The sequence below is a fragment of the Arachis hypogaea genome, chromosome 14 (assembly GCF_003086295.3).
Source record: "Arachis hypogaea cultivar Tifrunner chromosome 14, arahy.Tifrunner.gnm2.J5K5, whole genome shotgun sequence".
NCBI lineage: Eukaryota > Viridiplantae > Streptophyta > Magnoliopsida > Fabales > Fabaceae > Arachis > Arachis hypogaea.
Genome location: NC_092049.1, coordinates 58,271,202 through 58,343,290, shown reverse-complemented (window position 1 = coordinate 58,343,290; position 72,089 = coordinate 58,271,202). Strand labels below are relative to the sequence as shown.

The 72,089-nt window shown below is 38.7% G+C and overlaps 3 non-coding genes across 3 annotated transcripts; 1 reads left to right on the top strand and 2 right to left on the bottom strand.

The window, feature by feature from the left end:
• The first annotated feature begins 18,520 nt into the window (after positions 1 to 18,520).
• On the top strand, positions 18,521 to 18,628 carry LOC112745424 (small nucleolar RNA R71). The gene has a single exon (XR_003173354.1). It is a non-coding gene; the product is annotated as a small nucleolar RNA R71 (small nucleolar RNA).
• A 20,616-nt stretch (positions 18,629 to 39,244) lies between these two features.
• Positions 39,245 to 39,348, bottom strand: LOC112746405 (small nucleolar RNA R71). The gene has a single exon (XR_003174291.1). It is a non-coding gene; the product is annotated as a small nucleolar RNA R71 (small nucleolar RNA).
• A 30,346-nt stretch (positions 39,349 to 69,694) lies between these two features.
• LOC112745803 (small nucleolar RNA R71) lies at positions 69,695 to 69,802 on the bottom strand. The gene has a single exon (XR_003173714.1). It is a non-coding gene; the product is annotated as a small nucleolar RNA R71 (small nucleolar RNA).
• Positions 69,803 to 72,089: the final 2,287 nt, after the last annotated feature.

Below are 72,089 nucleotides of genomic sequence, written 5' to 3'. Positions count from 1 at the left end.
CTATTCACGCATGCGCTTTGCCCAAGTTTACACGTCAAAACAGCGTTTTACGCAGGTGCGTCACTCACGCGTTTGCGAGATTGGCTAAAATCTGCTCCCACGCGTATGCCTCATCGACGCGTACGCGTCGCAGCAAGTTTTCCAACTCCAAATTCTGGGCTCCTCATCGAGGACGTTGGAGACAACATTTGAGGTAACGTTTGCACACCAACGTTCTCTTGTTCAGGGGTACGCGTCGCCCACGCATACGCGTCAAAACTGGATTTTCACTATTTTGCGCGTACGCGTCGCCCATGCATACGTGATGGGACGATCAAAAGCATAGGCTTGGGTTTCACAATAAAAATTAGATTTGTCCGTTGCAAGTATAGTCCAAACCCAACCAATGGTCATCAATCAAATGTTAGAATTCAAAACAAATATATATACCGAGAGTAGTTAAACCTCGGGTCGTTCTCCCTAGGACTTGCAATCAAAATGTTTTCAGTTGTGAGGACAAGAAGGGGGGTTTTTGCAAAAATCAAAGAACAAAGGATTAAAGAACTAAAGGATGCTCGAAATTGGAAATTAATGCAATTAAAAGCAAACAAGATCAAAACTAGCAAAAATGTATAAAAGAAGCCTTGACTTGGGAATGAGGATCCAAGGAATCCTATCATTGCTATAACCACAATTATGGTAATTATCATGAGTCAATCTCGCCTAGTCAACCCCAACCGTCGAGGAGTAAGTCAAGCAAGCATAATTGACCTTAATCTATAAGTTCTAACCAACTTACCAAACTAGTTGATAAAAGGCTAGCGTCAATGGAAACAAGAGTCAACTAACTACCCAAGAATTACCACTAAATGTCGGACATTATGACTCTGGTATCCTAGGAACTCAACCCACAAGCCAAGGTATGAAAATCTATTCAAAATCTAAAGTTGGCATTTTCACAAATACCTTGTGTGCATAAAAGTAAGACATGGGAAATTGCAAGGAAAATGATAAAACTATAACCATCTATCAAGAAAACCAAATGTAAACAAGCAATCAAACCTAAAGGAAGCATGAAACATAAAATTCATTGATCAAAACTTCAAGAAACACAAACTTGCAATATGAACAAAGTAACTTGAACCAAAAGGAAATGAAGGTAAAAGTGCTTTAATTAAAGAGGAAATTGAGAGTACTTACAATTAAAGAAGCAAAATGAAAGATCAAAGCTTGCTATAAAATGCTACAAGAAACTACATAAACCCTAGGAGAGCTCTTTACTCTACACTACTCCTACTCCTGATACTATGTAAAACTATGTAAAATTGTGCTCCAATGTGTCCCCCCTTGATATAGCACTCCAAGTCAGCATTTTAGCCTTCCAAAAATGAGCCAAGGGCCTCCAAATTTGCGCAGCACGTGGTTCATTAATGCAATCACGTGCAAGGACCTGTGCGGACGCGCAGACGTGTGCGCCCACACACTCGGCTGAAAGTTGACCTGTGCATATGCATAGGTGCTTATGCGCACGCACACATGGAAATTCTCACTTGTGCCTACGCATGCAGGTTTGTGCGCACGCACACTTCGCTGTGTGTGCTTTTCCTTGTTTTCTTCATGTTTTCTCCCTTGTACATGCTTTCTTCCACTTTTGGCCATCCATTCTTGCCTTCAAGGCCTAAAATTACTCACAAACCATATCACGGCATCGAATAACATAAAAGTGGAATTAAAAATCATTAATCTAAGAATTAAAATGCATGTTTTCACATTTAGGATCAAATTAGGGATCAAACACAAAAGTATGCTATTCTGGTGCTTAAGTGTGAGTTCATATGCTAGAATCCATTCAAATCGAGCCAAAATATATCGAAAAATATGGACTCATCAGTACGCGTGACTTCAAATTTTTCCACTTTCACGCGTACGCGTCACCGATGTCACAATCAAATTTTCCAGCTCCAGAATTGAATCTTATCAAAGACGTTGGAGGTAACGTTGGTGATCCAACGTTCCCTCTAACGTTAGCACCATATTTGTAAGAATGTTGCATTTTTACCCACCTTTTCCTCCAACATTTGAGGTAACATTGGTGAGCCAACTTGGCCACCAATGTTACTTCCTCTTCCTCTGCTTCTTTCTCTGCTTCTTCCTTGCTTCTCTTCACCTATCATCAACCAAACACATGCATCAAAGCCTTGCCAAAATCACAAGAAATTGCATCATTCAAAGCAATCAAGTAAATCTTGCATAAATCTCATGAAAATGCATCAATTGACCATGTTTGATTGAATCAAGATATGCATGAAATTCTCATCCAATTACTTACTTATTGCTCAAGAAAGTGCATGAAACCTAATGAAAACAAATGAAAAAGGCTAGTGAAACTAGCCTAAGATGCCTTGGCATCACCAAACTTAAGAGTTTGGCTCATCCACGAGCAAATATGAACAATGGAAAAGAATAGGGTAGAAGAAGGTGGGGTAGGTGGAGCCTCTGTGGGACCCACTGGTCCTGAGAGGTTAGGGAGTTCTAGATTCCCTGCTCTCTTACACTAGCATTTGAACACCTAGGGGTTGCTCCCTGGCTGGTGTTCAACGCCAGTAATGATGCCCATTTGGGGCGTTGGCCGCCCAGCAGGGATACCCTGGCTGGCGTTCAACATTAGCACTCTATCCAGAGTGTTCTGTTTTAACTGCTGTGAAATCTGTCTCTGTTCTGACTAATGCATATGATCATTACTCTAAAAATTACAAAATAAAAATAAATAATTAATTCAGGTTGGTTTGTGGTGCATGAAATCTTGATTGTTCATTCCTTGGTAACGGCGCTAAAAACTTAATACACACGTTCATAATCTTAGTTCTTTTACACAATTCCGATACAACTAACCAGCAAGTGCACTGGGTCGTCCAAGTAATAAACCTTACGTGAGTAAGGGTCGATCCCACGGAGATTGTCGGCTTGAAGCAAGCTATGGTCACCTTGTAAATCTCAGTCAGGCGGATTGAAATGGTTATAGAGTTTTAATAATCAAAAGATAAATAAAACGTAAAATAAAGATAGAGATACTTATGTAATTCATTGGTGAGAATTTCAGATAAGCATATGGAGATGCTTTGTTCCTTCTGAATCCCTGCTTTCCTACTGCCTTCATCCAATCCTTCATACTCCTTTCTATGGCAAGCTGTATGTTGGGCATCACCGTTGTCAATGGCTACATCCCGTCCTCTCAGTGAAAATGGTCCAAATGCGCTGTCACCACACGGCTAATCATCTGTCGGTTCTCGATCATGCTAGAATAGGATCCAGTAATCCTTTTGCATCTGTCACTACGCCTAGCACTCGCGAGTTTGAAGCTCATCACAGCCATCCCTTCCCAGATCCTACTCGGAATACCACAGACAAGGTTTAGACTTTCCAGATCTCAAGAATGGCCGCCAATAATTCTAGCCTATACCACGAAGACTCTGATCGTAGATCAGAAGGCTAACAGATATGCATTCAAGCTTGTTTTCTTGTAGAACAGAAGTGTTTGTCAGGCACGCGTTCATAGGTGAGAATGGTGATGAGCGTCACATAATCATCACATTCATCATGTTCTTGTATGCGAATGAATATCTTAGAGAAGAAATAGGCTTGAGTTGAATAGAAAAACAATAGTACTTTGCATTAATTCATGAACAACAGTAGAGCTCCACACCTTAATCTATGGTGTGTAGAAACACTACCGTTGAAAATACATAAGTGATAATGGTCCAGGCATGGCCGAATGGCCAGCCTCCCAAAGAGGGTTTAATCATCAAAACATGATCAAAAGATATAAAATAAATCACTAACAGTAGTTTTTATACTAAACTAGTAGCTAGGGTTACAGAAAATAAGTAAATGATGCAGAAAATCCACTTCTGGGGCCCACTTGGTGTGTGCTTGGGCTGAGAATTGAAGCTTTCATGTGTAGAGATTTCTTTTGGAGTTAAACGCCAAGTTGTAACCTGTTTCTGGCGTTTAACTCTGATTTGCAACTTGTTTCTGGCGTTTAACGCCAGAATAGGGCAGAAAGCTGGCGTTGAACGCCAGTTTGCAAAGTATAGACTATTATATATTGCTGGAAAGCCCTGGATGTCTACTTTCCAACGCAATTGAGAGCACGCCATTTATGTTTCTATAGCTCCAGAAAATTCACTTTGAGTGCAGGGAGGTCAGAATCCAACAGCATCTGCAGTCCTTCTTCAGCCTCTGAATCAGATTTTTGCTCAAGTCCCTCAATTTCAGCCAGAAATTACTTGAAATCACAAAAAAATACACAAACTCATAGTAAAGTCCAGAAATGTGATTTTTAATTAAAAACTAATAAAAATATACTAAAAACTAATCAAATCATACTAAAAACTATGTAAAAACAATGCAAAAAGCGTATAAATTATCCGCTCATCAGTTTGCCTCCTAACAACCGCTTGTTTAACGTCACTAGCTTGATGGTTAGCTCTTTACAGAGGTGAGTATGGGCTCAGATTTTCACCCCTTACAGTAAATTTTCTTCCTGTCTTCTCATGAATGAGCTCCACATGCTGTAAAGACAGGACACGACTCACTGTATGTGGTAAGACTGGCTTCTTAGTGAAGACAACTCTCATGCCAGGTGAGATGCCTTCAGTTTGGACTTTAGGTACTTTCTTCTTAGTACCTTTGTGCTTAGAGCTTGTTAATCGCTGCCCAACACCAAACTTAGAATTGATGTCTGGGGGCTCTGCAGAGCTCTACACAGAAAGAGAGGGTTGGCATACTAGGTGTTGCATAGTTATCTCTCTTTTAGAGGGAGAATTGGGATGAGGCATCTTGAATAAGATGTGGTCCTCCCCTAATTGTAGGGTCAGTTCTCCCTTAGCCACATCAATGATAGCATTGGCAGTAGCTAGGAAAGGTCTTCCAAGGATGACAGAGTCATCCTCATCCTCTCCAATATCCAAGACTATGAAGTTTGTAGGGATGTAGTGGTTTTCACCCTTCACCAAGACATCCTCTACTAAGCCATATGGATTTTTCATTGTCTTGTCTGCCATCTCTAATGAGATATGTGCAGCTTGTACCTCAAAGATTCCCAACTTCTCCATTACAGAGAGTTGCATGAGGTTGATGCTTGACCCTAGGTCACACAGAGCCTTGTCAAAGGTTATAGTGCCTATGGTGCAAGGGATCAGAAAGCGTCCAGGATCTAGAAGCTTCTGAGGTAGCCTCTGCTGAACCAAAGCATGGAGTTCTTTGGTAAGCAGTGGAGGATCTTCCTCCAGAGGCTTTGTACCAAATAACTCGGAATTCAACTTCATAAGAGCTCCTAGGTACCGAGCAACTTTCTCTTCCCTAGTGTCATTGTCCTCATTAGAGGATGAGGAGTCATCAGAACTCATGCACTGCAGATGTGCATTCAAAAGAACCTCAATGGTCTTTATGGTTTCCTTTGGTTCTAGGATAGAGGGTTCTTGAGTGGTGTTTAAGCACTCAAAGGGTGTGCTTTCACTGGCATTCAACGCCAACTTTGTCAGCTTATTGGGCGTTGAACGCACTTGCTGTCTACCTTTACTGGCGTTAAATGCCAGTCCCTCTGTCATTTTGGGCGTTGAATGCCCAACAGGGATGTCCTTGATGGCATTCAATGCTAGCTTCCCTGTGTGAGTGGGCATTGAATGCCAGTGAGTGGTTCCTCACTGGCGTTTAGCACCAGAAAGCCTGCCTAGTTGGGCATTGAACGCCCAGTGAGGGGTTCCTCATTGGCATTCAATGCCATAAAGCCTGGGTGTTTGGTCATTGAACGCCCAGCTAGTGCTCCCTGGCTAGCGTTCAATGCCAGCTCTGCTGCCAGGATGGGCGTTGAACACCCACTGAGGGGTTCCTTACTGGCGTTCAACGCCAGGCTTGCTGCCAGATTGGGCGTTGGACGCCCAGTGATATGTCCTTTACTGGCGTTCAATGCCACCCCATTCTCTCCAATTTCGGCCTCAATCTCCATGGTTATGGCCTTGCACTCTTCTCTTGGATTCACCTCAGTGTTACTGGGAAAAGTGTCAGGAGGAGTCTTAGGGATACACTTGCTCAGTTGACCAACCTGTACCTCCATATTTTTAATGGAGGACCTTGTTTCATTTACGAAACTATGGGTGGTCTTAGAGAGGCTGGAAACGATAATGGCTAAGTCAGAGAGGCTCTGCTTAGATGTTTCCATATTCCCTTGAGAAGATGGGAATGGTGGCTTGTTATTGATCCTGTTCTAGTTCCTTCCACCTTTATTGTTATTGAAACCTTGTTGAGGTTTCTGATGATCCTTCCATGAGAGGTTAGGATGATTCCTCCATGAAGTATTGTAGGTGTTTTCATAGAATTCTCCCATGTAATTCACTTTCTCCATGGTGGGTTGATTAGGATCATAAGCTTCTATTTCAAAAAAAGCTTCCTGATTACTGCCAGCTGCAGTTTGCATTCCAGTCAGATGCTGGGAGATCATATTGACTTGCAGAGTCAAGATCTTTTTCTGAGCCAGTATGGCATTCAGAGTATTAACTTCAAGAACTCATTTCTTCTTAGAAGTCCCATGGTTTACAGGATTTCTTTTAGAGGTGTACATGTATTGGTTGTTAGCAACCATCTCAATGAGTTCTCTAGCTTCTGTAGGTGTTTTCTTCAAGTGGAGAGATCCACTTGCAGAGCTATCCAATGAGATTTTGGATATCTTGGATAAACCATCATAGAACACGCCTATGATAGACCATGCTGAAAGCATATCAGGAGGACATCTCCTGATCAGTTGCTTGTATCTTTTCCAAGCTTCATAAAGGGATTTACCTTCCCTTTGTCTGTAATATTTGAACTTCCACTCAATTTTGCTCATCCTTTAAGGGGGGAAAACTTAGCCAGAAAAGCATTAACCAGCTTTTCCCAAGAGTCATGACTCTCTTTAGGCTGGAAATCCAACCATAACTTAGCTCTGTCTCCTAAAGCAAAGGGAAAGAGCATAAGCTTATAGACTTCAGGATTAACTCCATTAGTCTTTACAGTATCACAGATCTGTAAAAATTCAGCTAAGAACTGATGTGGATCTTCCATTGGAAGTCCATGAAATTTGCAGTTCTCCTGTAGAAGAGAGACTAACTGAGGCTTAAGCTCAAAATTGTTAGCTCCAATGGCAGGTACAGAGATACTTCTGCCAGAAAAGTCAGAGGTAGGCATGGTGAAGTCACCAAGGACCTTTCTTGGTTCCTCTTGGGGTTCGACCACATCTCCCAGTTCTTGTTCAAAACGTTCTGAAAGGTTTCTTCCGGAGTGTTATGCTTTAGCTTGTTGTAAACACCTCCTTAGAGTCCTTTCAGGTTCAGGGTTAAGAAGAAAGAGAGGTTCTTTATCTCTGTTCTTGGTCATAAACAAGAAGACAAGGAAAGAAAGAAAAGAAGAAGACTCTTTGTGCCAATAGGCAAGAAGCTCCTCCTTAAAGTGAGATTTGAAGAAGAAGAGAGAAATAAACGTGAAGATGGAAGATGAGAGAGGGATAGAAGTCGAATGATATGAGTAGAGATGAGAAGAAGTATAAATAGAAAAAGTAAATAAGAATAAGAATTAAAATATTTTTATTTTTATTTTATTTATTAATTGTTTTCGAAAAATAAGTTAAATTAAATTAAAAAGGTTTAAATTTTTAATTATTGTTTTTCGAAAATTAAGTTAAGTAATTTAAAAATAATTTAAAATTAGTTATTGATTTTCGAAAATAGAAGAGAGAGAAGAAGAGAAGGTTTTCGAAAATTAAGAGATAGAAGAGTTAGTTAGGAAGTTTTGAAAAAGAAGAGAGAGAAGATAGTTAATTAAGAAAAGATTTGAATTTAAAATAAGATGGAAGATAACATAAGAAAATATTTAAATTTGAAATTAAAAAGATAAGAAAAGATAAGATAAAAAGTTAAAAAGGTTTGAAAATGATTTAATTTTAAAACTAGAAGTTAGAAAAGATAAGATAAGAAACAAAAAAGATTTGAAAAAGTTATGAAAAAGATAAAATTTTGAAATTTGATTTTGAAAAAGATTAAAGTTTAAAATTTGAAATTTGAAAAAGATAAGGTATGATATTTTTTTGTTTTTGAAAAAGATAAGATAAGAATTGAAAAAGATATGATTTTTGAAAACTTGATAACTAAGATATGATAAGATAAAATTTTGAAATCAAAATCTAAATTTTTAATGAGATTTTCGAAAATTATGGTTAAGGTTAAGTTAGAAAAGATATTTTTTTTATTTTTTTTAATTTAATGAAGAGAGAGAAAAACAAGTAAAAGACACAAGACTTAAAATTTTTAGATCTAATGCCCCATATTTTCGAAAATTTTGGAGGGAAACACAATGGGACATCAAACTTAAAAATTTTAAGATCAAACACAAGGAATACGCAAGAACACTTTGAAGACTAATAAGAACACGAAGAACAAGACTCAAGAAATTTAAAGAACACAAGAACATAAAAAGAACACAAAACTTAAAATTTTTAGAAAATCAAAAAACAATTTTCGAAAATTAAAGAAAATAAACAAGAATACACCAAACTTAAAGAATTGAAACAAGACTCAGACAAAAAGACACTAATTTTGAAAACTTTTTAGAAAAAGGACTCAATATTTTTGAAAATATTTTAACCAAGAACATGAACAAGAGACTCAAACAGGAGAAGAAAGTGACAAAGAAGATAAAGGTTTTTGGTGAAGTTTTAAAATTTTTGGAATTGAAAAACAAGAACATGTAAGACTCAAACCAAGAACATGAATTAAACAAAGAAAAGAAAAATATTTTTTTTTAAAAAAAGGTTTTTAAAATTTTCGAAAAAATAAGAAGAAGAAAACAAAAATAAAAGAGGGAGCAAGACAATCCGTCAATTTGTCCAAACTAGAACGATCCCCGGCAACGGCACCAAAAACTTGGTGCGCACGAATCCCTACACTTTCCTACACCAGTAGTGCACTGGGTCGTCCAAGTAATACTTGAGCGAGTCAGGGTCGATCCCTCGAAAATTGTGGTTTGAAGCAAGCTATAGTTATCTTGCAGGTCTTAGTGAGGCGGAATCAGAAGTTTGTTGGAAAAGTTGTCAATTTTGCATTAAAAGAAATAAATTAAAAAGGTTAATTAGAACTCAGACGTTGTGTAAACTGTGAAAAGAGCGATAGGAAGGTATTTCTGCTCTCTTTGCTTGTGAATGATGTCTTCAATGGCAGGCTATATGTGATTGACACTGGTTTGAGAAGCTACCAATACTCCTCCAGATCTGAACCCCAGGTTTAGCGCGGATCCATTCCGATTTAGGGTGAAGCTTTACAGTCCATTCTCCTTAATGATCCTACTCAAAGTGCCACAGATAATGTCGGATCTTCCAGATCAGAGAATACTGCACCTTCGGTTCTAGCCTCTACCACAGAGACCCTAATCTCCCCGTAAATCGGTTGAACTAATGTTTCAAGAAGTCCCTGATGAGAGAACTTTTGCGTGGTCTAGAAAATTTGCAGATAAATCCTCGTTGCAAGTATAGTTTCTAAACCTTCAAAAGTTCCTTCATACAAACGTTTTGGTTGTCACAAGTAACAAACCCCTTTAAAATTGATAACCGAGTATTTAAACCTCGGGTCGTCTTCTCAAAGAATTGCAGGGAAGTATGTTCTTATTATTGGTTATGCAAAGGTATGTTTTGGGGTTTTTGGATCAAGGTAAAAAGTTAGAAAAGCAATGGCAAAGGGAATAAAATAATAACAATAAACATAAACTCTTGGCAAGGTATTAGAAATTGGAAGTCCAGACCAAGTTATCCTTATCAATGATAATGAAAATTGAATCTAAATTCCACTTAGTCAACCTTTACTAAAGTAAAGGAAAGTCAAGGGATTAATTAGTTTGATCTTCGAATCCTATTTATTTCCTAAGAAAAGATTGGGATTATTGAAGTTCAATTCAATTGGCAAGATAACAATTAACAATTATACTGTTGAATTGGATAACTCCTGAGTTACTGATTTCTTAACCAAAACTAAAAGGAAAAGAGTAAATTTACTGGAATAAAAATGTCTTCAAATGGGAAGCAGTAATCATGTAAATAAAAGAAAGCAATCATGAATTGAAATACCTCAAATAACATTAATTAAGAAAATTATATGTAACATGGAAGAGTTCATAAATTAAATAAAAATAAAGAACCTGGGATTGAGAGTCACTCCTAAAACTAAGAGAAGTCCTAAATCCTAAGAGAGAGAGGAGAGAACCTCTCTCAAAATTAATCTAAATCATGAGAAGTGAATTATATGAGCCTCCCTATGAATGGATGCATTCCCCCACTTTATAGCCTTTAATATGTGTTTTCTGGGCCGTAAACTGGGTCAGAAACAGCCCAGAATTCGCTGGTCCTAAATTCAACCACGCTGGATTTCTGTCACTGCGACGCGGCCGCATGGATCACGCGGTCGCGTCATCTAGCGTCAAGGAAACTATAACATATTATATATCAAATCGAAACCCCAGACGTTAGCTTTCTAATGCAACTGAAACCGCGTCGTTTGGACCTCTGTAGCTAAAGTTATAGCCGTTTGAGTGCAAAGAGGTCAGGCTGGACAGCTTAGCAATTTCTCCAACTTCTTGTATTCCTTCCACTTTTGCATGCTTCCTTTCCATCCTCCAAGCCATTCCTGCCCTGTAATCTCTGAAATCACTTAACACACATATCAAGGCATCTAATGGTAATAAGAGAGGATTAATATTAGCAATTATAAGTCCAAAGAAGCATGTTTTCAATCAAAGCACATAATTAGGAAGGTAAATGTAAACCCATGCAAATAGTATGAATAAGTGGGTAAAGAGTAGATAAAAACCACTCAATTGAGTACAAGATAAACCATAAAATAGTGGTTTATCAACCTCCCCACACTTAAACATTAGCATGTCCTCATGCTAAGCTCAAGAGAAACTATAAAGAATGTAGAATGTATGAAATGCAACCTATGAATGTAACTACATGCAGAATGTTTCCACCTACTTAGTTAAAAGTAAACAAATCTTTCAAGAGGAAATATGAACAGGATTTCACTAATTCAAATCATAAAAATGAAGTGCAAATAGACTTGCAAGAAGAAAATAGCTCATGAAAGCAGGGAACAAGAAAATAGCATCGAACCCTCACTGGTAGTGTATACACTCTAATCACTCAGGTGTTTAAGGTTCGATTCTCTCAATTCTCTACTAACCTTGCTTTCTAAGGCTTGCTCTTCATCTAATCAATCAACATAAATTTAATGCACAGATACACATATCAAGAGGTCTTTTAAGGGTTGTAATGGGGTTAGGGTCAAGGTAGGATTGTATTTGGCCAAGTGGACTAAAATCTAAATCCTTAATTAACTTAAACTTTCCACCTAACTTAAATCATCCATGTAATCATAATACAGCATCTAACTATCCATTAACCATGTTTTCTACATATTCATGCATTCTAATTTCAAGTACAGTACATATGCATTGCTTTTACCATTTACTTTGGGGCATTTTGTCCCCTTTTTGCTTAATTGCTCTTTTTTTTTCTTTTTTTTTCTCTCTCAATGCATATGATTAAATTATTGAATACATGAAAATGTCCTAAACATTTCTTTCACATTTCACATTTTCATAAAGATATATAATACCCAATTCTTAAACCAAATATTTCCAAACCCACTTTTCCCCACACTTAATTCATGAGCACTCTCACTAGTCTAAGCTAACCAAGGATTCAAATTAAGGACAATATTGTTTTCCGCTTAGAGTTAATGATGTGCTAAAGTAAAGAACAAAGGAGTAAAATAGGCTCAAATTGGTTTGCAAAGGTGGTGCACGAAATTGTGATGTCCAGGCGCAAACTATTCCTGGCACGTGAGCAACTTGGTACGCGTAATCGTGATTACACATTCATAATTCATCACAACTTCGATACAACTAACCAGCAAGTGCACTGGGTCGTCCAAGTAATACCTTACGTGAGTAATGGTCGAATCCCACGGAGATTGTTGGTATGAAGCAAGCTATGGTCACCTTGTAAATCTCAGTCAGGCAGATATAAAGTGATAATGGTGTTTTCGAATATTATATAATAAAATAGGGATAGAGATACTTATGTAAATCATTGGTAGGAATTTCAGATAAGCGAATGGAGATGCTTTTCGTTCCTCTGAACCTCTGCTTTCCTGCTATCTTCATCCAATCAGTCTCATTCCTTTCCATGGCTGGCTTTATGTGATACATCACCACTGTCAATGGCTACTTTCGGTCATCTCACGGGAAAATGATCCAATGCCCTGTCACGGCACGGCTAATCGTCTGGAGGCATCACCCTTGTCAATGGCTTCATCTTATCCTCTCAGTGAATAATATGCTCACGCACCCTGTCACGGCACGGCTATTCATCTGTCGGTTCTCGATCATGCCGGAATAGGATTTACTCTCCTTTTGCGTCTGTCACTAACGCCCTGCAATCGCGAGTTCGGAGCTCGTCACAGTCATTCAATCATTGAATCCTACTCGGAATACCACAGACAAGGTTTAGACCTTCCGGATTCTCTTGAATGCCGCCATCATTCTAGCTTACGCCACGAAGATTCTGGTTAAGAGATCTAAGAGATATTCATTCTAGCTTATTTCATGTAGAACGGAAGTGTTTGTCAGGCACGCGTTCATAAGGGAGAAGGATGATGAGCGTCACACATAATCATCACCTTCATCACGTTCTTGGGTGCGAATGGATATCTTAGAAGAGAAATAAGAAGAATTGAATAGAGAACAGTAGTACTTGCATTAATCTTTGAGGAACAGCAGAGCTCCACACCTTAATCTATGGAGTGTAGAAACTCTACCGTTGAAAATACATAAGTGAAGGTCCAGGCATGGCCGAGATGGCCAGCCCCCAAAACGTGATCAAAGGATCATAAGGTAATCCAAAGATTCCAAATACAATAGTAAAAGGTCCTATTTATAATAAACTAGCTACTAGGGTTTACATGAGTAAGTAATTGATGCATAAATCCACTTCCGGGGCCCACTTGGTGTGTGTTTGGGCTGAGCCTGAGTGTTGCACGTCCAGAGGCCATTTGTGGAGTTGAACGCCAGTATTTGTGCCAGTTTGGGCGTTCAACTCTGGTTTTGGATCCTTTTCTGGCGCTGGACGCCAGATTTGGGTAGAAGGCTGGCATTGAACGCCAGTTTACGTCGTCTATTCTTGGCCAAATATGGACTATTATATATTGCTGGAAAGCCCTGGATGTCTACTTTCTAACGCAATTGGAAGCGCACCATTTCGAGTTCTGTAGCTCCAGAAAATCCACTTTGAGTGCAGGGAGGTCAGAATCCAACAGCATCAGCAGTCCTTCTTCAACCTCTGAATCTGATTTTTGCTCAAGTCCCTCAATTTCAGCCAGAAAATACCTGAAATCATAGAAAAACACAAAAACTCATAGTAAAGTTCAGAAATGTGAATTTAACATAAAAACTAATGAAAACATCCCTAAAAGTAACTAGATTCTACTAAAAGCATACTAAAAACAATGCCAAAAAGCGTATAAATTATCCGCTCATCACAACACCAAACTTAAATTGTTGCTTGTCCCCAAGCAACTGAAAATCAAATAAGATAAAAAAAGAGAATATACTATAAATTTCAAACTATCAATGAAACATAGCTCCAATCAAATGAGCGGGACTTATAGCTTTTTGCCTCTTGAATAGTTTTAGCATCTCACTTTATCCATTGAGGTTCAGAATGATTGGCATCTATAGGAACTCAGATTTCAGATAGTGTTATTGATTCTCCTAGTTCAGTATGATGATTCTTGAACACAGCTATTTTATGAGTCTTGACCGTGGCCCTAAGCACTTTGTTTTCCAGTATTACCACTGGATACATAAATGCCACAGACACATAATTGGGTGAACCTTTTCAGATTGTGACTCAGCTTTGCTAAAGTCCCCAATTAGAGGTGTCCAGGGTTCTTAAGCACACTCTTTTTTTTTTGCTTTGGACCTTGACTTTAACCGCTCAGTCTCAAGTTTTCACTTGACACCTACACGCCACAAGCACATGGTTAGGGACAGCTTGGTTTAGCCGCTTAGACCAGGATTTTATTCCTTTAGGCCCTCCTATCCACTGATGCTCAAAGCCTTGGGATCCTTTTTATTTGCCCTTGCCTTTTGGTTTTAAGGGTTATTGGCTTTTTCTACTTGCTTTTTCTTTTTCTTTCTATTTTTTTTTCGCCCCTTTTTTTTTCTCTTCTCTTTTTTTTTTTTTCTGCAAGCTTTGTTCTTTGCTGCTTTTTCTTGCTTCAAGAATCATTTTTATAATTTTTCAGATTATCAAATAACATGTCTCCTAGTCATCATTCTTTCAAGAGCCAACATATTTAACATTCTTAAACAACAACTTCAAAATACATATGCACTGTTCAAGCATTCATTCAGAAAATAAGAAGCATTGTCACCACATCAATATAATTAAGCTAAGTTCAAGGATAAATTCGAAACTCATGTACTTCTTGTTCTTTTGAATTAAAACATTTTTCATTTAAGAGAGGTGATGGATTCATAGGACATTCATAACTTTAAGACAAAGTTACTAACTACTAATGATCATGTAATGAAGACACAAACATAGATAAGCACATAACATAGAAAATGAAAAACAGAAGAAATAAGAACAAGGAATGAATCCACCTTAGTGATGGTGGCGTTTTCTTCTTGAGGAACCAATGATGTCCTTGAGCTCTTCTATGTCTCTTCCTTGTCTTTGTTGCTCCTCCCTCATTGCTTTTTGATCTTCTCTTATTTCATGAAGCATGATGGAGTGCTCTTGATGTTCCACCCTTAGTTGTCCCATATTGAAACTCAATTCTTCTAGGGAGGTGTTGATTTGCTCCCAATAGTTTTGTGGAGGAAAGTGCATTTGAGGCATCTCCGGGATCTCATGGTGATGAGCTTCCTGCGCCTCTTGAGCTCCATGAATGGGCTCTCTTACTTGCTCCATCTTTCTCTTAGTGATGGGCTTTTCTTCCTTAATAGGAATGTCTCCTTCTATGAAAGCTCCAGCTGAGTAACATAGATGGCAAATGAGGTGAGGGAAGGCTAACCTTGCCATAGTGGAGGACTTGTCAGCCACCTTGTAGAGTTCTTGAGGTATAATCTCATGAACTTCCACCTCTTCTCCAATCATGATGCTATGGATCATGATGGCCCGGTCTATAGTAACTTCAGACCGGTTGCTAGTGGGAATGATTGAGCATTGAATGAACTCCAACCGTCCTCTAGCTATAGGCTTGAGGTCCAATCTTCTTAGTTGAACCGGCTTGCCTTTGGAGTCAACCTTCCATTGAGCTCCTTCTACACATATGTCCATAAGGACTTGGTCCAACCTTTGATCAAAGTTGACTCTCCTTGTGTAGGGGCATGCGTTCTCTTCCATGTTTGGCAAGTTGAATGCCAACCTCACATTCTCTGGACTAAAATCTAAGTATTTTCCCCGAACCATTGTAACATAGTTCTTTGGATCCGGGTTCTTACTTTGATCATGGTTCTTGGTGATCCATGCATTAGCATAGAACTCTTGAACCATTAGGATGCCGACTTGTTGGATGGGATTTGTTAGAACTTCCCAACCTCTTCTTTAAATTTCATGTCGGATCTCTGGATACTCATTTCTTTTGAGTTTGAAAGGGACCTCAGGGATCACCTTCTTCTTGGCCACAACATCATAGAAGTGGTCTTGATGGGCTTTGGAGATGAATCTTTCCATCTCCCATGACTCGGATGTGGAAGCTTTTGTCTTCCCTTTCCCTCTTCTAAAGGATTCTCCGGTCTTGGGTGCCATCAATGGTAATGGAAAAACAAAAAAAGCTATGCTTTTACCACACCAAACTTAGAATATTGCTCGCCCTTGAGCAATAAACAAAAGAATAGAAGAAGAAGAAGAAGAAATATGGAGAGGGAGAGGGAGATGTGGTTTCGGCCAAGAGGAGTGTAGAGAGGTGTGTTGTGTGAATTTGATGAAGAATGGAGGGCTTTATATAGGGAAGGGAGAGGGGGAAAGGTTTCGGCCATATGGGTGGGTTTGGGTGGGAAATTGGTTTTGAATTTTTGAAAGTAGGTGGAGTTTATGAGGTAGGTTTATGGGGAAGAGTGGATGGATGTGAGTGGTGAAGAGGTGATGGGGAAGAGAGTTTGAGGTGATTGGTGAAGGGTTTTTGGGGAAGAGTGTTTATGGGGTTGTGTGAAAGAGAGTGGTGAGAAGGAGTGAGTGGAGGTAGGTGGGGATCCTGTGGGGTCTACAGATCCTGAGTGGATCCTGTGGGGTCCACAGATCCTGAGTAGATCCTGTGGGGTCCACAGATCCTGAGGTGTTCAAGGATTTACATCCCTGCACCCATTAGGCATGTAAAAATGCCTTTGTACCCAAATCTGGGCGTTCAGTGCCAGGTTGGTGGCCATTTTGGGCGTTCAACACCCATTTGTGTGCCATTTCTGGCGTTGAAGGACAGAACCATGCTTGTTCTGGGCGTTCAGCGCCAGGATGCTGCCCATTTTGGGCGTTCAGCGCCAGAACCATGCTCTGTTCTGGCGTTTGAACGCCAGACAGATGCTCCTCCAGGGTGTGATTTTTCTTCTGCTGTTTTTGATTCCGTTTTCAATTTTTATATTTATTTTGTGACTCCACATGATCATGAACCTAAGAAAACATGAAAAACAATAAAAATAAGAATTAGATAAACATTGGGTTGCCTCCCAACAAGCACTTCTTTAATGTCAATAGCTTGACAGTGGGCTCTCATGGAGCCTCACAGATGTGCAGAGCTTTGTTGAGACTCTCCAACACCAAACTTAGAGTTTGGATATGGGAGTTCAACACCAAACTTAGAGTTTGGTTGTGGCCTCCCAACACCAAACTTAGAGTTTGGCTGTGGGGGCTCTGGTTGACTCTGCTTTGAGAGAAGCTTTTCATGCTTTCTCTCCATGGTTGCAGAGGGAGATCCTTGAGAAAAAACACAAGGGAGTTCTCATTCCATTGAAGGACTAGTTCACCTCTGTCAACATCAATCACAGCTCTTGCTGTGGCCAGGAAAGGTCTTTCTAGGATGATGGATTCATCCTCTTCCTTTCCAGTATCCAGGACTATGAAATCAGTAGGGATGTAAAGGCCTTCAACCTTTACTAACACGTCCTCTACTTGTCCATAAGCCTGTTTTCTTGAACTGTCTGCTATCTCTAATGAGATTTTAGCAGCTTGCACCCCATAGATTCCCAGTTTCTCTATTACAGAGAGGGGCATGAGGTTTATTCCTGAACCAAGGTCACACAGAGCCTTAAAGATCATGGTGCCTATGGTACAAGGTATTATGAACTTTCCAGGATCCTGTCTCTTCTGAGGTAATGTCAGTTGATCCAGATCACTTAGTTCATTGATGAACAAGGGAGGTTCAACTTCCCAAGTATCAATGCCAAATAATTTGGCATTCAGCTTCATGATTGCACCAAGAAACTTGGCAGTTTGCTCTTCAGTAACATTCTCATTCTCTTCAGAAGAGGAGTACTCATCAGAGCTTATGAAGGGCATAAGGAGGTTCAATGGAATCTCTATGGTCTCTAGATGAGTCTCAGATTCCTTTGGTTCCTCAGAGGGAAGCTCCTTATTGACCACTGGACATCCCAGGGGGTCTTCCTCCTTGGGATTCACATCCTCTCCTTCCCTTACAGGTTCGGCCATGGTGCTTATGTCAATGGCCTTGCACTCTCCTTTTGGGTTCTCTTCTGTATTGCTTGGGAGAGTACTAGGAGGGATTTCAGTGATCCTTTTACTCAGCTGGCCCACTTGTGCTTCCAGATTTCTAATAGAAGACCTTGTTTCATTCATGAAACTTACAGTGGCCTTAGATAGATCAGAGACTAGATTTTCTAAATTAGAAGTATTTTGTTCAGAGTTCTCTGTCTGTTGCTGAGTTGATGACGGAAAAGGTTTATTATTATTAAACCTGTTTATTCCACCATTATTAAAGCCTTGTTGAGGCTTTTGATCCTTCCATGAGAAATTTAGATGATTTCTCCATGATAAGTTATAGGTGTTTCCATAAGGTTCACCTAAGTAATTTACCTCTGCTATTGCAGGGTTCTCAGGATCATAAGCTTCTTCTTCAGAAGATGCCTCTTGAGTACTGTTGGATGCAACTTGCATTCCATGCAGACTCTGAGAGATCATATTGACTTGCTGAGTCAATATTTTATTCTGAGCCAATATGGCATTCAGAGTATCAACCTCAAGGACTCCATTCTTCATAGGCGTCCCATTACTCACAGGATTCCTTTCAGAAGTGTACATGAACTGGTTATTAGCAGCCATGTCAATGAGTTCTTGAGCTTCTGCAGGCATTTTCTTTAAGTGAATGGATCCACCTGCAGAAGTGTCCAGTGACATCTTTGATAGCTCAGACAAACCATCATAGAATATATCCAGGATGGTCCATTCTGAAAGCATGTCAGAAGGACACTTTTTGGTCAACTGTTTGTATCTTTCCCAAGCTTCATAGAGGGATTCACCTTCTTTCTGTCTGAAGGTTTGAACATCAGCTCTAAGCTTGCTCAGCTTTTGAGGAGGAAAGTACTTGGCTAAGAAAGCCGTGACCAGCTTATCCCAAGAGTTCAGGCTGTCTTTGGGTTGAGAATCCAACCATAATCTAGCTCTGTCTCTTACAGCAAAAGGGAAAAGCATGAGCCTGTAGACTTCAGGATCTACTCCATTAGTCTTAACAGTATCACATATCTGCAAGAATTCAGTTAAGAACTGAAAAGGATCTTCAGATGGAAGTCCATGAAACTTGCAGTTCTGCTGCATCAGAGAAACTAATTGAGGTTTCAGCTCAAAGTTGTTTGCTCCAATGGCAGGAATGGAGATGCTTCTTCCATGTAAATTGGAATTAGGTGCAGTAAAGTCACCAAGCATCCTCCTTGCATTATTATTATTTTTGGCTGCCATCTCCTCTTCCTGTTCAAAAATTTCTGAAAGGTTAACTCTGAATTGTTGTATTTTAGCTTCTCTTAATTTTTTCTTCAGAGTCCTTTCAGGTTCTGGATCTGCTTCAACAAGAATATTCTTGTCCTTGCTCCTGCTCATATGACAAAGAAGAGGGCACAGAAAAATAATAATAATAATGGAGATCCTTTATACCACAGTATAGGGATCCCTTTGTAAGTGGAAGAAAAGGGGGAGACAAAGAATGTAATATAATGGAAGAAACACAACTGTGAGGATGGCAGAGATGTGAGATGAGATGTTAGGATATGAATGAATAAATAGAATAAGATGGAAGAGAGAGAATTTTTGAAAAATATTTTTGAAAAAGAGTTAGTGATTTTTGAAAATGGTTTTTGAAAAATGTTAGTATTTTTTGAATTTTTTTTTTAAAATCAAAAATAAAAATAATTAGTTAATTAAAAAGAAATTTTTGAAAAAGAGGGAAGATATCTTCGAAAATTAGAGGGAGAGAGTTAGTTAGTTAGTTGAAACAAATTTTTGAAAAGATAAGAAGTTAGGAAGTTAGAAAAGATATTTTGAAATCAAATTTTTGAAAAAGATAAGATGAGAAGATATTTTTGAAAAGATATGATAAAATTAATTTTGAAAAAGATTTGATTTTTAAAATCACAATTAATGACTTGATTCATAAGAAATCACAAGATATGATTCTAGAACTTAAAGTTTGAATCTTTCTCAACAAGCAAGTAACAAACTTCAAATTTTTGAATCAAAACATTAATTGCTATTGTTATTTTCGAAAATTTGGTATAAAAATAAGAAAAAGATTTTTGAAAAATTTTTTTGGAATTTTCGAAAATAACTAAGAAATTTTGAAAAAGATAAGATTTTCAAATTGAAAATTTGATTTGACTCATAAGAAACAATTTGATTTTAAAAATTTTTGAAAAAGTCAATCCAAATTTCGAATTTGATGAGAGAAAAAGGAAAAGATATTTTTTTTTTATTTTTGAAATTTTTATGAAAAACATGAAAATTATGCAATGCATGAAATTTTTAGATCAAAACAATGAATGCATGCATGAATGATATGAATGTCAAGATGAACACCAAGAACACTTTGAATGTCAAGATGAACATCAAGAATCTATTTTTGAAAAATTTTTAATGCAAAGAAAACATGCAAGACACCAAACTTAGAATTCTTTAATGCTTAGACACTAAGAATTCAAGAATGCATATGATAAACATGAAAAGACACAAAACAAAAAATCATCAAGATCAAACAAGAAGACTTACCAAGAACAACTTGAAGATCATGAAGAACACCATGAATGCATGAAATTTTCGAAAAATACAAGATGCACATGCAATTGATACCAAACTTATGATATGACTCAAGACTCAAACAATAAACACAAAATTTTTTTATTTTTACGATTTTCTAATTTTTTTTTTTGAAAATTATATGAAAAAGAAAAATAAGGATTCCAAAATTTTTAACATGAATTCCAGGAATCTTACATTCTTAGTCTAAAGCTTCAGTCTAGGAATTAGACATGGCTCACTAGCCAGCCAAGCCTTCAATGAAAGCTCCGGTCCAAAACACTAGACATGGCCAATGGCCAGCCAAGCTTCAGCATGTAATTCAGATATGACATGCCTGACATACTCATTCCCAAAGGAATATACATGGCTTTACAGCCAGCCAGGCTTCAACATGCTTCATGAAACACTAGAATTCATTCTTAAAAATTTTGAATAAAATTTTTTTGAAAAACATTTTTATATTATTTTTGAAAACAGATGAGAAAATTTTAGAAATATTTTTGAAAAGTTTTTTTTTTTGAAAATAAAATAAAAAGAAAATTACCTAATCTGAGCAACAAGATGAACCGTCAGTTGTCCAAACTCAAACAATCCCTGGCAACGACGCCAAAAACTTGGTGCACGAAATTGTGATGTCCAGGCGCAAACTATTCCTGGCACGTGAGCAACTTGGTACGCGTAATCGTGATTACACATTCATAATTCGTCACAACTTCGATACAACTAACCAGCAAGTGCACTGGGTCGTCCAAGTAATACCTTACGTGAGTAAGGATCGAATCCCACGGAGATTGTTGGTATGAAGCAAGCTATGGTCACCTTGTAAATCTCAGTCAGGCAGATATAAAGTGATAATGGTGTTTTTGAATATTATATAATAAAATAGGGATAGAGATACTTATGTAAATCATTGGTAGGAATTTCAGATAAGCGAATGGAGATGCTTTTCGTTCCTCTGAACCTCTGCTTTCCTGCTATCTTCATCCAATCAGTCTCATTCCTTTCCATGGCTGGCTTTATGTGATACATCACCACTGTCAATGGCTACTTTCGGTCATCTCACGGGAAAATGATCCAATGCCCTGTCACGGCACGGCTAATCGTCTGGAGGCATCACCCTTGTCAATGGCTTCATCTTATCCTCTCAGTGAATAATATGCTCACGCACCCTGTCACGGCACGGCTATTCATCTGTCGGTTCTCGATCATGCCGGAATAGGATTTACTATCCTTTTGCGTCTGTCACTAACGCCCTGCAATCGCGAGTTCGGAGCTCGTCACAATCATTCAATCATTGAATCCTACTCGGAATACCACAGACAAGGTTTAGACCTTCCGGATTCTCTTGAATGCCGCCATCATTCTAGCTTATGCCACGAAGATTCTGGTTAAGAAATCTAAGAGATATTTATTCTAGCTTATTTCATGTAGAACGGAAGTGTTTGACAGGCATGCGTTCATAAGGGAGAAGGATGATGAGCGTCACACATAATCATCACCTTCATCACGTTCTTGGGTGCGAATGGATATCTTAGAAGAGAAATAAGAAGAATTGAATAGAGAACAGTAGTACTTGCATTAATCTTTGAGGAACAGCAGAGCTCCACACCTTAATCTATGGAGTGTAGAAACTCTACCGTTGAAAATACATAAGTGAAGGTCCAGGCATGGCCGAGATGGCCAGCCCCCAAAACGTGATCAAAGGATCATAAGGTAATCCAAAGATTCCAAATACAATAGTAAAAGGTCCTATTTATAATAAACTAGCTACTAGGGTTTACATGAGTAAGTAATTGATGCATAAATCCACTTCTGGGGCCCACTTGGTGTGTGTTTGGGCTGAGCCTGAGTGTTGCACGTGCAGAGGCCATTTGTGAAGTTGAACACCAGTATTTGTGCCACTTTGGGCGTTCAACTCTGGTTTTGGATCCTTTTCTGGCGCTGGACGCCAGATTTGGGTAGAAGGCTGGCGTTGAACGCCAGTTTACGTCATCTATTCTTGGCCAAAGTATGGACTATTATATATTGCTGGAAAGCCCTGGATGTCTACTTTCCAACGCAATTGGAAGCGCGCCATTTCGAGTTCTGTAGCTCCAGAAAATCCACATTGAGTGCAGGGAGGTCAGAATCCAACAGCATCAGCAGTCCTTCTTCAACCTCTGAATCTGATTTTTGCTCAAGTCCCTCAATTTCTGCCAGAAAATACCTGAAATCACAGAAAAACACACAAACTCATAGTAAAGTCCAGAAATGTGAATTTAACATAAAAACTAATGAAAACATCCCTAAAAGTTACTAGATTCTACTAAAAGCATACTAAAAACAATGCAAAAAAGCGTATAAATTATCCGCTCATCAAAAGGATAATGAAAGGTAAGGCCATATAGGTATGTAAGCTCAGTGAAACAAAGGCCTCAATCATATAAGTGCATGTATACATCAAACAATGGAAATATAGAATTAAGCAAGACAGAGATCACAATTTTAGAGAGAAAAATACACACTAAAACAGAATTTTGGTTGATAAAATGTAACCAATTCAAATAGGCTCAAAAATCTCACAGGTTTTGTGTGTTCGAGTTCTAAACCATGTTCCAGTATAACATCTCTTCAAACAAGTGTGACATTAAATTTTATTCAAATTAGTAAAATTCTCTAAAAGTTTTCTTGAAAAAGAAAATATTACTTCAACCAAGTGGTAAAATATGCAAAAAAAAATTAAACAAATATGCAATCAAACATGCAAATGCAACAATGAATAAGGAAAATAAATCATTGGTGTTGAGATAGAGGAGTAACTAACCCATGGAGATCGGTATCGACCTCCCCACACTTAAAGATTGCACCATCCTCGGTGCATGCTGAGATGTGCAGGTGGACGGGTCTTCTCCAACTGATGCTTTTCTCCAAGGATTTTGTTGATGGACTTGTTTGTCTCCCCATGTAAACGTCTTCCGGTTCCCTTCCGGGTGGCCATCCTGAAAGAAAAAGGGAAGAAAAGTAACCTAGAAATAAAGATAGGAAAATAAATAAAACATGGGTTGGTTGATGCCAAATAATGAGGGTCTCAATTACATGGTAGCTACAACATGCAAGTGAGAAAACAATAGAAGTACATGGCATACCAGTGGTGCGAAAATTTGCAACAATGGAGAAATGGGGAAGGAGAGATAATATAAATTCATGTCAATGCAAGAGTAATATAGATATAAAAGATTAGCATTGATTTAAATAATATTACTCAATAAGAATGAAATAAGTCACTAAGCACCAAGAAAATACCAGAAAAGATGTAACAGTTGAATAAGAACATTTGAACACCAATAATAATTTTAGAAAAATAAAAATATGCAATGAATGAAAGTATGTAAATAAATTAAATAAAATATAATGAAAGTGAGAGAAAATAAGAAAGGAAGAAGAAAGAAATAAGAAAAGATAAGAAGAATAAGGATTTAGAGAAGAAAAGATAAGAAAATTGGCACTAATTTGGATAGGTTGTGCGACGCTGGTGACGCGGTCGCGTGGGTGACGCGATCGCGTGGTGTGCGATAAGGTTGGGTGACACGGACGCGTTGGGCACGCGATCGCGTGACTCGATTTGTGCTAGTGGCGCGAGTGCAACCTCGCGATCGCGCAACTCTCTATTCGAAACTCTTTTGCCAAAAATCTGGGTGACGCGATCGCGTAAGTGGCCTTTCTTTTAAAAATGACATGGACGCGTGGGGCACGCATTCGCTTGGTAGGGCTTGGGCTTCCAGCACGAGTCCAGCCCAACTCCAGCTCAACTTTCTGCCATACACCCTTTTTACGCCGATTCAGGTCACGTGGCCGCGTGGATGACGCGGTTGCGTGGGAGGCTATTTTTCCAAATGACGCGGACGTGTCATCGACGCGGTCGTGTGAAGTCAATTTGTGCTAATAGTGCGCCTCCAGCGCTGCTCCTGCATAACTCTCTGTTCAATTCTTTTCTCTCCAACGCACTAGTGACGTGGACGCGTTAGCGACGCTGCCGCGTCGCGTGCGTGTCTTTTTTTTTTTTGTATAATCTAAAAAGATGCAGAATGCAGTGTTAATATGAATGTGATGCAAAACTCCAGGTTCAATATAATAAAATAAAATAAAATTTCAAAAACAAACAAAACTAAATAAAATTAAAATTGAGAAAGGAATGATTATAGCATGGTGGGTTGTCTCCCACCTAGCACTTTTAGTTAAAGTCCTTAAGTTAGACATTTGGTGAGCTCCCTGTTATGGTGGCTTGTGCTTGAACTCATCCAGGAATCTCCACTAATGTTTGTATCTCCAGTCACCTCCAGGGTCCCAAACTAGGCATGTAAAGCCCTTAAGAAGCTTCAGACAGATTCTTAGGCTCCCGGGGTGACAAATGTCAGAGTAGATTCCAGGATCCCAAATCTTGCTTTTACACCCATCTTTATTGGGATCTGTATTTTTCCAATTGGGTGATAAGTAATTTGAATTCTCACTGCAGCTACCAAACAGCTTCCTAGACCCATTCAGTTGAGCTTTACACCAACCTTTGCATTTAAACTTTGAGTATGCAACCATGTTGAACCTTATTGGACAACTCCAACCACTAACCATCTTCCTCTTACCCTCTATGCCACAAAGAGCTCTAAGTAGACCATCCGTCTCCAGTAGCCCATATTCAAGTGGAATTAGAAAGCTAAGAGATATGAATTTTACCCACTTGAATGTTGTGAAGGATGATGGTAACTTAGGGGGAGGTATTTCTAATGAAATTGCAAGCTCCACTCCCTTGTGCTCTTCTCTGACAACTTCCACCTCCTTGTAAGCTTCTTCAATTTCAACCTCTTCCAAGTCATCAACCAGGGTATGCCTTGGAGGTTGTACACCCTCCTCAACATCAAATGCAACCGTCTTGGAAGGAAGTTTTATGTCTTGACTTTCCCATGGAGGTTCAGCATCTCGCAAGTCTTCAACCAATTTTTCCTCTTTAATAATTACTGCTTTGTCCAGTAGTTTTAATATAAAATCGTACTCATCCTTAATGATTTGCTTTCCATGACAACTCCTTTCAATTGTTCTTTCATCTTCAAGGGTATTTACTACCTTCACCTTTAGGGCCTCCTCTAGCTCCTTATGAAGTATGGATTCGCGAAGATGATCCCTTCTCTCTTGTTCCATGTCAATAGCATCATTGGGATCATGTTGCTCTTGGATTGATGGATGTGGGTGCTCTTCCATGGATGGTGGTGATGGGATGGAGAGATCATTCTATGGTTGACAAGGAAGTGCACTAGAGCTTGAGGGTTGATTGTTGAAGGTATTTGGTGGTCTGATTTGGGCGACGAGAGCTTGTATAGTAGAGTTTAGATTGACAAGTGCTTTCTCCATGGAGGTTTGGGGTGGATCTATGTATGGTTCATTTGGTTCATAAGGTGGTTGGTATGGTAGATGTGTGTTAGAGTCATATGGAGGTGAATGGTGGAAAGGGGCTTATGAGTATGGTGGTCCAAAGTCATGTTGAGGAAAGGGTTCATAGGCATATGGTGGTGGTTGTTGATAGTCCACTGGAGGTGGTTGTTGCCATGAGGGTTGATCAAATCCTTGTGGCTCCTCCCATCTTTGATTGTTCCAACCTTGATACCTGTTCTCATTGTAATTTCTTCTCCTGCAACATAATTGTAACCAGACTCATAGCCAAAGGGATGAGAGTTCATAGTAGCAAAATAAAAATTAAAAATGAAAATAAAAACAAATTTAAATTAAAAGGTTATTTAAATTTTGAATTTGAAAATTAAATTTTGAAAATTGAAATTTGAAATTTTGAAATTTGAAATTTTGAAATTTGAATTTTAAATTTTGAAATTTGAATATTTGAAATTTAAAATTTGAAATTTGAAAATTTTTAAATTTAAATTTTGAAAATTTTTAAATTTGAATTTTGAAATTTGATTTTTGAAATAAGATAAGATAAGATAAAAATTTTAAAAATAAAAATCTGAAATTTTTTTTTCGAAAAAAATTAATTAAAAATATTTTTGAATTTAATGAGGAAAGAGAAAAACAATAAAATGACACCAAATTTCAAATTTTTAGATCAAAACGAAGAAAACAACTAAGAACAACTTGAAGATCAAGATGAACATTAAGAATAAATTTTTGAAAAAAAATTTTTTTATAACTAAATAAAAACCAATAACCTCTTAATTTATGAAAAAACAAAAATAAAACAAATAAACAAACAAAAAGCAAAAAATATTTACAATAACCAATAATAAGGCACACGTTTGCAATTCCCCGGCAACGGCGCCATTTTGATGAGAGAACTTTTGCGTGGTCTAGAAAATTTGCGGATAAATCCTCGTTACAAGTATAGTTTCTAAACCTTCAAAAGTTCCTTCATACAAACGTTTTGGTTGTCACAAGTAACAAACCCCTTTAAAATTGATAACCGAGTATTTAAACCTTGCGTCGTCTTCTCAAGGAATTGCAGGGAAGTATGTTCTTATTATTGGTTATGCAAAGGTATGTTTTGGGGTTTTTGGATCAAGGTAAAAAGTTAGAAAAGCAGTGGCAGAGGGAATAAAATAATAACAATAAACATAAACTCTTGGCAAGGTATTAGAAATTGGAAGTCCAGACCAAGTTATCCTTATCAATGATAATGAAAATTGAATCTTAATTCCACTTAGTCAACCTTTACTAAAGTAAAGGAAAGTCAAGGGATTAATTAGTTTGATCTTCGAATCCTATTTATTTCCTAAGAAAAGATTGGGATTATTGAAGTTCAATTCAATTGGCAAGATAACAATTAACAATTATGTTGTTGAATTGGATAACTCCTGAGTTACTGATTTCTTAACCAAAACCAAAAGGAAAAGAGTAAATTTACTGGAATAAAAATGTCTTCAGATGGGAAGCAGTAATTATGTAAATAAAAGAAAGCAATCATGAATTGAAATACCTCAAATAACATTAATTAAGAAAATTATATGTAACATGGAAGAGTTCATAAATTAAATAAAAATAAAGAACCTGGGATTGAGAGTCACTCCTAAAACTAAGAGAAGTCCTAAATCCTAAGAGAGAGAGGAGAGAACTTCTCTCAAAACTAATCTAAATCATGAGAAGTGAATTATATGAGCCTCCCTATGAATGAGTGCATTCCCCCACTATATAGCCTCTAATCTGTGTTTTCTGGGCCGCAAACTGGGTCAGAAACAGCCCAGAATTCACTGGTCCTGAATTCAACCACGCTGGATTTCCGTCACTGCGACGCGGCTGCATGGATCACGCGGTCGCGTCACCTAACGTCAGGAAAACTATAGCATATTATATATCAAATTGAAGCCCCGGACGTTAGCTTTCCAACGCAACTGGAACCGTGTTGTTTGGACCTCTGTAGCTAAAGTTATAGCCGTTTGAGTGCAAAGAGGTCAGGCTGGACAACTTAGCAATTTCTCCAACTTCTTGTATTCCTTCCACTTTTGCATGCTTCCTTTCCATCCTCCAAGCCATTCCTGCCCTGTAATCTCTGAAATCACTTAACACACATATCAAGGCATCTAATGGTAATAAGAGAGGATTAATATTAGCAATTATAAGTCCAAAGAAGCATGTTTTCAATCAAAGCACATAATTAGGAAGGTAAATGTAAAACCATGCAAATAGTATGAATAAGTGGGTAAAGAGTAGATAAAAACCACTCAATTGAGCACAAGATAAACCATGAAATAGTGGTTTATCAGTCCCCAACAAATTCGTGGATTAGTCGTCTGAGAGACGTATATTCAAGCTGGTGGTTCATCACTATTCGATGAAAGACACACTCTGAACCCATGTAGACGCAGGTGTTTGTCTGGCATGTTCGTCTTAATGTGATGAACAGAGCTGATTGTCACAAATCATCCTATTCACCATGTTGAAGTATGAATATACATCTTAGAATTAATGAAACACATATCAAAGAAGAAACAATAATACTTTTATTAATTCATAGGACTCAGCAGGGCTCCTCCCATCAACCTAGGAGGTTTAGAAACTCATACTGAAAATAAAATACAATGATAGAAAAATGTGAATAATGTGTGTCCTGCTTGATCTCTCCTAATGATTATGTAAAATACACTTTAAATAGTAAACAGATGACTATTAAGGGTAAAACAATCTATTTAGTGCTAAAATCTACTTCTGGGGCCCACTTGGTGAGTGTTTGGGCTAGGCTTTGATGAGATCCACGTGCTATGAGGCTTCTTGGGTGTTAAACGCTGGCTAGGGGGTCCTCATTGGGCATTTGGACGCTGGTCTCTGCTTTTGGGCGCTGGACGCTTGGAACGGGGCAGGAAGCTGGCGTTGAAAGCCAGTTTTGGGCCTTCTAATCCGAATCAAAGTATGAACTATTATACATTGATGGAAAGCTCTGGAAGTCAACTTTCCATAGCCGTTAAGAACGCTTGATTTTGACTTCTGTAGCTCAAGAAAATCTCTTCCGAGGGCAGATAGGTCAGATCCGGACAGCATCTGAAGTGCTTTCTCTGTCTCTAAATCAAACTTTTGCTCCAATTCCTCAATTTCAGCCAGAAAATACATAAAATTGTACAAAAACACATAAACTCATAGTAGAATCCAAAAATGTGAATTTAACTCTAAAAGCTATAAAAATATAATAAAAACTAAATAAAACATGCTAAAAACTATATGAAAATGATATCAAAAAGCGTATAAAATATCCGCTCATCAGCAGCCAATCCCAAAGACAGAGGAGATGCAAGGAAGTTCCTAGGTGACTTTACTGCACCCACTTCTGACTTCAATGGACCGAGCATCTCTATACCTGCCATCGGTACAAATAACTTTGAGTTGAAGCCTCAACTGGTCACTCTAGTTCAACAGAACTGACAGTTTCATGGACTTCCACAGGAAGATCCCAACAGATTCATCTCTGATTTCTTGCAGATCTGTGATACTGTTGATGAGCAGATATTTTATATGCTTTTTGGCATCATTTTCATATAGTTTCTATTATGTTATGTTTAAGTTTTATTATGTTTTCATAAGTTTTAGTGCAAAATTCACATTTTTGGATTCTACTTTGGGTTTTTGTGTTTTATGGTGATTTCAGGTATTTTCTGGCTACAACTGAAGAGCTTGAGCAAAAGTCTGATTCAGAGACAGAGAAAGGGCTGTAGATGCTGTCAAGATCTGACCTCCGTGCACTCGAAGGAGTTTTTATGGAGCTACAGAAGTCAAAATGGTGCGCTCTCAAATGGCTATGGAAAGGTAACATCTAGGGCTTTCCAGAAATATATAATAGTCTATACTTTGCTCTGTAAATAATGGTCCAAAACTGGCGTTCATTAATCCATACTCTTCTTGGTGTTAGATGCCTAAAAGGGAGCAGCTGGCATCCAACGCCCAAATAGGAGCCCAAGGCTGGTGTTCAACACCCAAGAAGGGTCCTAGGACATGGAGACACCCTTACCTCAACCCAAACACTCACAAAGTGGGTCCAGAAAGTGGATTTTCGCACTACATGACTAGTTTATCTTATTTCTGTAATTCTTAGTTATTATATTAGTATATATAGGAGAATATTACCCATTTTTCAGGATCTTCTACCTCATCTTGCCCACTCTACACATTTTTCATTGTTTCCTTTGTACAGTATGAGTCACTAACCTCCTAAGGTTAAGGTTAGGAGTTCTACTAATTTTTATGAATTAATAATATCACTATTCTACTTCAATCTACGCTTGATTCTATTCTAAGATATATCTTTGATCTTCAAACTTATGAATCAGATGACCCGTGACAATCATCCTCATTCTACATGGGTTCTTGCGAGTCCTTGATGGGATAGTACTAAACCATAAGCTTGATTATACATCTCTTAGACGGCTAATCCACAGCTTCGTTGGGGACTTCTCGACACAATAGTTCAGCCGAGGTGCGGGGCGATTAGGGCATTTGTGGTATAGGATAGAACGAAAGAAGCAGCACTCTCTGATCCGGAAGATCTCACCTTTTCTGTGGCGTTTTGAGTAGGATCACCAAGGGAATGGACTCCTAGAGCTTCACCCTCGTTCAAATTGGATGACCACTGACCCAGCATTTGATCTGAAGCAAAGGAGATTAATGACCATTGACCCAATGTTAATCATTTACAGCCTGCCATGGAATGAATCAATCAGAAGTTGGAGTAGATGGTGAGAAAAGTTGATCCAGAAGGAATAAGCATCTTCGAAGCCTCAACCGTTCTCATACCATTAATTTCACACCTATCCAGTAACATTTTATTTATTTATCTGTTTTATGCATTTTCTCGTGACAACTATATTTTCTATCCGCCTGACTAAGATCTGGAAGGTAACCACTGCTTGCTCAAACCAACAATCCTCGTGGGATCGACCCTCACTCACCTGAGGTATTACTTGGACGACCCGGTATACTTGTCGGTCTCTTTGTGCAAAATGTGTGTAAGGTTCTTGGTGACTTCACCATGCCTACCTCTGACTTTTATGGCAGAAGTATCTCTGTACTTGCCATTGGACCTAACAACTTTGAGCTTAAGCTTCAGTTAATCTTTCTTTTGCAACAGAATCGCAAGTTCCATGGACTTCCACTGGAAGATCTACATCAGTTCTTAGCTGAATTCTTGCAAACCTCTGATACTGTTAAGACCAATGAAGTGAATCCTGAGGTCTACAAACTTATGCTCTTTTCCTTTGCTATAAGAGACAGAGCTAAGATATGGTTGGATTCTCAACCTAAAGAGAGCCTAGACTCTTGGGAAAAGCTGGTTAATACTTTCCTGGCTAAATTCTTTCCCCTCAAAGGATGAGCAAAATCAGAGTGGAAGTTTAAGCTTTCAGATGAAGGGAAGGTGAATCCCTCTATGAAGAATGGGAAAGATACAAGCAACTGATCAAGAGGTGTCCTCCTGACATGCTCTCAGAGTGGTCTATCCTAGGAATTTTCTATGATGGTCTGTCTGGGATGTCTAAAATATCATTGGACAGCTTTGCAGGTAAATAACTTCACTTGAAGAAAACACTTGCGAAAGTAAGAAAACTCATTGAGATGGTTGCAAACAACTAATTCATGTACACCTATGAGAGGAATCCTATGAATAATGGGATCCCTCAGAAGAAAGGAGTTCTTAAAGTTGACACTCTGAATGCCATATTGGCTCAGAACAAGATCTTGACCCAACAAGTCAATATGATCTCTCAGCATTTGACTGGAATGCAAGCCGCAACTGGCAGTACTCAGGAAGCTTCTTCTGAAGTAGAAGCTTATGATCCTGACCAGCCCACCATGGATGAGGTGAATTACATGGGAGAACCCTATGGAATCACTTATAACCCTTCATGTAGGAATCATCCTAACCTTTCATGGAAGGATCAAAAGATGCCTCAACAAGGCTTCAATAATAATCAAGGTGGAAGGAACCAGAATAGGTTCAATAATAGGCCACCATTCCCATCTTCTCAAGGGAATATGGAGACACCTAAGCAGAGCCTTTCTAATTTAGCCATTCTAGTCTCTAGCCTCTCTTAGAGCACTCAAATCTTTATAACTGAAACAAGGTCTTCCATCAGAAATTTGGAGGTACAGGTTGGTCAACTGAGCAAGAGGATCCCTAAGACTTCTCCTGACACTCTTCCTAGTAACACTGAAGTAAACCCAAGTAAAGAGTGCAAGGCCATCACCACTAAGGCAGATGCCGAATCTAGAGAGACTGGGAAAGCATTAAATCCCAGTGAGGAAGATCTCACTGGGCGTTCAATGCCCAAAATGGCTGAGAGTCTGGCGCTGAACGCCAGTGAGGAAGCCTTCATTTGCGTTCAACGCCCAAACAGACAGCAAGCCTGGCACTGAACGCCAGTGAGGAACCCCTCACTGGGCGTCCAACGCCCCCAACAGATAGGGAAGCTGGCATTGAACACCAACTAGGACATCTCTGCTGGGAGTTCAACACCCAAAATGTTAAGGGAACTGTCGTTTAATGCCAGTAAGAGTAGACAGCATGGGCGTTCAATGCCCAAAGAGCCATCAGAGCTGGCGTTGAATGCCAACAAAGGAACACCCTCTGAGTGCTCAATACCTACTCAAGAAATCCCTATCCAAGAACTAAAGGATACCGAAGCTGATATAGAGACCATAGAGGTTCCTTTGCATGCACTTCTGCATGCCTGAGTTTTGATGAATACTCATCCTCTGATGAGGATGAAGACACTAGGGAAGAGTAAGTTGCTCGGTACCTAGGAGCTCTGTTGAAGCTGAATGCCAAGCTATTTGGTACAAAGCCTTTGAAGGAAGAACCTCCAGTTCTTTCCAAAGAACTTAATACTTTGGTTCAGCAGAAGCTACCTCAAAAGCTTTCAGATCCTGGACACTTCCTGATTCCTTGCACCATAGGCACCATGACCTTTGAGAAGGCTCTGTGTGACCTAGGATCAAGTATAAACCTCATGCCACTCTCTGTAATGGAGAAACTAGGAATCTTTGAGGTACAAGCTGCAAACATCTCACTAGAGATGGCAGACAAGTCAATGAAGAAGCCATATGGCTTAGCAGAGGATGTCTTGGTAAAGGTTGAAGGCCACTACATCCCTGCAAACTTCATATTTTTGGATATTGGAGAGGATGAAGATAAATCTATCATTCAGGAAAGACCTTTCCTAGCCACTGCAAAAGCCATGATTAATGTGGCAAAGGGAGAAATGGTTTTCCAACTAGAAGAGGACTACATCTTGTTCAAGATGTCCAATCCCAATTCTCCCTCTAATAAGAAAGAGACAGTGGTGTAACACCTAGTGTTCCAACCCTCTCTTTCAGTGCAGAGCTTTACAGAGCCCCCAAACATCAATTCTAAGTTTGGTGTTGGGCAGCCATCAACAAGCTCTAAGAACAAAGGTACTAGGAAGAAAGTACCTAAAGGCTGGAGGGACAAGAAAGTCCCAACTGAAGGCCACTCACCTGGCATGAGAGTTGTCTTCACAAAGAAGCCAGTCATACCACATATAATGAATCATGTCTTGTCTCTAGAGCATGTGGAGCTCATTCATGAAAAGACAGGAAGAAAGTTCACTATAAGGGGCGAAACTCTGAGCCCATACTCACTTCCGTAAGGTGCTAACCGTCAAGCTAATGACGTTAAAGAAGCGCTTGTTGGGAGGCAACCCGACCTTAATTAATTATTTCAATTTTCTTTCATTTTGTTTATCTTTAATGTTATTTCTTTAGGTTCATGATCATGTGAAGCAATTAGAACAGAGACAGAATAGTTCAGTAGTAAAAACAGAACACTCTGGATGGAGTGTTGCTAGTGTTGAATGCCAGCCAGGGAGCAGACCCTGGGCATTCAAACGCTAGTGCAGAGGAAAGAGAATCTGAATTTCCTAACCTCTCAGGACCAGTGGGTCCCACAGAATCTTTACCTATGCCACTTCTACCTTCTTACTTTCACACTTTCCCATTCCCACTTCCTTATAAACCCTAGCCCAATCACATCCATATCACTTCCCCTAAACCATCATAAATCCTACCAACCCCCACCCACTTCAAAATCAAACTTCCTTCCCATTTACCCACCCATGGCAGAACCCAACCCTACCTGCCTCCTATAAATACCCCTCATTCTCACCCTTCATACACACCTCTTATACACTTATAAGCCCCTTTGGCTGAGCCCTCTCTCTCCCTCTATTTCCTTCTATTTTCTTCTTCTTCTTATTGTCAGGGCATCTTGGCTAGTTTTACAAGCCATTTTGAGTATGTTTTAGGATAGTTTCATGCATTTTCTTTGGCAATAAGCAAGTATTTGGTTGATTATGCATTCCTGTCTTGATTCAATCAAACATTGGGAATTTTAAACATTTTCATGAGAATAATGCAAGAATTGAATGATAAGAATGAATGATGCAGTATCTCATGATTAGAGCAAAACTTTGATGTAATTTGTTTGATTGATTTCAGGTGACAAGAAGCAGAGACCCACGTTAGTAGCCACGTTACGTGGGTACTAATGTGGAAGGAAGGAAAGCTTGGAAAATTAGTGGCAAAGTTAACACCACTAACTTCAGTGAAGGGCAAAGAGGCCCACGTTAGTGCCACTAACATGGGCACTAACGTGGAAGAAAGGGCAGCCTGGAAAGTTAGTGGCAGAGTTTCAGTATTTTTCTCCCTCCTAAAAGTCCCCCTCTAACTTGAACTCTACACTATTTATACACTTTCTTTCATTGATCTTCAATCTCTGAATTGGGCTTTTGGCCATGATTGAATTCGGTTGAAGTTGCTCCAATGGGTTTCCCTTGCTGTTGAGAAGATATCTACTTGAATTGCAATGTTTTCTGATGCTCACGTTGGAGTCCACGTGTGAGGGCCAACGTTGAATCAAACATCCTTTTGAAAATTCAGTTCTCCTTGCTGTCATTGGCGTTTGCCTCAACGTTGGAGTGCCAATGTTCTTCTACCCACGCGTACGCGTGCCTTGCGCATTTGCGCCCTTGGGGTAAGAATACGCATCCACACGTGCGCGTGGATGCAAAAATCCCAATTCCAGTTTTGAAAGCTTTTAGAAGAACGTTGGCCTCAGTGTTGGACTGGCAACGTTCCCTCCAACATTGGCTTATCCACGCGTACGCGTGATGTACGCGTGCGTGTAGATTCTCAAAATTTAGGCAAGCGCGTACGCGCTATAGACGTGTGCGCGTCGTTGTGCTTTTTCAAATCCAGGATTTTGAGATCAAGGTCACACATGTTGGCCACCAATGTTTGAGGCAGCGTTAGTGGTCTAAAGTTACCCATCCACGCATACGCGTCAGCTACGCATTCGCGTGGATTGTCAGAATATCCAATCCATGTGTGTGCATATAGCACGCGTACGCGTCGCTACAAATTTTCCAAATCTCCAGAAAGCACATTTTATCACAACGTTGGGGGTAACGTTGTCTTGCCAACGTTCCCTCCAACGTGGGCACCAGCAACTTATGCAGAAACTTGCTCTGCATCCTTCTAAACGTTTGAGGCAACGTTGGTGGTCCAACTTGGCCACCAACGTTGCTTCTCCTTCATCCTTTCGATGCTCATTCTTCAACTTCCTCCCATGCTTTCCTTCACTTGTCATCAAACAATACATGCATCAAAGCCTTGCTAAAGTCATAAGGATTCTCATTATTCTTAGCACACAAGTAATTATAGCATAATTCTCATGAAATTACATCAAATTAACCATGATTGAATGAATCTAGGCATACAAGAAATTCTAACCCAATTGCTTACTTATAGCTCAAGAAAGTGCATAAAACCTACTAAAAACAAATGAAAAGGCTAGTGAAACTAGCCTAAGATGCCTTGGCACACTACAACAAATTCAGGCTGAGACAACCCTTTAAAAATGTTGCCTATAATAAGGAAAAATGTTGCCTTTGATCAAAGGCAACACTTTCCGACAAAACGCAACGCTTTTTGGGGGGTTGGCTATACGGCCGTTACCTTTGGTCTAAGGCAACGCTTTTGTGTATCAAAGGGAACCCTTTTATGGCAACCTTCACAAAACGTTGCCTTTTCTACAAAAAAAGCAACTCTGCATAAGGGTTGCCTTAGAGGACCCAAAGACAACACTTTAAACAAAGACTTTATGGCAACCCCTTTTTACGAGTTGTATTTTCTAATACATAAAGCAACACTTGTCTATATTTTTTTAAGTTGCCTTTTTATAGACCTAAAGCAACACTTATTTAAGTTCATTTGCAGTTATCTTTTTTTAATACCTAAAGCAACACTTTATTGAATTTTTCTTAAGTTCTCTTTTTTATATCTAAAACAATATATTTTTTACCTTTGTTATATTTATAGGATATATAACATATACTAATGATGCCAAGGCATCTTAGGCTAGTTTCACTAGCATTTTTCTATTAGTTTTAGTTGTTTTATGCATTTTCTTGAGCTTAAAGTAACCAAGAATGGTTAAATGAATAACAAAGCAATGAACCATCCAAACAGTATGATTTTGATGCAAATTCCATGAGTTTTTAGTTATATTACTTGAATGCTATGAATGGAAGATTTCTCATGAAATTTTGCAAGACTTTGATGCAATTGTTTGGATGATTTCAGGGAAGAAGAGGCTAGGCAAGGAAGCAACAAAATCAATAAAGGAAGCTTGAATATCACATGTGGAGTTTAAGTTCCAGTTTAAGCTTAAACTGGAGCTTAAACGCCAGAATCATGAAGGCTAAGAAATGCTGGAACTGGCGTTTAACCTCCAGTTTAACCTTAAACTGGAAGTTAAACGCCAGAATGAGAATTTCACCAAGGGAGCATTTCCACGTTTAAGCTCCAGTTTAACCTTAAACTGGAGCTTAAACGTGTTCGACACAAATTCTCACCAAAGAAGCATTTCCACGTTTAACCTCCAGTTTAACCTTAAACTGGAGGTTAAACGCCAGAAGTAAGAAAGGCACCAGGAGCATTCCACGTTTAAGCTCCAGTTTAACCTTAAACTGGAGCTTAAACGTGTTCGACTATTTCTCTCCTCCAGGGTTGCTTTCTCATTTCCACGTTTAAGCTTCAGTTTAACCTTAAACTGAAGCTTAAATGTGTTCGACCCAATTGCTCCTCCAGGGTTGCTTTCTTCATTTCCACGTTTAAGCTTCAGTTTAACCTTAAACTGAAGCTTAAACGTGTTCGACATTTCACACTCCTGGGTTGCTTTCTTCCATTTCCACGTTTAAGTTTCAGTTTAACCTTAAACTAAAACTTAAACTTCAACTTAAACGCCACTTTTTGAAAGGATTTCTGGGCCAAATATATTGAAGTTTAAGTTAGCATTTGAGCACAAACATTAACTTAAACGTATTATGGTATGAAACCCAATTGAATATCATGGTTTATGGGATTGGGCCTGAAGAATTGATGAGTCTGGAACTTCAATTTGTTGAGTCTTGTGTCATTACTTGTTTATCACTAAGTTTGCTCAATGAATGTTACAGAATTGGATCACAGCCTCATCAGGATTATGGACCATAAACCCAAAGCAAAAGGAAATCAGGGAAAGGCCTCAAAGCCCAAGAAACACAACAGAAGCTCAATTTAGAAAGTGTATAAATAGGATAGAATTTAAGTTAGAGAGGACTCTTTTGGGGGAGACGGAGAACTTTGGATCATTTTCTTTTAGTTTTGTAATTGAATTCAGAGCTATGACTCACTAAACCCCTTTCATTGGGTTAGGGAGCTCTATTGTAATTCAATGAATCAATAATAGTGTTATCTTCTTCTTCAATCTTTTCTCTTGAATTTTGTTAGAAAGCTTCTCGATCTAATTCCATTGGGTAGTTGTCTTGGGAAAGAAACTACCCATAATTGGAATCCTTCGGAACCTTGGGAAAGGAATGGAGGATTCATGCTAGAGAAGCTTTCTCACAGTGAATTGGATTGGGGTTTGGATGGATATTGTGACATGTAATCCTACCAAATTGTGGTTCATGAAACTGTGTGGTATAATCAGTGATCGAGCATCATCTCTTCTTATGAACATTTAAACCAAGGGATTGGGAATTTGTTTGTTTTTAGAGAGAATTGGTGAGCCAAGGGATTGGGATCCAATCATATAAGATTGCCAAGCAAAATTCAATGAATGCATTGGTTAAGGAAGGGCTAAAAGTTGTTTTGATTCAGAGATCTCAATATCTCCTAACACCCAATGAACTCCCCATTCCTGATTTACCACTTTCTCTTTACATTCTGCAATTAAATTCATGCAATCACCCCCATCCCTTTTAATTTCAGCAATTTAGCTTCTCGCTCTTTAATTCATGCAATTTTACATTCCGCAATTCTCATCTAAATCTTGATTCCGCTCAACTAGAACATACTTCTAATCCGAATTGCTCACTCAACCAATCCTTGTGGGATTCGACCTCACTCTATAGTGAGTTTTTACTTGACGATAACCGGTGCACTTGCCGGAAGGAATTTTGCCGATCGTGCAATTTCCTAAATCGTAGCATATCAAGTTTATGCACATCAAGTTTATGGCGCCGTTGCCGGGGATTGGTTTTCGATTGACAATTCTCAAATTGGAAGTTAACTAGATTGAGCATTTTTCTTGCTTTGTTAATTCAGTTCAAGTTACTTGTTGAATTTTAATTTCTGCACTCTGTTACATGCTTTCTTTCTTTATGCCTTTAAATTCAAGCAACTAACTCACTGACTCACTAACTATTTGAATTAATTCCTCAACTGCTCTAACCATACTCTTCCATTAACCAAGAGTATTTCACTCACTTGTTTCCTGTGCTGTGTTTTTGTATGACAGGTAGGAGAGGAGAGACATCAACTCCTCATTATACCGAACCAGAGAGGACCCTTCATAAACTTAGAAGGGAAGCAAGAGGGAAGAGAGTACTGGGAGAAGAAGAATCTGAAGGAGAATCTGAGGACAATTTTGAGGAAGCTCTAGATCTCAACATGGATAGAGAAGTTCACAACCATGAGAGAGCTGATGGAAACAATGCCATTCCTGAGAGGAGGGTTCTTGGTTCATACATAAACCCAACCTCTGGGAATTGTGGTAGCAGCATTCAGAAACCACCTATTCAGGCCAACAATTTTGAACTCAAACCACAGCTAATATCACTTGTGGAGGATCATTGTTCATTTGGTGGGAGTGCTAATGAAGATCCAAACCAACATCTCACAAAATTCCTGAGAATTTGCGACACTGTGAAGTCCAATGGAGTCCAGGAAGATACCTATAAACTGCTCTTGTTCCCATTTTCACTTAGGGACAAGGCAGCTAAGTGGCTGGAATCATTCCCAAGGGGGAGCCTAACAACCTGGGATGAGGTGGAAAGCAAGTTTCTGGCACGTTTCTACCCCCCACAAAAGGTCAATAGGCTTCGATCTGAGGTTCAGACTTTTAGACAACAAGATGGTGAAACTCTCTATGAGGCATGGGAGAGATTCAAGGATTTGACAAGGAAATGCCCACCAGACATGTTCCATGACTGGGTACAATTGCATATTTTCTATGATGGACTTTCTTATGAATCAAGGAAGGCTGTAGACCATTCATCAGGAGGTTCATTGAACAGGAAAAAGACTGTGGAAGAAGCCATTGAAGTGATTGAGACAGTGGCTGAGAATGAGTACTACTATGCTTCAGAGAGACACAACACTAAGGGAGTCATGGAGCTGAACCATGTTGATACAATTTTAGCCCAAAACAAGGTGTTTGCCAAGCAACTAGCAGAGCTCACCAGGAAATTAGAAACAAAGCAAGTGGCTGCAATACACAAACAAGATCAAGAGGAAGTAAGCACTGAAGGAGGTGATTGGGAAGAGGCCAATTATGTAGGAAATCAACAAAGGCAACCATATGATCCACATTCCAACACTTACAACCCAGGCTGGAAAAACCACCCAAACTTTGGGTGGGGAAACCAGCAAAACCAACATAACAAGTCCACATACCAAAACTCCAACCAAGGATCATACCAAGCCACACAAAACACTTACTCCCAACCATCATATCATGGCCAAAATAATCAACCTACCCAACCTAATCCGAACCAACAATTTCAAGATCAATTAAACAGGATAGAAGGAATGCTTGCAACCATGAGTCAAGACATAACCGAATTGAAAGCCTTTAAGGAAGAAGTAAATTCTAACCTGCAAAACCAAGGAGCTGCCATCCAGAAGCTAGAAAATCAAATTGTGTATTTGTCTAAGCAAACCTCTGGGCCAAGTGTTTCTCATGCTGCCAAGGCTATTGCAAGGGAAGAATGTAAGGCCATAACCCTCAGAAGTGGAAAGAATCTAAAGGAGATCTCAAAGGAAACCACAGAGGATGAAGCAAAGGAAAATGTGAGAGACAAGGAACAAGGACAATCTTTTACACCGTCTGCAACAAAAGAAAAAGAAAAAGAGGTCCTGAAGCCTTATACACCTAAAGCACCATATCCTCAACGTTTGATGAAAAGTGAAAAGGATGGCCAATTCTCCAGATTCTTGGAGATTTTCAAGAAGCTTCAAATCAACATTCCGTTTGCTGAGGCAATAGAGCAAATGCCACTCTATGCAAAATTCTTAAAGGAATTAATGACCAAGAAGAGAAGCTGGAGAAATGAGGAAACTGTGTTGTTAACTGAAGAATGCAGTGCCATCATTCAGCACAAATTGCCTCAGAAATTGAAGGATCCAGGCAGTTTCCAAATCCCCTGCATCATAGGAGAAGTCATGGTGGAGAAGGCCTTGTGTGACTTAGGGGCCAGTATCAATTTGATGTCTCTCACAATGATGAGAAGAATGAAGATTGAGGAAGCCAAACCAACAAGAATGGCCCTCCAATTGGCAGATCGAACTTTTAAATTCCCTCATGGGATAGTTGAGGATTTGTTGGTGAAAGTGGGAGATTTTATATTTCCTGCTGATTTTGTGGTGTTAGATATGGAGGAAGAAGCCAAAGCTTCAATAATTCTGGGAAGACCCTTCCTGGCTACTGCTGGAGCCATCATAGATGTACAAAAGGGTGAACTCACTCTTAGACTACATGACGAGAAATTGGTGTTTAACGTATTCAAGGCAATGAGCTATCCATCAGAATCACTAAAGGAATGCATGAGGGTGGATGTAGTGGACATTGCAATACAAGAAACCTTTGAGGAAACAACAAAGGAAGTGGCAGAGGAGGAGTTCACCAAGGATATTGAAGTTAGTGACATCAACGCTGCTGAAACAACCATGCCAAGCATGCCAGAGAGAGTGAAAGAAGAGAAGGAAGCACCAAAACCTGAGCTCAAAGCATTGCCCCCTAATCTCAAGTATGCATACTTGGGTAGTGATGAAAGCCATCCTGTTATCATTAGCTCTGCCCTGAACCAAGAACAAGAAGAAGAATTGATCAAGGTGCTACAAACTCATCAAGATGCCATTGGATGGACCCTAGCTGATTTGAAGGGGATAAGTTCATCCATATGCATGCATAAAATCTTGTTAGAAGAGGATGCTAGACCCTCCATTCAAGCTCAGAGAAGATTGAATCCCGTCATGAAAGAAGTGGTACAAAAGGAGGTCATGAAGTTATGGCAGGCAGGGGTAATCTACCCCATTTCTGATAGCCCATGGGTTAGTCCCATCCATGTAGTTCCCAAGAAAGGTGGCATAACTGTGGTGCCAAATGAGAGGAACGAACTCATACCCACAAGAACTGTCACTGGGTGGAGGATGTGCATAGACTACAGGAAGCTCAATGAAGCCACCAGAAAAGATCATTTCCCACTCCCATTCATGGATCAGATGCTTGAAAGGCTTGCAGGACATGCTTACTATTGCTTTCTGGATGGATACTCAGGCTATAATCAGATAGTAGTTGATCCTAGAGATCAAGAGAAAACATCATTTGTTTGTCCATATGGAGTTTTTGCTTATAGACGCATGCCCTTTGGATTGTGCAATGCACCTGCCACTTTCCAAAGATGCATGCTGTCCATCTTTTTGGACATGATTGAAAAATTTATTGAGGTTTTCATGGATGATTTTTCTGTGTTTGGAGATTCTTTTCCTAGCTGCCTACACCACCTTGCCTTGGTGCTTAAGAGATGCCAAGAGACCAACCTAGTATTAAACTGGGAAAAGTGTCATTTCATGGTCACAGAAGGAATAGTCCTTGGCCACAAAATCTCTAATAGAGGCATTGAGGTGGACAGAGCTAAGGTGGAACTCATTGAAAAACTACCTCCACCAAGTAATGTCAAGGCAGTTAGGAGTTTTTTGGGACACGCTGGCTTTTACAGAAGGTTTATTAGAGACTTTTCTAAAATAGCCAAACCTTTGAGTAACTTGCTTGTCTCTGATACACCCTTTGTATTTGATAAAAATTGCATGCTAGCCTATGAACTTTTGAAGCAAAAACTTTCCTCTGCACCTATCATTGCCCCACCTGATTGGAACTTACCTTTTGAACTGATGTGTGATGCATCAAACCTTGCTATTGGGGCAGTGTTAGGACAAAGGAAAGACAATTTGGTACATGTGATTTATTATGCCAGTAAAGTCTTGAATGATAACCAAAAGAATTACACAACCACTGAAAAAGAACTCTTGGCAATAGTCTTTGCATTTGACAAATTTAGATCCTATCTCATTGGATCTAAAGTCATTGTCTTCACTGATCATTCAGCTTTAAAATACTTACTTGCTAAACAAGAATCCAAACCAAGACTTATTAGATGGGTTCTTTTGTTGCAGGAATTTGACATAGAAATCAAAGACAAGAAGGGTGTAGAGAACAAGGTGGAAGACCATTTATCAAGGATACCATGTGAAGAAGGAAGCGCACAAAGCACACATATAAATGAGTGCTTTCCTGATGAACAACTCATGGTGATTCACAAATCACCCTGGTTTGCAGACATAGCAAACTTCAAGGCCACTGGGAGTTTGCCGTTGGAATTTAACAAGCATCAAAGGAAGAAATTGGTAAATGATGCCAAATACTTCATCTGGGACGAACCATACTTGTTCAAAAAATGTTCGGATGGCATACTCAGAAGATGCATATCAGAGGAAGAAGGAAGGGAAGTCTTATGGGACTGCCATGGCTCCACTTATGGAGGACATTTTGCAGGAGAAAGAACAGCAGCTAAGGTGTTGCAGTGTGGTTTTTATTGGCCCACTATCTTCAAAGATGCAAAGGAACTAGTGAAGCATTGCCATGAATGCCAGAAAGCGGGGAACCTGCCAAGAAGAAATGAAATGCCACAACAATTCATTCTGGAACTTGAATTGTTTGATGTATGGGGGATAGATTTCATGGGACCCTTTCCCACCTCATACTCAAATAATTACATTCTTGTGGCAGTAGACTATGTCTCCAAATGGGTTGAAGCAATAGCAACTCCAACCAATGATAATAAGGTAGTCATGAACTTCCTCAGAAAACACATTTTTTGCCATTTTGGGGTTCCAAGAACAATCATCAGTGATGGAGGAAGCCACTTCTGCAACAAACCATTAGAGACATTGCTTCTAAAATATGGAGTCAAACACAAGGTAGCCACACCATACCATCCACAGACAAGTGGGCAAGCCGAAATATCTAATAGGGAACTCAAAAGAATCCTGGAAAAGACTGTGGGAACTTCAAGGAAGGACTGGTCGATTAAGCTAGATGATGCTCTTTGGGCATATAGGACAGCTTTCAAAACACCAATTGGAATGTCTCCTTACCAACTAGTATATGGAAAAGCTTGCCATTTGCCACTGGAGTTGGAGCACAAGGCATTCTGGGCCTTGAAACTCTTGAACTTGGACAGCAAAGCTGCTGGAGAAAGAAGGATGTTGCAAATTCAAGAGTTGGAAGAATTCAGAGCTGAAGCTTATGAGAATGCCAAAATTTACAAAGAAAGAGCAAAGAAGAAGCATGACAGCAACATAGCCCCAAGGAAATTTGAAGAAGGACAAAAAGTATTGCTCTACAATTCTAGGCTGAAGCTATTTCCAGGGAAGCTAAAATCAAGGTGGTCTGTACCATTCCTTGTCACCAAGGTCTCCCAATATGGACAAGTAGAAATCATGGAAGAAAAGTCACAACGAACCTTCACTGTGAATGGTCAAAGACTCAAACATTACTTGGGAGACGTGGAGGAGAAGGACAAAGTTAAATATCACCTTAACTGAGGAAGCTGACCGTCAAGCTAATGACGTTAAAGAAGCGCTTGTTGGGAGGCAACCCAACCTGAGGTAATACTCCCTTGCTGTTTCTTTTATTTGTTTCAATAAAAAGGTGAAGTAGTTTCTGTGCATTGCAAAGAATTAAGTTTGGTGTTTCACACCAAACAATGAATTCGTGGATCAATAATTCAAAGGGGAATGTGTGACTCTAAGTTTGGTGTTCCACCACACAGATCAACTGAACACAACAACCTTTGAATTATATGAAAGGAACAACCATTCTAAGCAATCACAGGAATGCTTAAAATCCTTAGCAGCAACTTCATTCCAAGGAGAATTCAAGGACTCAAAGAGCAAAGGAGTAAGTAGGAGACTAAGTTTGGTGTTCACACACCAACTTAAGACTCAGACACTTGCCCATACATAGTTGAGCTAACCACTCAAGTGCTTGAGAAGCAAGCAACTTCATCACTCTTTGCAGGAAAGGAAACAAGGATCTGAGAAAGAACATGAAGCAACAATTAGGAGAAGAAGGAGAAATCAAATTGTTTCCTGGCAAAAAAAGAGAAAACAAGAAATTTCACAAGGTGGTGGTGTTCCTTGACCATTCTTTAAAAGGCAAACAAAAGCATGCTTTTTCTGGTTTAAACTGTAATTGTTGAATCTTTCTGGAATGTGAAGTTTTTAGTATGAGTGTCTGTTTACTGCTTTGAATAAAGTGAATGCCTAGATGTTTGGATATAACTTCACCTTCTTAAACAAATGCTTGCCATGCTTGTTCTGTTTCCAAAAATAAAAGAAAAGTTTGAACAAAAGTAACTTGGCTCAATTAGTGACAAATCAAGTAGAATTAAGTGGTGGTATGCATGCTTGATTGTTTAGTCAGATCACTGGAAATAGAGTGTAGAATTATCATTTTTTGTGTAGAAATTGAAAACTGTCTATGGATCTTAATGAATAAATGTCTTTGGCCATGAAAAAGAAAGAAAAAGAAGAAGAAAAAGCCACTGAAAAAGGGCAACTAAAAAGAAAAAAAAAAAAATTGAGAAAATAAGCTAGGCACCAATGGTTTGAACTTCTGAGACAAATGCCTGTGGTGTTTATGTATTAAGGATATGCTTGGATGAATAGGTTCTGAGGAGTGTTTCAACACTTGGTAACTTGGGTTAACTAACCCGGGATTATCAACCAAAAGTCCATTATCAAGAGCAACCTAAATACAAAACATTTAGTCACACAAAAAGGTGCTGGGCACCAATGTCTCACGAAGAAATGTGAACTAAAATGCCTGGAGTGGATATGTGTAGTGCACTGATAAGAAAAAGAAAATGCCAAAGGCTTATGCAACACATGACACTAAGCAAACAAGGAGCAAAGGAGCTCTAAGAAAAAGAAAAGAAAAACAAAGAAGAGAAAAGTGCCAAGGACATAAGAATAACAAGAGGCCATAGCAGTGTTTGATGGATGCAATGAAAAAGTGATAATCTTACCTGATAAGAATGAAAAAGTGATACTACAACTTTCTGCATAAAACCCTTCTGATGAACTTCAAATGCTTGCTAATATAGCCAATATAATTGCTTTCTGTTTCAAACTTTCTTCTCAAATAACTCAGGACTTGCTTAGGGACAAGCAAGTATTAAGTTTGGTGTTGTGATGCCAAGGCATCTTAGGCTAGTTTCACTAGCATTTTTCTGTTAGTTTTAGTTGTTTTATGCATTTTCTTGAGCTTAAAGTAACCAAGAATGGTTAAATGAATAACAAAGCAATGAACCATCCAAACAGTATGATTTTGATGCAAATTCCATGAGTTTTTAGTTATATTACTTGAATGCTATGAATGGAAGATTTCTCATGAAATTTTGCAAGACTTTGATGCAATTGTTTGGATGATTTCAGGGAAGAAGAGGCTAGGCAAGAAAGCAACAAAATCAATAAAGGAAGCTTGAATATCACATGTGGAGTTTAAGTTCCAGTTTAAGCTTAAACTGGAGCTTAAACGCCAGAATCATGAAGGCTAAGAAATGCTGGAACTGGCGTTTAACCTCCAGTTTAACCTTAAACTGGAAGTTAAACACCAGAATGAGAATTTCACCAAGGGAGCATTTCCACGTTTAAGCTCCAGTTTAAGGTTAAACTGGAGCTTAAACGTGTTCGACACAAATTCTCACCAAAGAAGCATTTCCACGTTTAACCTCCAGTTTAACCTTAAACTGGAGGTTAAACGCCAGAAGTAAGAAAGGCACCAGGAGCATTCCACGTTTAAGCTCCAGTTTAACCTTAAACTGGAGCTTAAACGTGTTCGACTATTTCTCTCCTCCAGGGTTGCTTTCTCATTTCCACGTTTAAGCTTCAGTTTAACCTTAAACTGAAGCTTAAACGTGTTCGACCCAATTGCTCCTCCAGGGTTGCTTTCTTCATTTCCACGTTTAAGCTTCAGTTTAACCTTAAACTGAAGCTTAAACGTGTTCGACATTTCACACTCCTGGGTTGCATTCTTCCATTTCCACGTTTAAGTTTCAGTTTAACCTTAAACTAAAACTTAAACTTCAACTTAAACGCCACTTTTTGAAAGGATTTCTGGGCCAAATATATTGAAGTTTAAGTTAGCATTTGAGCACAAACATTAACTTAAACGTATTATGGTATGAAACCCAATTGAATATCATGGTTTATGGGATTGGGCCTGAAGAATTGATGAGTCTGGAACTTCAATTTGTTGATTCTTGTGTCATTACTTGTTTATCACTAAGTTTGCTCAATGAATGTTACAGAATTGGATCACAGCCTAATCAGGATTATGGACCATAAACCCAAAGCAAAAGGAAATCAGGGAAAGGCCTCAAAGCCCAAGAAACACAACAGAAGCTCAATTTAGAAAGTGTATAAATAGGATAGAATTTAAGTTAGAGAGGACTTTTTTGGGGGAGACGGAGAACTTTGGATCATTTTCTTTTAGTTTTGTAATTGAATTCAGAGCTATGACTCACTAAACCCCTTTCATTGGGTTAGGGAGCTCTATTGTAATTCAATGAATCAATAATAGTGTTATCTTCTTCTTCAATCTTTTCTCTTGAATTTTGTTAGAAAGCTTCTCGATCTAATTCCATTGGGTAGTTGTCTTGGGAAAGAAACTACCCATAATTGGAATCCTTCGGAACCTTGGGAAAGGAATGGAGGATTCATGCTAGAGAAGCTTTCTCACAGTGAATTGGATTGGGGTTTGGATGGATATTGTGACATGTAATCCTACCAAATTGTGGTTCATGAAACTGTGTGGTATAATCAGTGATCGAGCATCATCTCTTCTTATGAACATTTAAACCAAGGGATTGGGAATTTATGCAGAGAATGTTGCAGCTCACTTTTTATTGATCCATAGGAATAAAATGTCTCCTTTAATTATCAACTAACATACTGCTGTGACCTCTTATTATCCACTCATCCTTGGTAATTGCTTTTCTTTATTTTCTTCTTCTGTGAACTTATTCTTCGATTCTAGCAGCTCAGTGTCATGTGTTGTAGTAGCTTCTTAGCTTATTTGCACTCAACACATATTCACCACAGACACTTGGCTCACAATTCTTCTTAAGAGATTGGTGCCCAGCACCTCTTTGGGTTACTAAATTTCTTGTAACTAGGTTGCTATTGATAATGGATTTTTGGTTGATAATCCCGGGTTAGTTAACTGAAGTTACCAAGTGTTAAAGCACTCCATAGAACCTAATCATCTAAGTTCCAAGCTATTGATGTCTAGCCTTATTCTTTGCTTTCTTCTATTTTTGGGTTGCCACTTTTCGCTTTTCTTTTTCTTTCTTTTTATTTTTTTTCTTTTATCCAAGGACTTTTATTTGCTAAGATTCATAGACAGCATCCTAGTTTACATTAAAGAGAGACACTCTACCTTTTATTCATTATTAGTGAGCTTCTACACAATCAGACATATATACCATCACTTACTGTTATTTCACTTCTTGCCAAAAGGAACCATTCCACTTTTGTTCAAACATTTCTTTTATTCAAATTGAAAACAACCAGGGAACAAAACAAGTATTTAAACAAGTGAAAGTGAAACACACACTCCTAGGCTAGCACATTTATGGCAAAAACTAAACACACAGAATGTAAGATGACTTAACCAAGAAGTTAACTATCAACTAAAATAGACATGTTCTTTCTTTATGGAATATGATTAACAAGGAGCAAGTCCACCTTTTATTCTTTATCCTGCTTGTCTTTCTTCTTCTTCTCTCCTGCTTGCTTACTAGTTTCTCCTTTGTCTTTTCCCTTTAACTTTGTCCAGAATCCAACTTTCTTCATTGTCCTTTCCATTTTGTCTTCATGGCGTATTGCTTTATTTATCTCCAACTCACTTCTTTCCTTAAAGTATTGATCATAATTTGGAAATGTTGGGTTTAGACCAGGTAGATGTTTTGCTATATAGTTGAGCTTGGTTTGAGCATTCATGTTATAATCATCTTGAGCTTCATATCTTGCATTTTGAAGAGTCGTGAATTCCTTGAAAGCTCTCATATGATCAACTTGATGTTGGGCCAGCTGGTTGAAAGATTCTTGAAATTGTGAAGATTGTTCTCTTTGCATAACTAGAAATCTTGACTCAAAATCTCTCTATTGGCTCAGAATTCTCAACTGAAGCTCCTCTTGTCTCTCTTGAGCTCTCATGTACTGTAAATTGAACTCTTCTTGTTTCTCTTGAGCCATCATGTATTGTTTGGATAGCCTTTCAATGGATTCTTGCATCTGGCTCATGTCCATGTTGGTTTGTGATTGGAATTGTTGCTCTTCTTCTTGTTCTCCTTCCTCTTGTGGTTCCTCTCTCCTTCGCTTCCTTTGTGATCTTTGACTTTGTTGGGCCACTGTGACATTCATCAACCTTTCGAGGGTTATAGGCATGCCTGGATTCAGCCATATTGGGTTTCTATCCTCCAGTGGTACTCTGGCCTTTATGCATAACCGCATGATGGTGCTTGGGTAATGTAGCCAGGCTTCAGCAGAATTTTTCTCTGAGATCCTTTGAATATCATTTGCAATGACCTTGTGAACCTTTATCTCTCCTCCCACCATTATACAGTGTAGCATGATAGCCCTTTTCTTGTTAACTTCTGAAGTATTTACTGTGCCCAGAATTGATCTCTTTATAAGCTCATACCACCCTTTTGCTTCAGGGATGAGATCTCCCCTTCTCAAGTACTTGTGCCTTCCATGATTGTCCCTTTCCCAGTCAGCATTAACCACATAGATATCACTAGAGATTTCATCATAATTCGGGTTCCCATTTACTCTTTCTTGGTACCCAGGCTCATCAAAATATGCTGGTCTCAATCCTAAGACCTTCATAATGGTCTTCAAACTAAAGTCTACTTCCACACCTCTTACATAACTCTTGTAAGTTGTGGCATTAGTTGTATCCAGCCTTGCAGTGTTAGAATAGAACTCCCTTATGATGTTTGCATTAATCCTGGTGATTGGTGAGGTAAGCTCTTCCCATTTCCTCTTTCTGATCTTGGCTCTTATTTCTGGGCATCCATCATCAGGTAGTTGGAAAGGGATCTCTGGATATATTCCTTTTTATGTCATCCACTCAAGTTGCATTTGGTGGAACCGTGATCTGAACTTCCATTGATCATAGTCGTTTTTACTCTCCTCGGTAATAGGTTCCTTTCCTCTCGTTCTTTTGAAACTTGAAGAAGATGCCATGCTTTCCTTGATGGTTACCCGAATAGAGATTGAAGGTTTATGAAGAGGGATGACTAGTGTAATACACTCTCGATGGAAAGGTGGTTTGAAGGCAAGGTCATGTTGTGAAAGCAAGTGAACAAGAATGATTTGTTGCACATAAACACGGTTGTTGGGTCATGGCTTTAGAGAACACATGAGCTAAATTTTGAGTACAAGAAGTGTGAAAACTTTGGTTTAGAGGCATGGTCCAAGTGAAGCCATTTATAGCAAACTTTAATGAAGAATGGATGGTTAGGATTCTTTGGGAAAGGTTATGAATAAAGGGTGTACATGCAAGGTTGAATGAAGACAAAAATTTCCTCTCCATTGGGCATGTCTTTTCGGTCTTCTAGACACCACCTCCCAAGGTGTGCAGATTTTTATTCCCAAGAAGTACCCTTCCAAGCCATGTGACCTCCTTTTTTCCTCATGCTATCTTTAGCATTCATTTCTTTGTCCCCTTCATTAGATTGTTCTTCTGCATACCTATCCATCATAATAAGGCAAAGGAAGTTAATCTAAGCAAGTGATGGCAAGCACATGACCATTAGTACTTAAAGCTAAAACCATTTGAGTAGCATTCCTTATGAGTGTTCAACCAACCGTAACTCCTTTTGTGCTCTTATATAGTCTTGGAGGATACCAAACTTAGTGTTTGGCTATATGGCTCAAAGAGTTACTTCCTCCAAGTAATGTCATTAAGATCTCGATGGGATTATTGTCATCATTGGTTGAACCTTCATGAGAAACATCTTATTCTTCTATCTTTATCATGAACTAAAAATTATAAACAGGGTTGCACTTTCATGAAATTCAAGACTCAAAAGAAATTTGACTCTCATGACTTGTCCTTACAATATGTAGAACACCAAACTTAATGTTTTGCTATATATTCCAAGAAAACACTTATGAATATGTCACAATGGCAATATGATCATCATTCTTGAAAAGCATCTTAGTGTGCCTTTACGCACACCAAACTTAGAATTGGATCATATGCTTCAGAATGTCATGGATAGTTGTCAAATTTGTGTATGAGAGATTGAATTTATGTTAGAGCAATAATTATTATTCACTCTGAAATATTAAAAGCAAGGAAACTAAATCATGGGCTGCCTCCCATGGAGCACTTCTTTAGCGTCATTAGCTTGATGGTTGGTTTGCTGTTACTGAGGGTTGTAATGCCTCAAATCCTCTCCCGTCATTGTGAATCTGTCACCATTTGATTCTTTAAGAATTTCTACATGTTCCAATGAGAGTATCTGGTTGATTGTATAGACTTGAGGCAGTTGAGATGGTATCACAGGAAGATGAGGGCGGGTATGAGTGAATGGTGGGCTGATATCCCCTTGTCACCTAGTGAGAAATCTTCAGTGCAAATTTTCTTATTCCTCCATCTCCTTGGTACTTTCTTTCCCACTTTCTTCTCTTCTTTAGGTAGTGCTTCAGAAATCCCTGTGTTAGAGTGATCTTTGTTGATTGATTCCCCTGGTTCCTGTTGTTTCAGCTCCTCCTCTAGTGTCCCTGATTGCTTCATCTCTTGAGCTTCTTGTCAATCCACCAAGGACCGCTCCAGAGGCTCTGCTGGTGGTTCATTGTTGTTCTCCTTCAAAGAGCTATCACTGTACTCTTCCTTTAATTCCTTCCTCTCTTGCTCAGACTCATATGTGGGCTTGAAGACATAGAAAGTGAGCTGCTCATCATGTATTCTCGGTATCAATTCTCCTTGTTCTACATTAATGAGTGCTCTACCAGTAGCCAAGAATGGTCTCCCTAAGATGATCGGTGAAGATGGCTCCTAGATCACAGAATCCTCTATCAATTATGGTGTCTCCTATAGCACAGGGGATGTGAAAGCTTCTCGAATCCCCTTTCTTTATGGGTAATGCCTTCTGAATGAGAGCACTGCATTCCGTGTTCATCACCACTATTTGGCCACCCTTCAGGTTGCTCTTCCTAGCTAGTAACTCCTTCATCCACTTAATACAAGTAGGCATCTGTTTGAGGGTTTCGAGGAAGGGAATGTTGACATGAAGAGTCTTAAATACATCCAAGAATCTGGTGTATGTTTTCCCTTTCTCACTGCCCCTGAGTCTCTGTGGGAATGGTGCTTGTAGCACATATGGTTGTAGGATTTTTTTCTCTTTTGATTCTCTCCCTTGGGCAAGATCAGTCCTTTGTTCAATCTCTTCTTTCTTCTCCTCTAAAACTCTTTGATTATGTTTTGTAAGATTGCTAATTTCTTCCTTCCAAACCTCCTCACTTGCGAGGTTTATTGCTTTACATTCTTCCCATCTCACATTTTGTGTTCCTCCTCTTGGATTCTTCTCAGTATCATTTGGGAAGCTATCAGTGGACTTTGAAATTTGTTGAGATAGGTATCCTACTTCGGACTCAAGCTTCTTAATAAGTTCTCCTCGATTTTTCATACTAGTCCTCACTTCCTCCTTGAATGTTTTGTTATCTTCAGACTCCCTACAAAGGTTTTTAAGCATATCTTCGATTTGGGAAAATCTGTCATTAGATGGTGGGTTGGAAGTGGGGTGTTGAGGTTGATTATTTTGATTTTGATATGGTGGTTGTGAATACATATTTTGTGTGGTTTGATATGGTCTTTGGTTGGGGTGTTGGTGAGTGGAGTTGTTATAATGGTTTGGATTGTGCGGTCTGTGATTTTGGTTTTGGTTTTGTTGCTTTTCCCATCCAAAGTTCGGGTGGTTCTTCCAACCAGGGTTGTAAGTCTTGGAGTAAGGGTCATGCTCTTGTCTTGCAGAATTTCCAATGTAGTTGACTTCTTCTTCCTCTGTGTTTGACCCCTCTCGTGCTAAAGGTTGGGTGTGGATTGCTGCTACTTGGCTTGCCTCCATCTTCTCTGTGAGTTCTGCCAATTGCTTGGTAATAATCTTCTTCTAAGCCAAAATTGTATCCATGTTGTTCAGCTCCATGACTCCTCTATTGTTGCTTCTTTCAGAGGCATAGAAGTACTCATTGTCAGCCACTGTTTCAATGACATCAATGGCTTCATCAATCGTCTTCTTCTTGTTGAGTGAGCCTCCAGATGAGTGGTCTACAGTCTTCTTTGATTCGTAGGAAAGCCCTTCATAAAAGATATGGAACTGTACCCATTCATTGAACATATCAGGAGGGCACTTCCTTGTCAAATCTTTGAATCTCTCCTAGGACTCATAAAGTGTTCCACTGTCCTGCTGTCTGAATGTTTGAACCTCTGCTCTCAGCCTGTTGACTCTTTGTGGAGGATAGAACCTTGCCAAGAATTTGTTGACTACATCCTCCCAAGTTTTAAGGCTCTCCTTTAGAAATGATTCTAGCCACTTGGATGCTTTATCCCTTAGAGAGAAGGGAAATAAAAGCAGCCTGTAGGCATCAGGATGAACTCCATTTGATTTTACCGTGTCATATATCCTTAGGAATGTAGTAAGATGCTGATTAGGGTCTTCTTGGGCACTTCCTCTGAAAGAACAATTATTTTGGACCAGTGTGATAGTTGACAATTCTTTGGCATGGATAGTTGGCTTTTGAATGCTGCTATCACAGTTTCCTAGGTTTGGATTGATGTAGGACCCTAGAACTCTCCTCTCTTGTCTAGCAGGGTTGGCTGCACCTCCTCTGGCAAGATTGTTCACCTCTTCTTCCTGATGGTTTTCCATATCATCCTCCATGTTTGTATCCAAGTCTTCCTCCTCTTCCTCTGCACCAATAACCTTTTTTCCTCTTGCTTCCCTCCTTAATCTCAGAAAAGTTATTTTCGGTTCACTGTCAAAAGAGGTTGAGGTTTCTCTTATTCTACCTGTCATACAACGAACAGTACAAGAAGCAGCAAGTGCAGAGTCCACTAAAACAGAGTATTGTTAGCTTGGATAGAGCAATTTATCAAATGGTTAGTGGGTTAGTTTGCTGGAAAGTAAGGAAATAAAGAAAGAAAAAAATAAAGAGAAACAACTAAAATCGCAGAAAGCGAAAATGAACAGTTGAAATTAAAATTCGAAAGAAAAGAAAAATGCTCAATCTAGTTATCCTCCAATTTAGTAATTGTCAATACAAAACCAATCCCCGGCAATGGCACCATAAACTTGATTCACCCGAAAACTGTCTCTCAACAATTTCCTACCGGCAAGTGCACCGGATTGTCGTCAAGTAAAAACTCACTGTGTAGTGAGGTCGAATCCCACAGGGATTGGTTGGTTGATCAATTTTAATTGGAGAATTGTGCTAGTTGAGTGAAATCAAAATTTGGTTGAGATTGTAGAATGTAAATTTGGCGGGAAACTTAAATTGCAAGAAATCAAAGGACAAAAACTAAATTGCGAGAAATTAAATGGCAAAAACTTAAATTTCAAGAAATTAAATGACAGAAGCTTAAATTGCAAGAAAGTAAACGGGAATGGGGATTAAGCATGAGATAAAAGAGCAGAATGTAATGGGAATGGGTAAGAGCAGAGTAGGGGATTCATTGGGTTTTAGGAGATATTGAATTCTCCGGATCAAAGCATTTTCATCTCTTCCTCAATCAATGCATTCATTGGCTTTTGCTTGGCAATCTTAGATGATTGGATCCCAATGTCTTGGCTCACCAATCTCTCTAAGCATGAACAATTGCCCAATGTATTGATTTAATTGCTCATGGGAAGAGATAAATTTCGGTCACTGATTATACCACACAAATTCATAGCTCAAAGTATTGGTAGGATTACATGTCACAATATCCATCCAACCCCCAATCTAATCTAATGTGAGAAAGCATTTCTAGCCTGAATTCCTCATACCTCTATAAAGGATCAGAAGAATTCCAATTATGAGTAGCTTCTCTGTCAAGACAACTACCCACTTGAATTAAGATCGAAAGCTTTCTAACAAAAATCAAGAGAAAAGAAAGAAGAAGAAGAAGGTGAAAACTCTTATTGATCCATTTAATTACAATAGAGCTCCCTAACCCAATGAAAGGGGTTTAGTTGTTCATAGCTTTCAGAATGGAAAATGGAATTGAAAGATACATTGTAGAATTGAAAGAATTGCAAAAATAAAGGAAAATTAGTAGAGTTTCATTATTTTTCTCCCTCCTAAAAGTCCCCCTCTAACTTGAAATCTACACTATTTATACACTTTCTTTCATTGATCTTCAATCTCTAAATTGGGCTTTTGGCCTTGATTGAATTGTGTTGAAGTTGCTCTAATGGGTTTTCCTTCCTGTTGAGAAGAGATCTACTTGAATTGCAATATTTCTGATGCTTACGTTGGAGTCCACGTTTGAGGGCCAACGTTGAATCAAACATCCTTTTGAAAATTCAACTCTGCTTCCTGTCATTGGCGTTTGAGTCAACGTTGGAGTGCCAACATTCTTCTACCCACGAGTACGCGTGCCTTGTGCGTTTGCGCCCTTTGGGTCAGAATACACATCCACGCGTGCCCGTACGCTACGCGTGGGCGTGGATGCAAAAATCCCAATTCCAGTTTTGAAAGCTTTTAGAAGAACGTTGGCCTCAGTGTTGGACTGGCAATGTTCCCTCCAATATTGGCCTATCCATGCATACGCATGATGTACGCGTGCGCGTAGATTCTCAAAATTTAAGCCCGTGCGTACGTGCTTGATGAGCGGATAATTTATACGCTTTTTGGCATTGTTTTTACATAGTTTTTAGTATGATTTAGTTAGTTTTTAGTATATTTTTATTAGTTTTTAAATAAAAATCACATTTTTGGACTTTACTCTGAGTTTGTGTATTTTTCTTTGATTTCAGGTATTTTCTGGCTGAAATTGAGGGACTTGAGCAAAAATCAGATTCAGAGGTTGAAGAAGGACTACAGATGCTGTTGGATTCTGACCTCCCTGCATTCAAAGTGGAGTTTCTGGAGATACAGGAGTCCAAATGGCACGCTCTCAATTGTGTTGAAAAGTAGACATCCAGGGCTTTCCAGAAATATATAATAGTTCATACTTTGCCAGATTTTAGATGACGCAAACTGGTGTTCAACGCTAGCTCTCTGCCTTATTCTGGAGCTAAACGCCAGAAACAGGTTGCAAAGCAGAGTTAAATGCCAGAAATAGCTTACAAACTGGCGTTTAACTCCAAGGAAGACCTCTACACGTGAAAGCTTCAATGCTCAGCCCAAGCACACACCAAGTGGGCCCAGAAGTGGATTTCTGCATCATTTACTTATTTCTGTAACCCTAGTAACTAGTTTAGTATAAATAGAACTTTTTACTATCGGATATTTTATCTTTGGATCATTTTGAGATCTCTAGACCTCCATGGAGGCTGGCCACTCGGCCATGTCTACCCTATTTTCACTTATGTATTTTCAACGGTAGAGTTTCTACACACCATAGATTAAGGTGTGGAGCTCTGCTGTTCCTCATGAATTAATGCAAAGTACTATTGTTTTTCTATTCAATTCAAGCCTATTTCTTCTCTAAGATATTCATTCACACACAAGAACATGATGAATGTGATGATTATGTGATGCTCATCATCATTCTCACTTATGAGCGCGTACCTGACAAACACTTCCGTTCTACATGCAAACAAGATTGAATGCATATCTCTTAGCCTCCTGATTCACGATCAGAGTCTTCGTGGTTTAGGCTAGAACTATTAACGGCCATTCTTGAGATCCAGAAAGTCTAAACCTTTTCTGTGGTATTGATGAGCGGATAATTTATACGCTTTTTGGCATTGTTTCTAAGTAGTTTTTAATATGTTTTAGTCACTTTTTATTATATTTTTATTAGTTTTTAAATAAAAATCACATTTCTGGACTTTACTATGAGTTTGTGTGTTTTTCTATGATTTCAGGTAATTTCTGGCTGAAATTGAGGGAGCTCAGCAAAAATCTGATTCAGGCTGAAAAAGGACTGCTGATGCTGTTGGATTCTGACCTCCCTGCACTCGGAATGGATTTTTTGGAGTTACAGGATTCCAATTGGCACGCTCTCAATTGAGTTGGAATGTAGACATCCAGGGCTTTCCAGCAATATATAATAGTCCATACTTTGCTCAAGGATAGACGACGTAAACTGGCAATCAACACCAGTTCCATGTTGCATTCTGGTGTTAAACGCTAGAAACAGGTTACAAGTTGGAGTTAAACGCCAAAAACAGGTTACAACCTGGCGTTTAACTCTAGAAACAGCCTAGGCACGTGTAAAGCTCAAGTCTCAGCCCCAGCACACACCAAGTGGGCCCCAGAAGTGGATTTCTGCACTATCTATCTTAGTTTACTCATTTTCTGTAAATCTAGGTTATTAGTTTAGTATTTAAACAACTTTTAGAGATTTATTTTGCACCTCATGACATTTTTAGATCTGAACTTTGTACTCTTTGATGGCATGAGTCTCTAAACTCCATTGTTGGGGGTGAGGAGCTCTGCTGTGTCTCGATGAATTAATACAATTATTTCTGTTTTCTATTCAAACACGCTTGTTTCTATCTAAGATGTTCATTCGCACTTCAATATGATGAATGTGATGATCCGTGACACTCATCACCATTCTCAATCTATGAACACGTGCCTGACAACCACTCCCGTTCTACCTTCGATTGAATGAGTATCTCTTGGATTCCTTAATCAAAATCTTCGTGGTATAAGCTAGAATCCATTGGCAGCATTCTTGAGAATCCGGAAAGTCTAAACCTTGTCTGTGGTATTCCGAGTAGGATTCAGGGATTGAATGACTATGACGAGCTTCAAACTCACAAGGGTTGGGCGTAGTGACAGACGCAAAAGGATCAATGGATCCTATTCCAGCATGAGTGAGAACCGACAGATGATTAGCCGTGCGGTGACAGCGCACCTAGACCGTTTTCACTGAGAGGACGGATGGTAGCCATTGACAACGGTGATCCACCAACACACAGCTTGCCATAGGAGGAACCTTGCGTGCATGAAGAAGAAGACATGGGGAAAGCAGAGATTCAGAAGACAAAGCATCTTCAAAACTCCAACATATTCTCCATTACTGCATAACAAGTATTTATTTCAAGCTCTTTTATTTTTCGCAATTCAAACTAATAATCATAATTAATCTCCTGACTAAGATTTACAAGGTAACCATAGATTTCTTCAAGCCAACAATCTCCGTGGGATCGACCCTTACTCACGTAAGGTATTACTTGGATGACCCAGTGCACTTGCTGGTTAGTTGTGTGGAGTTGTGAAAAGTGTGAATCACAATTTCGTGCACCAAGTTTTTGGTGCCGTTGCCGGGGATTGTTCGAGTTTGGACAACTGATGGTTTATTTTGTTGCTTAGATCAAGAAAAAATTTTCTTTTTGGTTTAGAGTCTTCTATTATTGTTTTTGGTTAAAATTTTGAAATCCTTATTTTATTTTTCTAAATTATTTTCGAAAATTTTTCTTTAAACCAATAACTTCATGATTTAGTCTTTTGTTGAGTTTAGTTTCATAATTTAAGTTTGGTGTCAATTGCATGATTTTATTTTTCTTTCAATTTTTCGAATTATATGTTCTTAGTTCTTTCTTAATCTTCAAGTTGTTCTTGTTTATTTTCCTTGTTTGATCTTTAGTTTTTCTTGTTTTGTATTTTTTCTTGTTTTTCTTGTGCGTTTTCAAATTATCAGTATTCAAAAAAAAATTATTTTATATACATTAAATACCTTTGTTAAAACACTTTAAATTTATAGCTCAATTGGCTAGAGCAGTGTGCTTATGTTCTTGGTAATTGGGAATCTTCCTTTTAAAACTTTTTCAAAAATAATTTTTTTTTGACTAAATAGTGTGTCAAGTTTTAAGTTTGGTGTTCTTTTTTTTATGTTCTTGAGTCCTTTGAGTCTTTGAATTTTTGTTCCTCGTGTTCTTGTGAATCTTCAAAGTGTTCTTGAGTCTTCTTTGTATTTTGATCTTAAAATTTTTAAGTTTGGTGTTCCTTGGTGTTTTCCCTCCAAAATTTTTGAAAAACAAGGAGCATTAGATCTAAAAATTTTAAGTCTTGTGTCATTTTATTGTTTTTCTCTTTCCTCATTAAATTCAAAAATATCTTTTCTCTTTATTTTAAATTGAATTTTCGAAAATTGCTTTTAAAAATTCAGATTTTTATTTTAAAAATTTTTATTTTATCTTATCTTATTTAAAAATTTTTATCTTATCTTAGTTTTAAAATTTCAAAATTCAAATTTTTATTTTAAAATTTCAAAATTCAAAAATCATATATTTCTTCAAAATCTTATCTTATCTTATTTCAAATTCAAATTTCAATTTTCAACTTCCAAAATTCAAAATTCAAATTTTCAAATTTCAAAATTCAAATTTTAAATTTCAAAAATTTAAAATTCAAAATTTAATTTTTAAATTTAAAATTTAAATTTTTAAAACTTCCTAACCACTTTCTCTCTCTTCATTTTTCGAAAATCCTTACCCCTTATTTTTCAAAATTTTTGAATTAATTAGTTATTTTAGTTTTCAATTTCCTTTTAATTTTTGAACATATATTCGAATTTTCACTTATTTTATTTTATTTTATTTTATTTTATTTTATTTTCGATTTCCAAAAAAAAATTACAATTCACATCATCTCCCTTTCTCCATCATGGACAAAAGTGGAAATGAACAGTCCAGAAGGACTTTGGGGTCATATGCTAATCCCACTACTGTATACCTCCCATCAAAGCAGGCAGTTTTGAGCTAAATCCTCAGCTCATTGTCATGGTGCAGCAAAACTGTCAGTATTCCGGTCTTCCACAAGAAGAACCTACTGAGTTTCTGGCACAATTCTTGCAGGATGTATACAGACTGTTACTGTTTTCGTTTGCTATAAAAGATCAAGCTAAAAGGTGGTTAAATAACCAACCCACAGCAAGCATAAGGACATGAAAACAGTTATCAGACAAATTCCTAAATCAATATTTCCCTCCAAAAAGGATGACACAACTAAGGCTGGACATCCAAGGCTTTAAACAAGGGGATGATGAATTCCTTTATAATGCCTGGGAGAGGTACAGAGGGATGCTAAGGAAATGCCCCTCTGAAATATTTTCAGAGTGGGTGCAATTAGACATCTTCTACTATGGGCTTACAGAAGGTGCTCAAATGTCCCTAGACCACTCAGCTAGTGGATCTATACACATGAGGAAAACTATTGAAGAGGCTCAAGAGCTTATTGATATAGTTGCGAGAAACCAGCATCTGTACATAAGTAATGGGTCCTCCATAAAAGAAGAAGCCAAAGCAGTGTCTACTGAACTTGGTCCTCCAAAACAAGTTGCTGAACTCAATCAACAATTGTGCCTTCTAACAAAACAGCTAGCAGAATTCAAGGAGATGCTACAAGACATTAAAAATGCTAATAAAAATATGGAGGCACAATTGAATCAGACAAAATAGCAGTTGTCAAAGCAGATAACAAAAGAGTGCCAGGCAGTTCAATTAAGAAGTGGAAAAAAATTAAATGCCCCACTTCAGAGCAGCAGAAAGCCGAGGAAAGAACAACTGACAGATGATGACCAAAATCTCATCCAAAATTCATCTGAGGATAGTAAAAGCCCGTAGAGGAACAATTCTGGCGTTCAAACGCCAGAAACAGGCAAGGAGCTGGCGTTAAACGCCCAATGGAAGCTCAGTTCTGGCGTTCAAATGCCAGAAACAGGTAAGAAGCTGGCATCCAACGCCAATCAAGCTTCTAACCCTGGCATCCAAACGCTAATGAGGGATCAGACACACACAAGTGCTGATAGCAACCCCTCTAAAAAGGCTTCTCCAACCACCTCTGTAGGAAACAAACCTGCAGCAACTACGGTTGAGGAATACAAAGCCAAGATACCTTATCCTCAAAAATTCCACTAGGAGGAGCAGGATAAGCAATTTGCCCGCTTTGCAGACTATCTCAGGACTCTTGAAATAAAGATTCCGTTTGGAGAGGCACTTGAGCAAATACCCTCTTATGCCAAGTTCATGAAAGATATCTTGAGTCATAAGAAGGATTGGAGAGAAACTGAAAGAGTTCTCCTCACTGAAGAATGCAGTGCAGTCATTCTGAAAAGCATCCCAGAAAAGCTTAAAGATCCCAGGAGCTTTATGATACCATGCATATTAGAGGGTAATTGCACCAAGACAGCTTTATGTGATCTTACGGCAAGCATCAACCTAATCCCTGCATCCACTATCAAAAAGCTTGGCTTGACTGAAGAGGTCAAACCAACCTGGATCTGCCTTCAACTTGTTGATGGCTCCATTAAATACCCATCAGGCATAATTGAGGACATGATTGTCAAGGTTGGGCTATTTGCCTTCTCTACTGACTTTGTAGTGCTGGAAATGGAGGAGCACAAGAGTGCAACTCTCATTCTAGGAAGACCATTCCTAGCAACTGGACGAACCCTCATTGACGTCCAAAAAGGGGAGATAACCCTGAGAGTCAATACGGATGAGTTTAAGTTGAATGTTGTCAAAGCTATGCAACATCCAGACACATCAGACGACTGCCTGAGTGTTGATATTATTGAATCCCTGGTGGAAGAGGTCAATATGACTGAGAGTCTCGAATCAGAGCTAGAGGACATTTTTAAAGATGTTCAGCCTGATCTGGAGGAACCAGAGGAAATAAAAGAACCTCTGAAAACTCCTCAGGAAGAGGAGAAACCTCCTAAACCTGAGCTCAAACCACTACCACCATTCCTGAAATATGCATTTATGGGAGAAGGTGACACTTTTCCTGTAATCATAAGCTCTGCTTTAGAGCCACAGGAAGAGAAAGCATTAATTCAGGTGCTAAGGACACACAAGACAGCTCTTGGGTGATCCATAAGTGATCTTAAGGGCATTAGCCCAGCCAGATGCATGCACAAGATCCTATTGGAGGATGATGCTAAGCCAGTAGTTCAACCACAGAGGCGGCTAAATCCCGCCATGAAGGAGGTGCTGCAGAAAGAGGTCACTAAGTTACTAGAGGCTGGGATTATTTATCCTATTTCTGATAGCCCCTGGGTGAGTCCTGTCCATGTTGTCCCTAAGAAGGGAGGTATGACAGTGGTTCATAATGAAAAAAATAAACTGGTTCCTACAAGAATAGTTACAGGGTGGTGTATGTGTATTGACTACAGAAGGCTCAATACAGCCACCAGGAAGGATCACTTCCCTTTACCATTCATAGACCAGATGCTAGAAAGACTAGCAGGTCATGAATACTACTGCTTTTTGGATGGCTATTCAGGTTACAACCAAATTGCAGTAAATCCTCAGGACCAAGAGAAAACAGCATTCACATGTCCATCTGGAGTATTTGCATACAGAAGAATGCCTTTTGGTCTGTGCAATGCACCTGCAATCTTTCAGAGGTGCATGCTCTCTATCTTCTCTGATATGGTAGAGAAATTTCTGGAAGTCTTCATGGATGACTTCTCAGTATTTGGAGACTCATTTAGCTCCTGTCTTAACCATCTAGCACTTGTTCTGAAAAGATGCCAAGAGACTAACCTGGTTTTAAATTGGGAAAAATGTCACTTTATGGTGACTGAAGGAATTGTCCTTGGGCATAAAATTTCGAACAAGGGAATAGAGGTGGATCAAGGTAAGGTAGAGGTAATTGAAAAATTACCACCACCCACCAATGTTAAGGCAATCAGAAGCTTTCTGGGGCATGCAGGATTCTATAGGAGGTTTATAAAGGATTTTTCAAAAATCGCAAAACCTCTGAGCAATCTACTAGCTGCTGACACGCCATTTGTGTTTGACACAGAGTGTCTGCAGGCGTTTGAAACCCTGAAAGCTAAGCTGGTCACAGCACTAGTTATTTCTGCACTAGATTAGACATTACCTTTGGAACTAATGTGTGATGCCAGTGACCATGCCATTGGTGCAGTATTGGGACAGAGGCATAACAAGCTTCTGCATGTCATTTATTATGCTAGCCATATTTTAAATGATTCCCAGAAAAATTACACAACCACAGAAAAAGAGCTGCTTGCAGTGGTTTATGCCATTGACATGTTTAGATCATACTTAGTAGGATCAAAAGTGATTGTGTACACTGACCATGCTACTCTTAAATATCTACTCACAAAGCAGGATTCAAAGCCCAGGCTCATAAGATGGGTGTTGCTTCTGCAAGAGTTTGATATAGAAATAAGAGACAGAAAAGGGACAGAGAATCAAGTAGCTGATCACCTGTCCCGGATAGAACCAGTAGCAGGAGCATCCCTTCCTCCTACTGAGATCTCTGAAACCTTCCCGGATGAGCAATTGTTTGCTATTCAGGAAGCTCTATGGTTTGCAGACATTGCAAACTATAAGACACAAGGTTCTCCTTCTGTAACCATGGAGAGGAAGCATGAAAAGCTTCTCTCAATACAGAGTCAAACAAAATCCCCACATTCAAACTCTAAGTTTGGTGTTGGGAGGCCACAACCAAACTCTAAGTTTGGTGTTGAGAGGCCCCAACCCTGCTCTGATTATCTGTGAGGCTCCATGAGAGCTCACTGTCAAGCTATTGACAATAAAGAAGCGCTTATTGGGAGGCAACCCAATTTTTACTTATCTATGTTAATTTTCTGTTTTCCATTTTTATTTTATGTTTTCTTTAGGATGATGATCATGTGGAGTCACAGAAATCAAAGCAAAGTCAAAAACAGCATTAAAACAGCTCACCCTGGAGGAAGAGCTTACTGGCGTTTAAACGCCAGTAAGAAGCATCAGACTGGCGTTTAACGCCAGAAAGAAGCATCAAATTGGCGTTAAACGCCAGAAACAAGCACCAAGTTGGTGTTCAACACCAAGAAAGGGGAAAATTTGGCGTTTAACGCCAGAAACAAGCAGCAGTCTGGCGTTAAACGCCAGGATTGCACACTAAGGGCATTTTGCATGCCTCAATGGAGCAGGGATGCTAAGTCCTTGACCCCTCAGGATCTGTGGACCCCACAGGATCCCCACCTACCTCACCATTCCAATTAAAACCATTCCCCTCCCATACCCACCCATTCACACACCTCCTTCTCCTCCACTTCTCCTTCTACTCCCTTCTATCTTCTTTTGCTCGAGGACAAGCAAATCTTTTAAGTTTGGTGTGGAAAAAAGCGTTGCTTTTTGTTTTTCCATAACCATTTATGGAACCTAAGGCCGGAGAAACCTCTAGAAAGAGGAAAAGGAAGGCAGTTGCTTCCATCCCCGAGTCATGAGAGATGGAGAGATTCATCTCAAGGGTCCATAGTTCAGTGGTAGAGCATTTGACTGCAGATCAAAGAGCTATGAGAAAGGAGCAACAAAGACAAGGAAGAGACATAGAGGATCTCAAGAGCACCATTGGTTCTTCAAGAAGAGGAAGACGCCACCCTCACTAAGGTTGACCCATTCCTTAATCTCCTTGTTCTCATTTCTCTGTTTTTCGTTTACTATGCTTTATGTTCATTTATGTTTGGATCTTATTACATGATCACTAGTATCTAAGTGTCTATGTCTTAAAGATATGAATGTCCTATGAATCCATTACCTTTCTTAAATGAAAAATGTTTTCTAAAAAAGAAAAAGAAGTACATGAATTTCGAATTTTAAAATAGTTTAATTATTTTGATGTGGTGGAAATACTTTTTGTTTTCTGAATGAATGCTTGAACAGTGCATATGTCTTTTGAATTTGTTGTTTATGAATGTTAAAATTGTTGGCTCTTGAAAGAATGATGAAAAAGGAGAAATGTTATTTGATAATCTGAAAAATCATAAAAATGATTCTTGAAGCAAGAAAAAGCAGTGAAGAACAAAGCTTGCAGAAAAAAATGCGAAAAAAAAAGAGAGCAAGAAAAAGAAAAAGCAAGTAGAAAAAGCCAAAAGCTCTTTAAACCAAAAGGTAAGAGCAAAAAGCCAATAGTCCTTAAAACCAAAAGGCAAGGGTAATAAAAAGGATCCAAGGATTTGAGCATCAGTGGATAGGAGGGCCTAAAGGAATAAAATCTTGGCCTAAGCGGCTAAACCAAGCTGTCCCTAACCATGTGCTTGTGGCGTAAAGGTGTCAAGTGAAAACTTGAGACTGAGCGGTTAAAGTCGAGATCCAAAGCAAAAACAGAGTGTGCTTAAGAACCTTCGACACCTCTAATTTGGGACTTTAGCAAAGCTGAGTCACAATCTGAAAAGGTTCACCCAGTTATGTGTCTGTGGCATGTATGTATCCGGTGGTAATACTGGAAAACAGAGTGCTTAGAGCCACGGCCAAGACTCATAAAGTAGTTGTGTTCAAGAATCAACATACTGAACTAGGAGAATCAATAACACTATCTGAATTCTGAGTTCCTATAGATACCAATCATTCTGAACTTCAAAGGATAAAGTGAGATGCCAAAACTGTTCAGAAGCAAAAAGCTAATAGCCCCGCTCATCTAATTAAGACTGATCTTCATAGATGTTTTTGGAATTCATTGTATATTCTCTTCTTTTTATCCTACTTTGTTTTTTGTTGCTTGGGGACAAGCAACAATTTAAGTATGGTATTGTGATGAGCGGATAATTTATACGCTTTTTGGCATTGTTTCTAGGTAGTTTTTAATATGTTTTAGTCACTTTTTATTATATTTTTATTAGCTTTTAAATAAAAATCACATTTATGGACTTTACTATGAGTTTGTGTATTTTTCTGTGATTTCAGGTGATTTCTGGCTGAAATTGAGGGAGCTGAGCAAAAATCTGATTCAGGCTGAAAAAGGACTGCTGATGCTGTTGGATTCTGACCTCCCTGCACTCGGAATGGATTTTTTGGAGCTATAGGATTCCAATTGTCACGCTCTTAATTGCGTTGGAAGGTAGACATCCAGGGCTTTCCAGAAATATATAATAGTCCATACTTTGCTCAAGGATAGATGACTTAAACTGGCGTTCAACGCCAGTTCCATGTTGCATTCTGGCGTTAAACGCCAGAAACAGGTTACAAGTTGGAGCTAAATGCTAGAAACAGGTTACAACTTGGCGTTTAACTCTAGAAACAGCCTAGGCACGTGTAAAGCTCAAGTCTCAGCCCCAGCACACACCAAGTGGGCCCCAGAAGTGGATTTCTGCACTATCTATCTTAGTTTACTCATTTTCTGTAAACCTAGGTTACTAGTTTAGTATTTAAACAACTTTTAGAGATTTATTTTGCACCTAATGACTTTTTTAGATCTGAACTTTGTACTCTTTGATGGCATGAGTCTCTAAACTCCATTGTTGGGGGTGAGGAGCTCTGCTGTGTCTCGATGAATTAATGCAATTATTTCTATTTTCTATTCAAAGACGCTTGTTTCTATCTAAGATGTTCATTCACACTTCAATATGATGAATGTGATGATCCGTGACACTCATCACCATTCTCAATCTATGAACGCGTGCCTGACAACCACTCCCGTTCTACCTTCGATTGAATGAGTATCTCTTGGATTCCTTAATCCGAATCTTTGTGGTATAAGCTAGAATCCATTGGCAGCATTCTTGAGAATCTGGAAAGTCTAAACCTTGTCTGTGGTATTCCGAGTAGGATTCAGGGATTGAATGACTGTGATGAGCTTCAAACTCACAAGGGTTTGGCATAGTGACAGACGCAAAAGGATCAATGGATCCTATTCCAGCATGAGTGAGAACCGACAGATGATTAGCCGTGCGGTGACAGCGCACCTGGACCATTTTCACTGAGAGGACGAATGGTAGCCATTGAGAATGGTGATCCACCAACACACATCTTGCCATAGGAGGAACCTTGCGTGCGTGAAGAAGAAGACAGGGGGAAAGCAGAGATTCAGAAGACAAAGCATCTCCAAAACTCCAACATATTCTCCATTACTGCATAACAAGTATTTATTTCATGCTCTTTTATTTTTTGCAATTCAAACTGATAATCATAATTAATCTCCTGAATAAGATTTACAAGGTAACCATAGATTGCTTCAAGCCAACAATCTCCGTGGGATCGACCCTTACTCACGTAAGGTATTACTTGGACGACCCAGTACACTTGCTGGATAGTTGTGCGGAGTCGTGAAAAGTGTGAATCACAATTTCGTGCACTAGGTATTCTGAGTAGGATATGGGAAGGGATGGCCGTGACGGGCTTCAAACTCGCGAGTGCTGGGCATAGTGACAGACGCAAAAGGATTACTGAATCCTATTCCAGTATGATCGAAAACCGACAGATGATTAGCCGTGCGGTGACAGCGCATCTTGGACCATTTTCACTGAGAGGATGGGAAGTAGCCATTGACAACGATGATTCCCTACATACAGCTTGCCATGGAAAGGAGTATGAAGGATTGGATGAAAGCAGTAGGAAAGCGGAGATTCAGAAGGAACAAAGCAACTCCATATGCTTATCAGAAATTCTCACCAATGAATTACATAAGTATATCTATCTTTATTTTATATTTTATTTATCTTTTAATTATCAAAACTCTATAACCATTTGAATCCGCCTGACTGAGATTTACAAGGTGACCATAACTTGCTTCAAGCCGACAATCTCCATGGGATCGACCCTTACTCACGTAAGGTTTATTACTTGGATGACCCAGTGCACTTGCTGGTTAGTTGTGAGAAGTTGTGACAAAGAACCAAGATTATGAAGGTGTATATTAAGTTTTTAGCGTCGTTACCAAGGAATGAACGATCACAATTTCGTGCACCAAGTTTTTGGTGCCGTTGCCGGGGATTGTTCGAGTTTGGACAACTGACGGTTCATCTTGTTGCTCAGATTAGGTAATTTTATTTTAATTTTAAGCCTTTTATTTTTGTTCTTTTTATTTTTGAAAAATTTTCAAAAAAAAAAATAATAATAAATTATTCTATGTTCTTCAGAATTTTTAAGAATGAATTCTAGAGTTTCAGATGATGCTTTTATCATCACAGGAGTCAGTTGATTCCCATCAATTTGGCTGTTGTATGTAATGTCCTGCTGAAGCTTGTTCTGCCCTGTCTAATCTCTTTAGACTGAAGCTTTAGACTAACATTGCATGATTCCTGGAATCTTTATTAGAAATTTTGGGTTTCTTATTTTCTTTTTCCAAATAATTTTCGAAAAATCCAAAAAATTTTAACAAAATCATAAAACCAAAAATATTTTGTGTTTCTTGTTTGAATCTTGTGTCAAATTTTAAGTTTGGTGTCAATTGCATCTTTTTAATTTTTCTTAAAATTTTCGAAAATTTCATGCATGTGTTCTTCATGATCTTCAAGTTGTTCTTGATGAACCTCCTTGTTTGATCTTCATATTTTCTTGTTTTGTCTTTTTTTGTTTTTCATATGCATTTTCAATTTGTTAGTGTCTATACATGAAAAATTTTTAAGTTTGGTGTCTTGCATGTTTTTCTTTTCTTAAAAATTTTCAAAAATAAGTTCTTGATGTTCATCTTGACATTCAAAGTGTTCTTGGTGTTCATCTTGACATTCATAGTGTTCTTGCATGCATCATTTGTTTTGATTTAGAATTTCATGTTTTGAGTCTTTTTGTTGTTTTTCTCTTTCTTCATTAAAAATTCAAAAATAAAAAAAATATCTTTTCCTTTTTCTTCTCATAAAATTCAAAAATTTGAGTTGACTTTTTCAAAAAATTTTTAAAATCTAGTTGTTTCTTATGAGTCAAATCAAATTTTCAATTTAAAAATTCTATCTTTTTCAAAAATCAAATCTTTTTCATTTTTTCTTTCATATTTTCGAAAATTTTAAATTTTGATTTTCAAAATCTTTTTCTTGTTTCTATTTCATATTTTCGAAATTAATGCTAACAATTAATGTGATTGATTCAAACATTTTAAAGTTTGTTACTTGCCTCTTAAGAAAGGTTCAATCTTTAAATTTTAAATCATATCTTTTTGTTTCTTGTTAGTCAAGTAATCAACTTTAATTTTCAAAATCGAATCTTTTTTAAATTTTCTTTTCAAATCTTTTTCAAAATAAGTTTCAATCACATCTTTTTTTTTTCAAAATCAGTTTCAAAATCTTTTCTAACTTCTTTTCTAACTTCTTAACTTTTCAAAAATTGATTTTCAAATCTTTTTCAATTAACTACTTGACTTTTTATTTGATTTTAAAAGTTTACTATTTCAACCATATCTTTTTCAAAACTACCTAACTAATTCCCTCTCTAATTTTCGAAAACTCTTCCCCACTTTTTCAAAATTCCTTTTTAATTAACTAATTGCTTTAAATTTCAATCTTATTTTATTTCTTTTTATATTTTCGAATTCTAATTAATTAATTTAATAAAAACAAAAATAGTTTTCTTTTCTTTTCAATTATTTTCGAAAATTCTTCTCTCTCACCCCTCCTAATTATTTATTTATCTACTAACACTTCTCTTCTTCTTAAAAATTTGAATCCTCTCCCTCTTTCTGTGTTCGAATTCTTTTTCTTCTCTTCTACTCACATAAAGGAACCTCTCTACTGTGGCAAAGAGGATCCTTATTATTTTCTGTTCTCTTCTTTTTCATATGAGCAGGAACAAGGATAAGAACATTCTTGTTGAAGCTGATCCAAAACTTGAAAGGACTCTGAAGAGGAAGCTAAGGAAAGCTAAAGCACAACTCTCTGGAGAAAATCTGACAGAAATTTTTGAAAAAGAAGGAGACATGGCCGAAAATAATAACAATGCAAGGAAGATGCTTGGTGAATTTACTGCACCAAATTCCAATTTACATGGAAGAAGCATCTCAATCCCTGCCATTAGAGCAAACAATTTTGAGCTAAAGCCTCAATTAGTTTCTCTGATGCAACAGAACTGCAAGTTTCATGGACTTCCATCAGAAGATCCTTTTCAGTTCTTAACTGAATTCTTGCAGATCTGTGATACTGTTAAGACCAATGGAGTTGATCCTGAGGTCTATAGGCTTATGCTTTTCCCGTTTACTGTAAGAGACAGAGCTAGAATATGGTTGGACTCTCAACCTAAAGATAGCCTGAACTCTTGGGATAAGCTGGTCACGGCTTTCTTAGCCAAGTTCTTTCCTCCTCAAAATCTTAGCAAGCTTAGAGTGGATGTTCAAACCTTCAAATAGAAAGAAGGTGAATCCCTCTATGAAGCTTGGGAGAGATACAAGCAACTGACCAAAAAGTGTCCTTCTGACATGCTTTCAGAATGGACCATCCTGAATATATTCTATGATGGTCTGTCTGAATTATCAAAGATGTCATTGGACCATTCTGCAGGTGGATCCATTCACCTAAAGAAAATGCCTGCAGAAGCTCAGGAACTCATTGACATGGTTACAAATAACCAGTTCATGTACACTTCTGAAAGGAATCCTGTGAGTAATGGGACGCCTCAGAGGAAGGGAGTTCTTGAAATTGATACTCTGAATGCCATATTGGCTCAGAATAAAATATTGACTCAGCAAGTCATTATGATTTCTCAGAGTCTGAATGGATTACAAGCTGCATCCAACAGTACTCAAGAGGCATCTTCTGAAGACGAAGCTTATGATCCTGAGAACCCTGCAATAGCAGAGGTGAATTACATGGGTGAGCCCTATGGAAACACCTATAATCCCTCATGGAGAAATCATCCAAATTTCTCATGGAAAGATCAATAAAAGCCTCAACAAGGCTTTAATAATGGTGGAAGAAACAGGTTTAGCAATAGCAAGCCTTTTCCATCATCCTCTCAGCAACAGACAGAGAATTCTGAGCAGAATCCTTCTAGCTTAGCAAATATAGTCTCTGATCTATCTAAGGCCACTCTAAGTTTCATGAAGGAAACAAGGTCCTCCATCAGAAATTTGGAGGCACAAGTGGGCCGGCTGAGTAAAAGAGTCACTGAAACTCCTCCTAGTACACTCCCAAGCAATACAGAAGAGAATCCAAAAAGAGAGTGCAAAGCCATAACCTTACTTGGTGTGGCCGAACCCAAATAGGAGGAGGAGGACGTGAATCCTAGTGAGGAAGACCTCCTGGGACGTTCACTGACCAATAAGGAGTTTCCCTTTGTGGAACCAAAAGAATCTGAGGCTCATCTAGAGACCATAGAGATTCCATTAAACCTCCTTTTACCATTCATGAGCTCTGATGACTATTCATCTTCTGAAGAAGATGAAGACATTGCTGAAGAGCAAGTTGCTCAATATTTAGGAGCAATCATGAAGCTGAATGCCAAATTATTTGGTCATGAGACTTGGGAGGATGAACCTCCATTGCTCATCAAGGAACTAAATGCCTTGGTTCAGTAAACTCTACCTCAAAAGAAACATGATTCTGGTAAAATCCTAATTCCCTGTAACATAGGCACCATGACCTTTGAGAAGGCTCTGTGTGACCTGGGGTCAGGCATAAACTTAATGCCACTCTCTGTAATGGAGAAACTGGAAATCTTTGAGGTATAGGCTGCCAAATTCTCATTAGAGATGGCAGAAAAATCCATGAAACAGGCTTATGGACTAGTAGAGGACGTGTTAGTAAAGGTTGAAGGCCTTTACATCCCTGCTGATTTCATAATCCTAGACACTGGGAAGGATGAGGATGAATCCATCATCCTTGGAAGACCCTTCCTAGCCACAGCAAAGGCTGTGATTGATGTGGACAGAGGAGAGTTAGTCCTTCAACTGAATGAGGACAACCTTGTGTTTAAAACTCAAGGATCTCCTTTTGTAACCATGGAGAGGAAGCATGAAAAGCTTCTCTCACTGCAGAGTCAACCAAAGCCTCCACAGTCAAACTCTAAGTTTGATGTTGGAAGGCCACAACCAAACTCTAAGTTTGGTGTTGAACCCCCATATTCAAACTCTAAGTTTGGTGTTGGGAGGTCCCAACAATGCTCTGAACATCTGTGAGGCTCCATGAGAGCTCATTGTCAAGCTATTGACATTAAAGAAGTGCTTGTTGGGAGGCAACCCAATGTTATTTAACTATATTTAATTATTTTCCATTTCTATTTTATGTTTTTTTTAGGTTGATAATCATGTGGAATCACAAAAACTACTAAAAAGTCAAAAACAGAATGAAAAACATCATTAAAAATAGCTCACCCTGGAGGAAGAACTTACTGGCGTTTAAACGCCAGTAAGAAGCATCAAACTGGCGTTTAACGCCAGAAAGAAGCATCAAGCTGGCGTTAAACGCCAGAAACAAGTAACAGACTGGCATTTAACGCCAGAACAGAGCATGGAAGTGGCGTTAAACGCCAGAAACAAGCAGCAAGCTGGCGTTTGACGCCAGACATGCATTCTAAGGGCGTTTTACACGCCTAATTGGAGCAGGGATGTTAAGTCCTTGACCCCACAGGATTCCCACCTTTTCTTCTCTCTTCTTCACACCTTTTCATAACTCTCTTCCCCAAAAAATCCCACCTACCTCCAAAATTCAAACTCTTTTCCCTCCCAAATCCAACACTAATGGCCGAACCCTAAACCTTCCCCCACTCCTATA